Source organism: Medicago sativa, chromosome 2 (assembly GCF_051527215.1).
Source record: "Medicago sativa cultivar Bolivia chromosome 2, Bolivia_mono, whole genome shotgun sequence".
In the NCBI taxonomy this organism is placed as follows: Eukaryota; Viridiplantae; Streptophyta; class Magnoliopsida; order Fabales; family Fabaceae; genus Medicago; species Medicago sativa.
This window is the reverse complement of record NC_140750.1, coordinates 71,319,392-71,391,354: the sequence shown is the minus strand read 5'-3', so window position 1 is coordinate 71,391,354 and position 71,963 is coordinate 71,319,392. Positions and strand designations below refer to the sequence as shown.

General features: G+C 33.8%; 3 protein-coding genes, 3 long non-coding RNA genes, 1 other non-coding gene and 1 pseudogene across 9 annotated transcripts; 6 read left to right on the top strand and 2 right to left on the bottom strand.

Annotated features, from left to right (window-relative positions):
- Positions 1 to 5,892: 5,892 nt before the first annotated feature.
- LOC146950344 (uncharacterized) lies at positions 5,893 to 9,566 on the bottom strand. 2 transcript variants are annotated; one of them, XR_015027505.1, is made up of 3 exons: positions 8,608 to 9,566; positions 8,303 to 8,487; positions 5,893 to 7,352 (listed from the first exon to the last, which is right to left on the bottom strand). It is a non-coding gene; the product is annotated as an uncharacterized LOC146950344 (long non-coding RNA). The 2 variants fall into 2 exon arrangements; XR_015027504.1 differs by having other exon boundaries at positions 8,303 to 9,566.
- Positions 9,567 to 17,026: 7,460 nt separating this feature from the next.
- On the top strand, positions 17,027 to 22,160 carry LOC146950343 (arogenate dehydratase/prephenate dehydratase 1, chloroplastic-like). The gene is made up of 11 exons (XM_085746267.1): positions 17,027 to 17,360; positions 18,714 to 18,781; positions 18,868 to 18,960; positions 19,081 to 19,281; positions 19,760 to 19,840; positions 19,934 to 20,029; positions 21,037 to 21,114; positions 21,200 to 21,289; positions 21,374 to 21,441; positions 21,571 to 21,652; positions 21,808 to 22,160. The coding sequence occupies exons 1-11, from the start codon at positions 17,147 to 17,149 to the stop codon at positions 21,862 to 21,864; spliced, it is 1,128 nt and encodes a 375-aa protein (XP_085602393.1). The 5' UTR covers positions 17,027 to 17,146; the 3' UTR covers positions 21,865 to 22,160.
- Positions 22,161 to 22,566: 406 nt separating this feature from the next.
- On the top strand, positions 22,567 to 25,841 carry LOC146950342 (E3 ubiquitin-protein ligase ATL4-like; annotated as a pseudogene).
- Positions 25,842 to 33,905: 8,064 nt separating this feature from the next.
- LOC146950341 (uncharacterized) lies at positions 33,906 to 38,991 on the top strand. Its single transcript, XR_015027501.1, has 4 exons — positions 33,906 to 33,960; positions 34,109 to 34,230; positions 34,476 to 34,579; positions 38,747 to 38,991. It is a non-coding gene; the product is annotated as an uncharacterized LOC146950341 (long non-coding RNA).
- Positions 38,992 to 39,934: 943 nt separating this feature from the next.
- Positions 39,935 to 45,114, top strand: LOC146950340 (uncharacterized). 2 transcript variants are annotated; one of them, XR_015027503.1, is made up of 9 exons: positions 39,946 to 40,197; positions 40,952 to 41,049; positions 41,131 to 41,201; positions 41,968 to 42,202; positions 42,619 to 42,759; positions 42,849 to 42,912; positions 43,206 to 43,303; positions 43,778 to 43,838; positions 44,763 to 45,114. It is a non-coding gene; the product is annotated as an uncharacterized LOC146950340 (long non-coding RNA). The 2 variants fall into 2 exon arrangements; XR_015027502.1 differs by lacking the exons at positions 41,131 to 41,201; positions 42,849 to 42,912 and having other exon boundaries at positions 39,935 to 40,197.
- A 1,922-nt stretch (positions 45,115 to 47,036) lies between these two features.
- Positions 47,037 to 50,114, top strand: LOC146950339 (L-ascorbate oxidase homolog). Its single transcript, XM_085746266.1, has 8 exons — positions 47,037 to 47,213; positions 47,312 to 47,421; positions 47,596 to 47,866; positions 48,114 to 48,216; positions 48,413 to 48,758; positions 48,853 to 49,218; positions 49,456 to 49,534; positions 49,644 to 50,114. The coding sequence occupies exons 1-8, from the start codon at positions 47,067 to 47,069 to the stop codon at positions 49,839 to 49,841; spliced, it is 1,620 nt and encodes a 539-aa protein (XP_085602392.1). The 5' UTR covers positions 47,037 to 47,066; the 3' UTR covers positions 49,842 to 50,114.
- A 13,730-nt stretch (positions 50,115 to 63,844) lies between these two features.
- On the top strand, positions 63,845 to 65,279 carry LOC146950338 (uncharacterized). The gene is made up of 2 exons (XM_085746265.1): positions 63,845 to 64,176; positions 64,666 to 65,279. Exons 1-2 carry the CDS (start codon positions 63,891 to 63,893, stop codon positions 65,046 to 65,048), a joined length of 669 nt encoding a protein of 222 aa, XP_085602391.1. The 5' UTR covers positions 63,845 to 63,890; the 3' UTR covers positions 65,049 to 65,279.
- Positions 65,280 to 67,076: 1,797 nt separating this feature from the next.
- On the bottom strand, positions 67,077 to 67,183 carry LOC146950337 (small nucleolar RNA R71). Its single transcript, XR_015029534.1, has one exon. It is a non-coding gene; the product is annotated as a small nucleolar RNA R71 (small nucleolar RNA).
- Between the last annotated feature and the right edge of the window lie 4,780 nt (positions 67,184 to 71,963).

The window sequence follows — 71,963 nt, the reverse complement described above, 5'->3', positions numbered from 1 at the left end:
CTGTTTCGTTTATCCGGTACAAAGCTACGTATGTCTACGGCCTACCACCCTCAAAGCGACGGGCAAACTGAAATTGTGAACAAGGCGCTGCAACAGTACCTTCGCTGCTTTGTATTCGACCAACCAAACAAATGGGGGAATTATTTACATTGGGCGGAATGGCACTACAATTCTTCAATCCATACATCTACCGGACTATCCCCATTCCAAGTGGTATATGGCAAACCACCCTCATCCTTGCCTCAATACATTGCTGGTGCCACGTTGGTGGAAGCAGTGGATGCTGAGATGACTTCAAGGGAACAGATCCTTCAGATTCTGCGCAAGAAATTGCAAAAAGCGCAAGACACCATGAAAAAGTTTGCTGACAGAAACAGGATTGACCATCCCTTTAAAGTGGGAGACTGGGTTTTTGTTAAGCTACGCCCCTATAGGCAGACTTCAGTTGCAGGCCATAGAGTTCAAAAGCTTTCGAAACGTTACTATGGACCGTTCAAAATTGCTAAAACTTTGGGAGAGGTGGCCTTTGAGATTGCACTACCCCCAGATAGCAAAATACATCATGTATTCCATGTTTCGCAACTCAAGCCATGCCATGACAGTTCCCAACCACAGCTGGAACTGCCCTCGAACTCCTTGCACAATCAGCCTATCATCCAACCTCTTGCAATTGTCGATTGGAAGGAATCTGTTGCAGAAAATGGAGTCTCTGTCTTGGTGCAATGGAGCGGCCTTTTCCCAGAAGATGCAACGTGGGAACCTTTAGCAAACATCCTTGCTGCCTATCCAAACCTTCACCTTGAGGACAAGTTGTTTGTGCAAGGAGTGGAGGATGTTATGAATCCTGAACAACTGGACCAAGATATGGATGATGAAGACCCAGCTGATGAAGACATCATGGTCCAGGCCTCTCAGATAAGGCCCAAACGCAACAAGACCAGGCCCAATTATTTGAAAGACTATGTGGTGCCTATCAGGAAGTAGTTTGAATTACCTTGCCTAGTCACAATAATACTAGAATGTTCTTATTGCTCTACAGCTGTCCAAATTCTCTAGTCCTTTAGTTGATAGCTACCTACAGCTGTCCTAGTACTAGATAGAGTAGTTATCTTATATGTAAGAAACATTTTATTGAATAAAGGCAGGAAATAATTGAATCACTCATTGAGTCTACTCCACTCACGGAGCATATCTTATCTGTCTTTTCATTTCCATTCTGTTTATTCCTTTTCTTGTTAGAGTACCTTACATTTACCCCCTGTAAAATATTTTTGTTTTGATTTACCCCCCCTAATAGGTCATTCAAAAACCAATTTTTTTTATTTTTTTCTTCAGAAATTCTGGTTTTTGAATGACCTATTTGGGGGTAAATCAAAACAAAAATATTTTACAGGGGGTAAATCAAAAAAAATATTTTACAGGGTGTAAAACCGAAAATGACTTATATTACAGGGGGTAAAGCACCATCAACCCTAGAATCATTAATGCTTTAGCGAAAGATTCTCCATAATATGCTAGCTCCCATGTGTTCCTTAATGTACCATCATATATTTCTCCTATGATTGATAATGAAATGCAATGAGTCTTTTACTTTCAAAAGGATAATTTTGTCATTTGTAAATAAATATAAGGATAATTATGTCAATATAATTAAAATTGTTTAGCCCGTCTCTCTTTCCTGCCCCTCCAAAAAACTTCAATTTTCACTACAAGAAACATTGCAGTTTGCCAGGGGCGGATTCCCTGGGACAGCAGCAAAAAGCCTTGTGAAAATGACGTTTTCCAGGGGCTGAATCCAACGCCTTATCTCTACCAATGCCATAGACACACTGTTAGCCTTTCACCCTAACCAACCACACACAGACTCACAAACCACAATCGAAACAACCAACCCCGAATTACACACACTATTATCATCCTACAACACCCTGTTTACTGCGCCATCAACATTACCACCTCAACACCTCATAAACCATCACATCACCTTACAAACAAACTCCAATCCGATCAATGTCCGCCCTTATCGCTACCCACACTTTCAAAAACAAGAAATAGAGTCACAAATCCAGGAGATGTTAACCCAGGGAATAATCCAACCCAGTTCTAGTGCTTTCTCCTCACCAGTTTTGCTTGTGCGAAAAAAGGATGACACTTGGCGATTTTGCGTCGATTATCGAGCATTAAATGCCATCACCATCCGTGACCGCTTTCCAATTCCAGCAATTGATGAATTATTAGATGAGCTCTACGGCACTCAATGGTTTACAAAGCTTGACCTACGCTCCGGATACCATCAGATCCGCATGCATCCAGATGACATCCACAAGACCGCGTTTCGCACACATCAAGGGCATTACGAATTTCTGGTTATGCCTTTTGGATTATGCAACGCGCCGTCCACATTCCAGGGTTCCATGAACCAGATATTTGCTCCACATCTCCGTCGCTTTGTCATCGTCTTCTTTGATGATATCTTAGTGTACAACCGTACTTTCCGGGATCATCTTGCTCATTTGGATATTGTTTTTCGTTGTTTGTTGGACAACCAATTCTATCTTAAACAATCCAAATGTACCTTTGCACAAAACTCCATTGCTTACTTAGGCCATATCGTTTCAGCTGAAGGGGTAGGTCCAGATCCGGAAAAAATACAAGCAATGCTCACATGGCCACCACCAAGTAATGTCAAACAACTCCGCGGATTCTTGGGACTTACGGGGTTTTACAAGAAATTTGTGCAATACTACGCATCTATTGCAGCCCCTCTCACAGCATTACTCAAGAAAGACTCATTTACTTGGAATGAGGAAGCTCAATCAGCCTTTGACAAACTCAAAAAGGCTATGACTTGTGCCCCTGTCCTAGCACTTCCCAACTTTGAGGAAGAATTTACACTAGAGACTGACGCATCAGGCCTAGGGATGGGAGCTGTGTTATGTCAGAATGGCCATCCTATTTGCTTCTACAGCCACAAATTTTGCCCAAAAATGCTTACTGCATCCACCTATGTAAGGGAGTTATGTGCAATAACATCAGCAGTAAAGAAGTGGCGCACCTACTTATTGGGCAGAAAGTTCATTATTCATACGGATCAGAGGAGCTTGAGAGAGTTAATGACTCAAATCATTCAAACCCCAGAACAACAGTTTTACTTGGCTAAATTATTGGGTTTTTCCTGTGAAATAGTGTACAAGCCGAGAGCGCAAAACAAAGTTGCTGATGCTCTCTCTCGGATTCCTGACAGTACACCAACAATACTCTCCATCACTGTTCCCCATTGGGATTTTATTCACGCTCTCAGAAACTCTCTTCAGGAGAATCAGGACTATCAACAACTCCTGCGCGAAATCCAAGCACAACCGAACAATTTCCCCAATTTTCAGGTGATTAACGAGACTCTGTTCTTTCATGGCAAACTGTACCTTCCAGCAAACTCTCCTTTCAAACATATCCTCTTGGAAGAATTTCATTCATCTCAATTCGGGGGCCATAGTGGAATTCAGAAAACACTAGGGCGCCTTAAGGAGAATGTCTATTGGGATCACATGAAACAGGATGTAACAGACTTTGTCAAAGCATGCCCAATTTGCCAGCAAACGAAGATTCCAACACATCAACCATACGGGTTATTGCAACCCTTGCCAATTCCTCAAGGAGTTTGGGAAGATATCTCGCTCGACTTTATAGTAGGGCTCCCTTCCTTCCAAACCCACACTGTCATTCTTGTAGTTGTGGATAGGTTTTCGAAGGCTGCACATTTCGGGATGCTCCCAACACACTACAATGCTCTCAAAGTGGCAGATTTGTTTGCAAAAATGGTATGTAGGCTTCACGGTATGCCTCACAGCATCGTTTCTGACCGCGACCCCATATTTGTTAGCAAGTTTTGGAAGGAACTGTTTCGTTTATCCGGTACAAAGCTACGTATGTCTACGGCCTACCACCCTCAAAGCGACGGGCAAACTGAAATTGTGAACAAGGCGCTGCAACAGTACCTTCGCTGCTTTGTATTCGACCAACCAAACAAATGGGGGAATTATTTACATTGGGCGGAATGGCACTACAATTCTTCAATCCATACATCTACCGGACTATCCCCATTCCAAGTGGTATATGGCAAACCACCCCCATCCTTGCCTCAATACATTGCTGGTGCCACGTTGGTGGAAGCAGTGGATGCTGAGATGACTTCAAGGGAACAGATCCTTCAGATTCTGCGCAAGAAATTGCAAAAAGCGCAAGACACCATGAAAAAGTTTGCTGACAGAAACAGGATTGACCATCCCTTTAAAGTGGGAGACTGGGTTTTTGTTAAGCTGCGCCCCTATAGGCAGACTTCAGTTGCAGGCCATAGAGTTCAAAAGCTTTCGAAACGTTACTATGGACCGTTCAAAATTGCTAAAACTTTGGGAGAGGTGGCCTTTGAGATTGCACTACCCCCAGATAGCAAAATACATCATGTATTCCATGTTTCGCAACTCAAGCCATGCCATGACAGTTCCCAACCACAGCTGGAACTGCCCTCGAACTCCTTGCACAATCAGCCTATCATCCAACCTCTTGCAATTGTCGATTGGAAGGAATCTGTTGCAGAAAATGGAGTCTCTGTCTTGGTGCAATGGAGCGGCCTTTTCCCAGAAGATGCAACGTGGGAACCTTTAGCAAACATCCTTGCTGCCTATCCAAACCTTCACCTTGAGGACAAGTTGTTTGTGCAAGGAGTGGAGGATGTTATGAATCCTGAACAACTGGACCAAGATATGGATGATGAAGACCCAGCTGATGAAGACATCATGGTCCAGGCCTCTCAGATAAGGCCCAAACGCAACAAGACCAGGCCCAATTATTTGAAAGACTATGTGGTGCCTATCAGGAAGTAGTTTGAATTACCTTGCCTAGTCACAATAATACTAGAATGTTCTTATTGCTCTACAGCTGTCCAAATTCTCTAGTCCTTTAGTTGATAGCTACCTACAGCTGTCCTAGTACTAGATAGAGTAGTTATCTTATATGTAAGAAACATTTTATTGAATAAAGGCAGGAAATAATTGAATCACTCATTGAGTCTACTCCACTCACGGAGCATATCTTATCTGTCTTTTCATTTCCATTCTGTTTATTCCTTTTCTTGTTAGAGTACCTTACATTTACCCCCTGTAAAATATTTTTGTTTTGATTTACCCCCCCTAATAGGTCATTCAAAAACCAATTTTTTTTATTTTTTTCTTCAGAAATTCTGGTTTTTGAATGACCTATTTGGGGGTAAATCAAAACAAAAATATTTTACAGGGGGTAAATCAAAAAAAATATTTTACAGGGTGTAAAACCGAAAATGACTTATATTACAGGGGGTAAAGCACCATCAACCCTAGAATCATTAATGCTTTAGCGAAAGATTCTCCATAATATGCTAGCTCCCATGTGTTCCTTAATGTACCATCATATATTTCTCCTATGATTGATAATGAAATGCAATGAGTCTTTTACTTTCAAAAGGATAATTTTGTCATTTGTAAATAAATATAAGGATAATTATGTCAATATAATTAAAATTGTTTAGCCCGTCTCTCTTTCCCGCCCCTCAAAAAAACTTCAATTTTCACTACAAGAAACATTGCAGTTTGCCAGGGGCGGATTCCCTGGGACAGCAGCAAAAAGCCTTGTGAAAATGACGTTTTCCAGGGGCTGAATCCTTAGGAAAAACGCTCATCGCAAAATAAATAAGGTTTAGGGGAGTAATAAATAAGTTTATGACGGAATTTGCCCCCCCCCCCCCCCCCCCCCCCCCCCCCCCCCACATTCTAAAACTTGAATCAAACACATAAAAAATTTAAAATGCTTTTTCCCCCCTCCAAAAACCTCAAATCAAACAAACCCTTATTCTCTCTCCTCTTTCGCTTTAAAATTTAATCTAATATGTGAGATTATCTTTCTCCATTAATATATTTTTCATCTCTCTATTTATCGTTGTGTCTCTTACAAAAATACGAAATAAATATGTGTCAATGATAAATATATATATACAGACACACACACATGACATAAAAAATCGTACCCGCCATTATAAGCACATAAAATCCGCAAACAAATGTGGTGAAAAGGATGGGTTAGACCGAGTTTTATCATAATTTTTTTAACTTATCGACTTTATGTATTTGTTTGTGCTTATTAGAGGTGTACAAATGATGGGTTAGGCCGAGTTTTATGTGACCCAAACCCGATCCAAACATTTAGCTCGGGAATTTTTTTGGTTATTTCTTTTTGTACCCTGTGTCTTTCACGCATCTTATTTTTAAAAATCCAATAAAGCCAATGCAATTTTTTTTGGATTTTTCTGAAAATATGAAAAATTAAAATAAAAAAATAAAAGGGATCCAAACGATGGACTTTTGGATTTTGAGGGGTGGATCCCCCAAGAAGTCCTTTCTAAGGAAGTCTTGATCCATGAATTTTTTCTGATTTTTTGAGCAAGTTTCAGAGCAATCCGATCTAATAGACTGAAAATCGAATTTTCGACTAGGACTCGACGGGAACAACTAACAATGACCTAAAACATAAGGAGGGATAATTCTTAAATTGACTATCCCTATTACAAATAGGCTCAGTCTCTGTGCTGATGCAGTTCAGATTATATAATCATAATATGTTTTACCTGAAATCTTGGCACAAGAAATAAAAAAAAAAGCGCCCCGTTATATTGGGTTTTTGAATTGTATAATCCAAATAGGTGAAAAACTCATTTTCCATCCAAAAAACAGGGTGAGAAGACCATAGAGTAGAAAAAGCAATATCCAAATTTTTTAGACCTTAATACGACCATAAACCTGATAAACTACGAGCCCAATAAGGATGGGCCGCTACCAAGACAACAATTTCGGCCCAAGACAAATCACCAATCCAGGAACATTTTTTTAAAAAGAATTAATCAACATTTTTTTAATAACAGAACAACATCAATATTAATTTAAGTAGTTGTATAATGTTCCGGTAGCTACAATTCCATCCCCAAGAAACACAAATAGTCATCATGCTCATGTACTTATATAATTCTAGGAATCAAAGATGATCTTAATGTTCCAGTAGAATAATCCAAGATTAAAATTAAAATCCAACAAATATGGTGTAAATATTTAATGTATTTTTGCATATAAAATTAAGAGAATCCCATACCTCTCTTACTAGTTGCCGTAGAAATTAATGCAAACCCAAAGAAAAGCAATGAGTACTTAGCTTGCTAGCTTCTCATGAAAACGAAGGATTCCCTCCCTTCATTCATTAATACCGTGGTACTGTCGGGTCCCCTCTCTACTACTCAGTCTCTCTCATCCAGTACATCAAAATGGACGAATATCCTAGCCAAGTAGCCATAATATTTGATGGGATACATCAAAATTATTTTGACTTATACTTTGGATTCAGATTTATTACAGTTAATAATCACTTAACTAGAATCACTGAATGAAAATCAAATCACGTCTATACATTTTCAGAATCTCCTCAACAAAGGTTTTAAACATGAACTCAGATTTGTTAGATATTATTATCATCTAATGATTTCAATCAAAATACTCGCTATATTGTGATAGCTTAGAAATATATAAGTGTAATTTCATATTATATATATATATATATATATATATATATATATATATATATATATATATATATATATATATATATATATATATATGTGACAGCTTAACAATAACTAGCTAACCAATTAAAATACGGGAAATGCTAACAAAATATTATCTAAAAAAATTAAATAAAATTAAAATATTGCATATCATATGAACATATAATAACCACAAGTGCAGTCTTGATTCTCTAGCTATATCCTTACCCTGCAGGCTATATTTATTTATAGAAATATTTCTATTTATGTATACATATATCATCAGAGAATACAATATTATAATTGATTGACCCCAATTCTACCTACTGCCAACTTTTATATTCTTCAAAAAAAATACTTTTATATGTATTGCATTTTCGTCATATAATTAAGCTAGCTAGTTATATAATCTACCACTCGAAAGCTGCAGAAGTCTGGATTATAATTTTCACGGACATATACATATAACTTTACATATATATTAGATAGATTTATACTCATCTACGTGATGAGGAGACATAAACGAAGATGTTTATTTATTTTTCTGCAGAAATAAAGAGGATGAATATTGTAATATAATTATATTTGCATCTATATGAGAACCAGTAACAGAAAAAGAAAAAAGAAATAAAAATCTCTCAAAAAAAATAATAATAACAAACTAGCACAATTAATATACATGCATACCTTGATTGTGGTGTTAATCTGATGAGATTGGTAAATTTGGAGATGGAAACAAGATATTGACGCGGCTCAATCAAACTACATGGCTGATATGATGCATTTTTATAGCCATGTATTCAAATTGAGGCGCGGCAATACCTTGCTTGCTTTCTTCATCACTGATTACTCTTCAATCTTCATCCTCAATCCTAATTCACATAAATTAATTAATTAAAGAAAAAGAAAAGAAAAAGAGCACAACAAATTAAAGGAGTACTACATATGTTACAGAAGAAGAATTCACCAGCATATAATATATAGTTCCATACCTGAATTTCTCCTTGCTAAGATATATATACTATCACCATGTCTCTTTCTATTTTGCAAAATTTGGAGCCTATGAAGAAACATAGTGGAATAATAAAACCGGCTAGTGCTACTGTATGTATGTTTGACCAATGACCATTTTCCCACGAATATGCAACTATAAATTAATTTATTAATTTTTCTCAATTTCAAAAAATGCTTTTAAAAATAAGTAGCCAAGTGTGTGTGTGAAATTACCTTCCTCTTACGGCGACAATATATATGTAATCGTGAATCAAAAATTTCGAAACTAGCTTGCAAATCACAACAAAATATTGCCTCGAATGAATTAAGAAACAAAGGTTGTTATTGGAAATTCATGTGCATGGATGCCTTCAATGAGGCGAAATATAGGGTCTTTTGATAGAGACTGAATGTCCATTGCTTTGGTACCTTACATTCATATATATTAATTAAGTTGTTATGACTTGCACCAACCATTCTGGACCACTAGATTGCGACGGCTAGACAAACAATGCCTCATTACATTTTAAATAGGATTGTGTAAAAATTATATTTGTAAAATTATTGTTGGGAAATACCAGCATAATTTTTCTCCTATGTGAACTTAAAATTGGCAGTAAGCGGAAGAAAGAAAGAAAAAAAGAGAGAATAGAGTAGTAAAACCATTCCAAGAATTTTAAAGTAGAAAACCCTTTTGATGTGAAAGGGATAAATCATGAGATTTAGTTCAAGAAAATATATAAAATATCTTTTTTCACCAAAAAAAAAATATATAAAATATCTTCAATAAAAAAGTAGGAATACGGTCTCGCTTGATATACAAGAGGATATCTTTCAATCTCACTCGACTTAGATGGAACACAATATATCTCTCAACTCTCACTAAACTATGATAGAAGCAATACTCTATTTCTCTCAAAGAGGTTGCTAAAACTCTATTTTTCTATATCACCCTTGGATTGTTTCTCTTGGATGGGAATGATGAAACTCCTCACAAATTGTCCTATTTATAGGAAAAGAAAGTGGCTTAGAACTTCAAGAGAGATGGTGGAAATTTGTAGTGTAAAGGTTCAAAGAAGAAATTCAAAGACCTTGGAATGTCCATACTCCTTTTTTTGATTTTTTTTTATTGGTGAATGTTAGTATATTAATTGTTATGTTAGTATTTTTTTCTTTGCTAAAAATTAAACATTGAACCTTTATAACTTAACCAAATGAGTTATCAATCCCTCAACTCATTTTTTATGTGTTGGAAATAATGTCATGCTTGGATCCTCTCCATTGAAAATTTTCTCAAGTTTTCTCCATTTTCAATCTCCACCATTAAAATACAACAATCACTTTTCATTATAATTTAATTCTCACTTTCTCTCTCATGTTTAATGGTTGAGATTTCACTTGAGAAAACATGAGAGAATTTTCAATGGAGAGAATCCTAATCCTGATTTGACTATAGTGAAGAACCTATTAATAATAGGTATTTTTACTAATAAATTATTCATAAATTGGTTTAACTAAAAAATTTAGTTCTATAATATAGGCTAAAATTCCTTCAAAAAATATATACGCTATTTTTTGATTTGTCGGTGCAAAGCAATAATTTAATTTTAGTGTACTGTCACTATAACTTTTTTACAAGGTCAACAAATGATATTTACTTTTGTGTGTTACCTTCAATGGTTTGATTGCTTGAAGCACAGTAAAATCATCTTTGACCCAAGTTGATTTTTTTGTAAAGTATATTTATCCATATTAAAATTACTGTCAAAACCAACGGGTGATAAGGATTTAGTTGATTCCAAATGAGTAGAAGGATCTAACCAAGTGATATTTTTTTTTTTTTGAGAGAAACCAAGTGATATTTTTTCAACAACGTAGTATATGAAAGGGTAAAGATAAACAAAAAAATGTAAGGTAGGAAAGAAATAATAATAAAATCCAAGACATACCACAAAATATTATGGTTCTTGATAAGATTCAAATTAGGTTAAAAGAAGAACTCTAGAGAGCATTTCTCTCTAATCTCACACAAAGTGTTTTCTTTCTTTCAAAGTTACTTGATGTTATACAAAGGAAAGACATATAGTCTTAACACTAAATAACATATATGGTGCCTTAGATGTACACAACTAATGATATGGTACCTTAGTTATCAAGTGTTTAGAAGGACACACACAAGCCAAACTTTGTTTGAAGGACACACAAGCCAAACTTAATTCATAATTAAAAGTATGATTAGTAGACCCCAAAATCAAAAATAAGTCTTAAACTAATTCAATAATGACGACGTTAGTATGATGTGGACCAATCTTGTCATATGCCTTAAGGTTAAGAAATTTAACAACTTGTTACTCCAATTGTGCCTTTAGCTTCCTAGCATTGCCTCTAGTGAACGACATTTTCACTCCTAACTCTTGAAGCTCATTAGCCTTCATGTAGGGTAGATCCTCGTCGACGGGAATTGGATCTACCAGACAACTCTAACAGAAAAATGTAATTTAAATCTCAGTTGAGAGAAGTGTCAACATTTAACATTCAACATTGCCTTGAATAGAAACAAAGAAAAATAATTATTCTCGATAATATATGTTCATATATTAATTTTAGTATCTCAAATAAGGATTGATAATTTTCTAACATAGACTAAATACCACAATTTAGAGCAGTCTAGTGGAGATCTTTATCTTTAAAAGTAACATACTTACCGTTATAGTTACTGATATCATAAGAGAGAAGAAATTTACATTTTCAATCGTAAAACAAATAAGGATATTTTTGTAAAGAAATCATTAATGTGTATGAAATTTTGTAAAGCGTCTTATATTAAGGGATAAGGAAAAAAAATCAAAATGTTAACTAGAGACACATGTATTTTAAGTTCAAAATTCTATGTAATGTTATCAATATTTTGAAATATGTTTTATTCATCTAAAAGTGTAGTAATAATGAAGAAAATAGACTAAACTTCCAAGTCTTGTGGCTGTAAAGTCAATCAAGATACTCTAAAGTCGACCTAGAGCTCTCAAAGTTCTATTCTTTGTAATATCAAAAAATGTTTAATTTGGTCAACACCACCTTCACACCACAATTGATAGTGATTATGTCATTTTGATTGAAAATTAAACTTTGTTAAAATATAAGAAAATTACTTCCAGACGTAGGTTTGAATCTTGGTTGGAAAAAATATCACTATTTAATATCGGGTACTCTTTAAATATAATTACAAGGCGTTCAAAATGCGCGTGCGCGAAATATGTTACGTTTTTTTTTTTGACGTTAATATGTTATGTACTTTTATATCTTCGAATGTTTTTGGTTTTTATAAATATGATAAAAATGAACCTAAAGAGAGTAATATAAGTCTGCCCTAAGAATATTATTATGCCCTACGAATTTATAAAGAATATTAAAATATCAAATTAAGACTATTGATAGAATATAAATAAGTGAGATTTTGCAATGAAAATGTTAATTAAATTATTTTCCACCATAATCAGAGTAAGTAAATTCATTTATTTTTGTAGTTGGAGTGTCACAAACCGACCAAAAGTCCAAAACTATATGGAGACCCGCAATTTTATAATAATTTTTTTATGAAGTCACAAGTATATTTTTCAGTCCCTTTCAAAATAAAAAGTATATGTTTCAGTCAAAAAAATAGTATGTGTGGGGTGGCACCTACCCACCTAACTGGCTGAAATATTAATCTTAACTTCGATTTTGGATGCAGCTTGTTTGGATGTGTGATCGTCTGGAGGGTGGCATTTAGGGTGGGTATAAGGAATACTTTCCCACCATAGGAAAGTTGATTTTTACGGTTTGATTTGAGAGAAACACTTCTTTTAGCATGGTCACTCAACATCAGATCTATCCATCTTTATACCATATATTTTTTCCAATATCTTCAATCCCCATTCTCTTCCCTTCTTTACCACCAGAAAAATAAAAATCATCATTCTCATGTCCATGAGTTCAAAATCTCAGAAAATTTCCATGAAAAAATTACTGGGTTTGATTTTAAAGATTATTGGTTTTGATTCCTTTTTTTTCTTTTTCGGAAGGACATATTTGATTCCTTCTTCTTAATCATCTACTTTGTTATTTAATTAAATGAAATCAATAAATTATTTATTTACTAAACCTAAATTAAAAAAAAAATACCAGAATAGCATAATTGAATACCATAAAAGCATAATTGATTTTACCAAGAATGATATGCTGCAAATTACAATGAACAAGAGTGTCTTCATTTTCCAACTTCAAATCAACACCACAACAACAAGAAGAAGAATAAGAAAAAATAAAAAATAAGATCAACAACACCACGCCTATAGATCTGGATACCAATGAAATATAGTTTGCGTTGGGCATCACATTTTCATGGCTGATTGTTATGCCATTACTCTAGTGGAGGTGTGAGTGAAAATCTAGAGATCTAGAAAAATAAGTACTTGAGGAGGAGGTTGAAGACAAAGTGATAGAGAATGGAAAAAATTATAGTGTAAGCAGACTATGATAAAACCAGTGTTCCTCTCTAATCAAACCATAAAAATAAACTTTTCTATGGTGGGAAAGTATTCCTTTTACCCACCCTAAATGCCACCCGTCTGGAGAGGTTAGTAGCTATCCCTTTCATGTTTGACAAAGTTTTGTGGTTGTGTTCTTCATTTTATTAATTGCTGATCTACTATACTCCCTCCGGTCTTAAATGTAAGAAAATTTTCACTTTTTAGGTTCATTCAATAATTGATGTATGTGGTCCATATTATAGACACATACATCAATTATTGAATAAACCTAAAAAGTGAAAATTTTCTTACATTTGAGACCGGAGGGAGTATAGATAGAGTGGGTGACTTTTTCTTACATCATAACTTTTGCAAAACCGACTAAATAAAAAATGTGTTGGTTAATGTGTGCATTGTTTCCTAAAAACAGTGAGTTTGACTCTTTACACCTCATTGTCAAATTTGACCTCAAAATCATGAAATATGTTGAGTTTAAGTTAAAAACTTCGAAATAGTATTAATTTGTACTGTAGAGTTTAAGGACAGATTATATATAGATTTTTTCAAAGCAAGATTATATAGATTATAGAAACAGAATTGGTTCTATAAAAGTTTGACATCTGAATTAGACATATGCGTATCATGTTTTAACTTGTCCCTTTATTGCAATTAGGCATCAGAACGAGACTCGCATATGTGAGAATCTGCCTGAACTATCTATGACTTCCATAAAGAAAATTTACGAGATGTTTGGAAAAAGTAATCCTTAGTTTTTCAAGTGCGTTTGTTTTGGATTTAAAAAAAAAAAACTATTTTCTTTATTTAAAAAACCACTTTTGTCATTTTTAAGTGTTTGTTTAGGATTTTTATAAAAATTATTTTATCAAAAATATTCTATTTTGACTCAAATGAAAATTTATTAGGATTAGCTTTTTCAAAAAACAAGGAGATAATGCATTTTTTTAACGGCAATGAGCTAACACATGAACTATTTAAAAATTATTTTTTAATATTATTTTTTTGGATAGCAAACAAATAGAAACGATTTCAGATTTTTTTAAAATCACTAAATTATTTTAATGCATAACTATTTAGTATTTTTTAAAGCTGAAACAAATACACCCTTCATTTTAAAGACAAAATAATTTTTATTTGATAAAATGATTTTTTTTATAAATATCACAAACAAACACATTCCAATTATGTTCAGATTTTTTTCTATACTAAAAACCGAGGGCGAAGTTGACGTATTGATTCTATGTGTGCGAGGAGGGTACTTTCTAGAGTGTGAGCCGCTAATTGTGATTATTCAAGGGGTGGAGGGTCAATGATGAATGACTAATTCCAACATGGCCGAAGCTAATCAAGCACGACATGTTACAGCAAAGACACACCCTTTTCATGGTGACTAAAATGTAATTTATATATATGTCCATATACATGTACACATATACATAATATGCTTCTTTCTTTCAAAAAAAAAAAATGCTCCTCTAAAAAAAAAAGTCTCTATGGTGTTGCTGTGGGCGGTGGTTTCACAAAAATTTTGTGATTGAATGGATGTATTGGAATGGAAATGCATATTAGGGATGTTTTTCAAGAAGAATTGGGTGATAATTAAACTATGGAGTGGTTTAAAATTGGTTTAATTATTCTACAGGTCTTTAAACCATTTCAATTTTAAAAAGGAAAATGCTAGATATCAAGAATGGATTTTCTTGATGAATTAAAGAATGACATAGCAGAATAATCACCCTTAGATTTTAATCTTATTTATTAAAGTTTCATAAAAAAAATATATATAACACCCACCACCCCATGATTTCCGGCCAGGCTGAGATTTTATTGGCTAACATTAATTTCGGGACAATTTCTTGATAAAATCTTTCTTGATAAATAGCATTGCTCTTTTTAAAATAAGTTTATAAACTAAAAAAAATTATAATTAGGTCCTTAAACTAATATAATTTGGTTTGCTTGTGTCCGGGTGATATGGAAGGAACGGAATACTCGTGTCTTTCTAAATGCAACTTCATATCCTTCTGTCCTCATCGAGAAAGTTAAGCTAAATTCTTATTTGTGGCTGAAATCAAAACATGCATCTTTTATTTACGATTATCATGATTGGTGGAAACATCTGCTCCTTTGTATGGGTGTCCACGTGTAATTTATTTTTGACTGTTTTTTATGGTGCTTTTGTCTTTTCAACAACTTGACATTGTAATTTATGTCGGTGTTTTCATTTTTTGCATGTCTTGTGCGGGGTGAAATGTCGTTGTTATTAATGCATCTCATTTTAGTTTGTTCAATATGTGTGTGTGCGTCCCAAAAATACAAGGAGACATCGCGATAGGTTTACCGTTCAAATGAATTGAATATCAAATCTTAATCCAAAATCTTAAAACATTTTATATATGGAACTTTTGCCTTAGTACCCGTTTGGAATCACGGTGAAAATCACACCCACCGCTGTTTTGGCTAACACTCCAAATTGGAGCTTCTACTTTTTCACGTTTTTTAAGCATTGGGAAGCATGAATAATGCATTGGGACGCGATTTCCAGCTTCCAAACACGTTTCCATACACACGCTTAGATTTTTCATCATCTACTTTTCCAATGTGAGATTCAAACGCACACTTGACACCAAAAACTAAAAAGACCTTTATTGAAAAATATAAAAGAATATGAGAAAAAATTGTCCTCCAAGCATTTTTCCTTCTACACTAAAGTCGCTACTTTAATAAAAAAAAAGTTTAATATTGAATGGTTCTCTGTATGTAATCTTTCTCTATATATGGCAATGCCACTATTTAACTAACCTACTAGCTTCTTTAACAACTTTCAACTACTCTACATATACTCTTTAACCAACCAACCAATTAACTAATTGTTCTAACATTTCATAACTACTCTAATTTCCCCCCTTTTTCTATACTCTAACAAGGGTTACTGCTCTTACATATCATTCATTTAACCTATTTATGATATGATGATACTAATCACTCACACTCGGATTCTAATAATTGTTGGGTTAACCTTTTTATTTTATTTTATAAATATTGGTGGGTAAACTAATGAAAGTCAAAATAACCAAAAATAAACTATGAGCAATTTTCCATCCATACCCAATTCCAGCCACAGCAACAAAAAAGTGACTTTTCTTTTATAATAATCAATTGCATTTTAATTAAGCTAATCAATTGGATTTGCATTTGAATCTCACGTATGAATTTTCATTTTTATAATAATAATTATTAAATTAATAATAGGGTTAATTATGTTTTTGGTCCCTACAAAATTGCGACATTGTAAGTTTAGTCCTTACTTAATTTTAATAGCATTTTTAATCCCTACAAAAAAAAATTACTTATAATTTTAGTCCCTGCTAAAATAAATTTTGTTTAATTATCATTAAACTCTTAAATTTTTTAACGATTCTTTTTATACAAGTTTAGAACACTATGAAAGGTTCATTTACTAAAATCTATAATTTTTTAACATGAAATAAATTAAATATGAATTTTTTAAAACGACAAAAGTTTAAGATATAAGTAACCAAAATATGGACGTAGAAATCAAATTTTTGCGATATTTTTTTCGGAGGACCTTTTAATAATTTTCTTAACACGCCTGTAAAAAATTGTTGAAAAACTTAAGAGTTTAAGCATAAATTAAACAAATTTGGATTGAGTAAGGACTAATATTGAGTGTAGAAATTTTTTGTAGGGATTAAAAATGCTATTAAAATTAAGTAAGGACTAAACTTACAAGGTCGCAATTTTATAGGGACCAAAAACATAATTAACCCTTAATAATATTATCATTTTTATTCTGGTCATGGTTTCTCAGTTTCAAAGAGTGACGTAGCAAAAACACACTATGAAAGAGTTTTCTTTTCCCAAAATAACCAAAGTTTCTATTTTGGGTTTCCCTTTTTCCATTTCTCACACTTCAAATTTCTTTGTAATGTATTTGTGTATTCTCAAATACACTGCAAAGAGGTGAGAAGAATCATTGACCTTAATCTCCATGGCTATGGCATCTCTTGTTGTACCAGGGCTCTCAAGTTCTCAACTTTATAGTCAAAATCATCTGAAAAGTGCACAAAAATGGGTTTTCCTTGGTGGGTTTTCTGTTAGAAGAGCCAAGATAATGATGCATGTGGTTGATCACAATCAAAGTCAAGTGGGTAGTGGTGGTGATGTCTCTTATGGATTGCATAAAGATTTGGTATCCCTTCCAAGTGGGTAGTTTCATCTAATCATCTTATATATCTTTTGTTTATAATTCACTTGCTTTAAGATTATTACTTTAGAAAGAGTATTGTTTAAGGAACCTTGTTAAAAGTTTGTGATAATTGAATTGAATTTGAATATCTATTTGACTATGTAGTGGATTTAGTTTATTCTATTTTTGGTTGCTTGATTTGTATTCTTGAGTGAATAAATTGTCATTTTTGTTTTTTTTCCTTTTTAGCTTGTTTTCAAAATTGTTAGTTGAACTTGCACACTTTTTGTGACAATTTGCAAGACCATGGTTGAGTACATATTAGTTCTTGAATTTTGTGGTTAACGACATTCAAAATGGTGGTAAATTTTGTTCATCCATTGATTAATTATCGAGTTGTGTTACTTTGTTATATCTATTAGTCATCCATTGAACTGTGTTGACTATCCAAATTGATGTCGAAATTTGATATCATTTTTAGTGTCAAAATCATTTCTCTAATTGAAATTGGCAACTTTGTTAACATTGTTCAGCCAAAGAGTAGACTAAGGCTTTGTTTGCGAGTTTGGAGGGGAAGGGAGGGGAGGGGTTTGGAAAAAAAGGAAGGAGCAAGTGGAAGAAATAGATGACATTGAGAGGGGAAGGCTTTGGGGGTTCATTTTTCTTCATAATACAAACTTCTCCTCATTTGGGGGAACTCAAAAATTGTATTGGAGAAGGGTTTTGGCGGGTTTTGGATGGTTTACATGAATTCTTCAAATTTAATCTATGTAGTTATAATATTTTTAAAATTAAAAATATATTAATCATAAGCATTAATTTATCATCCTCTAAAAATTTACTCTTTAAAAAAATGTGAAAGATTTTACCATTTTCCCTTATATTTTCAACCCTCCAAAGCCTTCCCTTCCCCTCCCATCCAAACTCTCAGACAAAGCCTAAAGAAAATAGTATTTGTTGATAAAGTATCATCAATGGGAGATTTGGATACTAATTTCTACCCCAGATAGTATTGAAAAATCAAAAGGAGGGAACTTTTATTTTATTCTACTTTTTGCTAATATAGGAAAGATTTTGATAGTCATATCTCTCGATTTGAATAATTTTTGGACACAACCATCTTATACTAATTTCATTTTGGTCTTTGATTAAATTACTACAGTTTCACGACTTTGAATACTGGAAAACTTTGTTCAGAGTTATGGCGTTATGATTATAGACTAATTGTAATCATTTAGAAAGTTATAGGTTCAATTTATGTTTTTCCATCTTATTTCATTATCTTTTGACCTTATGCATTTGCATTTTATATTTTGTGATGAGTTTTACTCTCAGATCTCAGACTTCGCAACAACTGTTTTTTTTGTAGGGCCATTATCCATATCTGATATTGCGGCAGCTTCTGATGATCTTGCCAAAGTACGAATATCATATCAGGTATGATCATGATGTGTGTGATGTTGTTTGTCACTGTTTGATTTGATGTCCACGTTCGTCATTATATGTTTGGATTACTGATTTAGGGGATACCAGGATCATACAGCGAGGATGCTGCACTTAAAGCTTACCCTAATTGTGAAACAATCTCATGCAGTGATTTTGAAGAGGCTTTTAAGGTTTGATATTATAAGTTATTTCATATAATTACGTATTATTCCTTATTTTATTTATATTTATTGGCAGTGATTTTCATTTTCCAACTCAATAACCTTTTTTGTTTTGAAAAATTGTGACAGGCTGTTGAGTTGTGGCTGGCTCATAAAGTTGTCATTCCAATTGAAAATACATCTGGTGGAAGCATTCACCGGAACTATGATTTACTTCTTCGTCATAGGCTTCACATTGTTGGCGAGGTGCAGTTGGCTACTAACCTCTCCCTCCTAGCTATGCCTGGTGTCAGAAAAGAGTTCCTTAAACGTGTTTTAAGTCATTCTCAGGTCAGTCTTCATGTTTCTCATTTAAGGCTTTTTGAACATAGAACTTATATTCTTTTACCAGAAACTTATTGTGGTTGCATCTAATCCTATCCAACATAAGGCACCAAATTAAATGCTTGATTCTCATTCTAAAGTCAATGTGTCATTGTTCAATCTTTTTTTTGAATCAGCTGTCATTGTTCAATCTGTAAGTGGTACTGGGATTAATTTTCAATGTACTAATGAATTTTAAAGTGTCACGCTGGTTGAATTATTCTCTTTAAAGCTGAGCAATAATTTTTATATCAACTAGTTAAAACAATAATGGGCATCATATAACAATAGGCGTATAACAAGTATTTATATTTTATATGGTTTAAGCATGGACATCTTCTCCACATATAGTCGAGTTTAAGAGTGTTATATGTGTTTTGTACATAGCTGAATATGTATTAGTCACATTGGATTTGTCGAAATCTCAATGCCTTTTTTCATGCAGGCTCTTGCTTTAAGTGATACTTTCCTGAATAAATTAGGTGTTAGCAGAGAAAATGTTGATGATACAGCAGGTGCTGCTCAGGTAATCCATGTATAATGTGATTTTTAAGTTTCTCTAACGTTTTAGCAGAGAATAATTTTGCTTTTGTTTTCCTTAATGTGTATGCGAGACTAGATTGTAGCTTCAAATGGTCTGTACGATACTGGTGCCATTGCAAGCATTCGAGCTGCCAAAATCTATGGGCTTAATGTACTTGCAGAAGGAATCCAGGTAAAACCCCTACCCAATCATTTTCATTTTTCTAAGAATCTTCAATTTACTTGTTTCCTGTTACCTTTCATTTGAAGTCAGATAAACTAAGCAATGGTATCAGATCTTTTCAAAAAAAAAAAAAAATTGTTTTGGCAAAGTGCTCTGATGTCAGTGATGGACTGATGGTTATAATGTAGTTGTGATCTTGTTTAAGAGTATAGAAATATTTATACCAGAAATTCTTTAGTTCCCCTGGGGTATGAAAAATCTCTATGCTTTGAGCTCAACAATGTAGTTGAAGTTGGAGACAGTGATTATTATATTACAAAGCAAGAGATTAATTTTTGCTCTGGGAGCACCAAGATTATTTGGGAAATTATTATGAATGCAGTCTTGACTCTTGACACCGAAGTTAAAAAAATCAAGGGTGACTGATTGTGTATACTCTTTCTTCTCGAATATATAGTTGTTGGCTCGAGACAATATGTTCTTCTGCCTACAGCTGCAGTGTGTTGTTCAACCTACTGCCTTTATTGATTGTCTAAATTGGACCCTCATTTTCTATAATTTTTCAACATATCCAAGAACAAATCTCCTAAAAGGTTATTCTGTTTGGTGGAAGCTCAAAATGGTCTGTTAACAGATCTCAGATGATATACTGTCGACATTGATGCTGCAAGACAGAAATATCTTTTTTTGAAGAGGGCAAGACAGAAATATCTTAAATTTCCATAATGTTGTTTAGCTAAGACATCACCCTTTCTTTAAACTTCTAGAACATTCTTACTGAGGCTATCAAACTATATGAATTCTTGGCCCTTTTCCTCAGAATAATGTGGATGACTCGAGACTTAAACTGTTTCCGTGTATCTGCCAACTGGCTCCGTTATCTAACCCCTGATTTTTCTTGCTAACTACTCTTATGGCTATGGATTTATTTTGTATTTGAAATAATGACTAGTATATTGGTACACACTACTCAAATTTTTCAATGAAAGGTCTAACGTAATGCATCTATATTACAGGATGATTCTGAAATCATCAGTCGTTATCTTGTGCTTGCAAGGGATCCAATAATTCCAAGATCCAATAAGCCTTTTAAGGTGAAAACTCCTTTTGACCCTTGACTCTATTCTATCATAATCACGCTTCTAGATTCTGTGTAACCAATCATTCATTATTTTCCAGACAAGCATTGTGTTTACACTGAATGAAGGTCCTGGGGTGCTGTTCAAGGTTTTGGCGGTATTTGCAATGAGGGACATAAATTTAACCAAGGTATGGAAAAGTATTTCCTTTGTTAGTCTAGCTCAGTTGATGATAATTAAAAGATAATTTTAATAGTATGTACTATGAAATCAGATCGAAAGTCGCCCACAAAGAAATCGGCCACTAAGAGTCGTTGACGACTCCAACACTGGAACTGCCAAGTGAGTTAAATTTTTTCCTTTTCATATCAGAGCACATTGCTGTTCAACCTAATTTGGATACATTTTGTCCTCAATCCTTCTGCATTAATTGATGATAAACTTAGATTTCTGAAATTATGTATTTCTCAGATACTTTGATTACCTTTTCTATATTGATTTTGAGGCATCTATGACTGATCCCCGAGCACAAACCGCTTTAGAACATCTGCAGGTGTGTTTTCTTACATGTTATTTTATGATTGGAATTCGAGGGGAAAAGGGAAAAAAAAAAACTCCATAATCTTTTTCATAAGCTTTAAATCTTCCAAAGTTGGATTCTTGTAATGAGTACTTGACTATATACTAACCATTATTTGGTCCTTACAGGAATTTGCGACATTTCTTCGAGTTCTTGGATGCTATCCCATAGATACAACCATATAGACAATAGCTATATTCTTTTTTATTGGTGAGCTTTCAACATATTCAAGTATGAAGTTTTGAAAAGGATTTGGTGCCAAACATCATATCCAGTTCAAGTAAAAAAGAAGCTTTCGCATAGTTACTATGTAATGTATGATAAAATAGTTGATCATGACCTTAAAAATTGTCATTTATTTGTTTTAATTGGATCCATCTCATAAAGGATACATAAGAAGTTGCAAGATCGACCCAAGGGCTAAGCCACCAAGGCAAGGGCTTTCCAATAAAAAGGCCTCTAAAGATATTCTTAGACCAAATACTGAGTTGTCATATAGTATGTTGTCTTGTCTATAGATATTACAGGAGTTTATAATGGGACAATGGTTTGACATTTTTTTGCAACCAGTTGAGCCTAGCTAAACCAATACAACTAATATATATCTTACAACATTTATTCATTTTATTCCTTCAAAAAAAAAAAACATTTATTCATTTTATGGATAGTGTGATGTATAGGATAATTTATTTTATGTACAAATGCTAATATTTGTATTTTATATGCTTAAATGACTACGTCGTAAAATCACAGTAGGCCTCGACTATATTGGGCCCGAGAAGTTTGATGACCATTGAGGGCGACCTTTAAGGAGGCGAATACTAGGTTGCTCGAGCTCAGAAAAAAGCTCATCTGAAACTAGGATCTGAGATATTTTAGCAGAAAAAATGGCGATCGTAATTTACGGTCCGTATATATTCCATTGGAAACTATCCTCCGATAGATATTGTTGTGGGGGGGGGGGGGGGGGGGGGGGGGGTTCCAGCTATTTTGGGGCGACTAAAAAGCAATTATCCAAGATGGATGGGAGGCATAAGGCTTTAGCCAAATATGTAGTTCTAAACTGAGATTTCTGTTTAGACTAGTGGGTAGTAATATATGTTAATTAGGGAAAATTAACGGTTCATATTTTATAAATTATTTATGTGTATTACTCTAAAGGATCTGACTCCCAGATAGTGGCCTTCCACACATTCAGAACATTAGTAGCAGGTTCCATCAAGATAGAACGAAACAGATTCAAGTTCAGTATTTTAAATTACAAAATAAAAATTCAAATTTGCTTTTTTTTAACCGTCTGATCTTGATCGAATGGTTATCAATATCCTAAAAGCGTGAATGTGTGATCCGGTGATTACAAGGAATTTAATTTTGTAAAACTTGTTGTATGTCAGATCTCAGTGAACAAGTTATGAGAGGGTGTAATTTTTGCTAGGGTTTAAATTGAAGATAAAACCATAGAATGCCTAAAGCAAGGGTATCAATTGAGTAATGATATTTTGACATCCATTTGATGACAACTTTGTTGACAACCTTGTTTTTCTCACTTTTTATTGGTCAAAAACAATGGAGAGAGAAAAAGGAAGAGAGAGGATAACAACATCATGTGAGTATGAGAGAGAAAGTTGTCCAAAAGTTGTCAAAAAGTGGTTGTCAAAATATCATTTCTCGTATCAATTACCTCGCCCTTAGGTCGGCCCTTCCATTATAAATATGCACTTTAGTCTTATAAAGTATGGATTCACTTTATATGTCAAATCTTTCTTTTTATTACATTGTCAAACTCAAACCTAAGAAAAGGAACTAAAAAGTAGTACTATATGTTAGTGCATTCTTTCACAATTAAGTTGTCCTAATCAATTAGAGTGTGATTTGCTAGCAATTCATGTCGTGTCTTGATTCTTGTCACAGCATTTACCACTTGTCAACTTGGAGTGTGTCTGTTCATTTCTATTCTAAATAAATGCATGTTTTCAAAATCTATGTAATTTTCATTTCATTAGAAGTCAAATGTTAATAGAAGATACAAGCTGCAAGTAGTAGTAACTGTGTAATGTCACCATAATCAAAAGGAACATATGCTTGGTTCGTATCCAATGCCATGTCTTGATTATTGTTGTATAATCCACATGCCAAGTTGGCACGTATAGTTGTTATATTCTTTTCAAATCGATCTTAAGATTTTTTTAAAATTGATTTTGATTTTAGACTAGATGGAGAGATTACGACGTAAAAGTAGATGTAAGAGATATTAGTGATTTCATTGTATGTTCGCATACACTAAAATGAATAAAATATTAAAATGGCGACATGCTATCAATATCATAGTAAATATATGATCAAGTAACGCAATTGAAGGCATTCTTGTTTTACAAGGATTCAATTCTTTTGAGGATTTTTTTAAAGTAGGGATGGCAAAAAAGTCTATACACATGTATCGGAAGATAAAATGTGATATTGACGGAACACACGGCTTCTATTTATTGATACTAGCAAAAAGATAGATACTCACATGCCTGTTTTTCCGCTCTATTCATTGCGACAATGTAACCGGCTTGTGAGGTGAGGATTGCCCCCAAAGGAAATCTGATAGCAGGTGGCCCAAAGGAACTTGAAGAGGCTCTGATACCATCTTAGAAAACGTGGTTGGGCCTAACACAACCCCACAAAACCGGCTTGTACGGTGAGGATTGCCCCCACTTATAAACACATTGTCAGGCCATGTCCTATCCGATATGGAACTCTTAACATAGATTATCAACGATATTTTATAGAAATTTTACGTGTAAATTACATACGATATTTTATATAAATTTTTTGATATAGATAAAAAATTATAAGTATAGATATTTTTTGACTTTCAAATGTAACAACTTAACAAACCCTATTTATAATTTGAGAAATGATATTTTGACAACCACTTTTTGACAACTTTTGGACAACTTTCTCTCTCATACTCACATGATGTTGTTATCCTCTCTCTTCCTTTTTCTCTCTCCAGTGTTTTTTACCAATAAAAAGTGAGAAAAACAAGGTTGTCAACAAAGTTGTCATCAAATGGATGTCAAAATATCATTACTCTTATAATTTTCAATGACAACAATAATATAACAAATATATTCTTAGAAAAAATAATATAACAAATATAATTAATTTTTTTATTTTTTTAATAACACCAATAATATAATATTATTATATAAAAATTTGTTTAAGGGTATAATTGGAATAAAAAAAATCAGTTCAAAATCTCCCCAAAACCCCCTATTTTCTTTATATATAGTATAGATTCTCTCAATATTATTTTTTTTCAATTGCTACCATTAAACCATCAAACATGAAAGAGAAAAAGAGTTATATAATTTTAAAGAATGATTGATGGTATGTAACAATTGATATTACATATTACAACATCCATACCAACGTAGTTATATTTATGAGACATATTTATCTCAATATACATATACAAATTAATATTTTTTTAAAATTAATTTGAACCCCCTGAGTCGGGGTGTCCTGGCTACGCCACTGCCGATAACAACAGCTTCCGTTTAGAGATAGACAACATCAGCAACCGCTGTGAAGCCACCGTAACTGACAATAACAATAACAATGTCGCCGGAGAAACTAACTAGAGGACTTACTCCGTTGGCGCGTTCGAGTATTTCGTCGACGAGGAAGCTGAGATTCCGTTTGGAAACACTAATCGGAGAATATTTTCCGGTGAAAAAGATGATGCGGCGATGCTTGCGGTGGAGGTGGAGACTTCGGTGGTTTCTGAGGCTAGTTTAATCGGTGAAGGTAACTGGTTGAAGGATCACGTTGATAGTCTTTCGAGAGTGATGTCGTTTCGAGGTTCTGGAAGATTCTTTACTGGAAGTAGTAGAAGAAACGATGTCGTAGCTGATGTTGGAGATTTTGATGTTGAAGCTAATGGTAATGGATTTGGTGAAGAGATTAGTGAGATGTTTAGGTGGATTTCAGGGGTTTAAGAATGGATTAACGATAATGATGTAATTAAGAAATATTTAGTAGGGTTTTCGATTTTATGAAAATATATTGAAACTGTGATTATCATTAGTACTTAGTACTATATGTTTGTTCAGAAAACAGAGGTTAAGCACATGTAACAGAGACATTATTGAACAAGTTTCAAATTGGTGAATATATTTTGCATGATTTTCAAAACAAAAAAAAAAATTGAGAAAAATTATGAGAATTTTTAAAAGGACATAATTCATTTAGGTCTCAGAAACATTAAAATAAAATAAACATGCTTTTTCAAACAAAAATAAATAATAAACGGATATTTCAATTCTTTAGTACTATCAAATATGTCTACCGAACTTTGATGGTAGAGAGGTCAAACCCAATTGAGTCTCCTACTCTCCGGACAGCACTTGGGTGACATAATGTCACCGAGACATTAAATCTGGGCCACACAACACACATTGTCATTTGCATCTGGGTCACATAACACATCCATGAGTACATTTGTGTGGCCCATATTTAATGTCACGGTGACATTATGTCACCCAAGTATTTTCCCTACTCTCCTAACTTTAACTTAGGGAGGAAGTGGACTAGTCCTCCAAGAATCCGTACTTTTCATTGGAAGATCTTAAGAAAACATCATCGTTGGATGTTGGATGCTGATGTTTGCCAATTGCCCTAGATGCTCTCAAGCGGTCAAGCCCCATAAACCATCGTGCTTAGAGATTGTGATGCGATGAAAAACTTGTGAGATAATTTTATATCTATGGATGATTAGAGGTGGAGCTCTATATTTAGCCTCGATTTACGGCTACAGATCGGTTTTTGTGAAAGAAAAAAAAAATACAATGTTTTCATACGTTAGTTTATAAGAACAAATTCTAGGGAGAAATTAAGCTTCAGATTGATGGGATTGACGGTAAACACCACTTGCATATAACACATCCATGAGTACATTTGTGTGGCCCATATTTAATGTCACGTTGACATTATGTCACCCAAGTATTTTCCCTACTCTCCTAACTTTAACTTAGGGAGGAAGTGGACTAGTCCTCCAAGAATCCGTACTTTTCATTGGAAGATCTTAAGAAAACATCATCGTTGGATGTTGGATGCTGATGTTTGCCAATTGCCCTAGATGCTCTCAAGCGGTCAAGCCCCATAAACCATCGTGCTTAGAGATTGTGATGCGATGAAAAACTTGTGAGATAATTTTATATCTATGGATGATTAGAGGTGGAGCTCTATATTTAGCCTCGATTTACGGCTACAGATCGGTTTTTGTGAAAGAAAAAAAAAATACAATGTTTTCATACGTTAGTTTATAAGAACAAATTCTAGGGAGAAATTAAGCTTCAGATTGATGGGATTGACGGTAAACACCACTTGCATACACGCAAGTAAAATACGTATTTGACCAAAGAAATTATATTTGTATAACTATTTTGTTACAATTTTTGGAGAACATTCTCTCTTATACTTGTATTGTGTTCTTACTCTTTCTTACTTTTTCTTTAGGTTGTTTTTTACCAATAAGAAGGAAAAAAAATAAAGTTGTCTTAAAATAGTTGTACAAATATCATTACTAATTTGATCTAGGGCGGAAATATTTGATTTCAACGGCCTAAAATATTTATTTAATTTTGATTTGGTCACTGTGAAATTCAACATATATTAAAAATATTTCCTTTCAAAATAAAAATATATATATTTGATTTTCTAATCTTTTTTGCTAATAATATTTGATTTCAAAATTACACAATACTCCTTTCGATCATTATTATAAACAAAAATTCATTATTTTGATTTTGAACTTTTTGGTGGTTTATTTTTTATGTATCTAATTTGATTAGGGCATATATATATATATATGATTTCAGCATAATTCAATTATCAACTACATATATTTTTTGCAATTGTTTTTGTGTTAACATTGAGTTCATAGGAGAAATGATCCTAATAATCAGGAGTTCGGCATGTTGGTATGTAAAATCTGACTAAGAATTGTTCTCACCAAAAATCGAATTTGGGTTCACCCGAACGATTTGTCAATCCCGATTTTATTAAATATATATTTATAATTTTGTTCATTTTACTTTGACAAAAATACAATTTTGATCTCTCAAAAAAAAATACAATTTTGATCCCACTGTTTTTCAAGAAAGATCAAAAAAAAATACAATTTTGATCCCACTGTTTTTCAAGAAAAAAGTTTTGGTTTCCAATGTAAAAACTGTTTTACAATTGTGAGTTATTAATGACGTGTCAGCGCTTATTAAACATTTGTTTGTTGGGATCGATTTAAGTTCTGCCACATCATTTATAAATATGCTGCATTTGACCCCAAATGAGTTTTGAGTGGAAAATTCAGAAAAAAGTGAAATCGACCCCAATTGTTTTTTATTGGTTATATGTAATATAATGTATGAGAACATAATATGATTTTGAGTCTAGTTTCATAGAAATTTGAATTTAAGTTTGGATTATTAAATTTTAAGATTTTATTATTATTTTAATTTTCTCGATGTTATTGAGTATATATTTATGAGAAGTGTTATTTGAACAACCATTTTTGTTAACAACTTGTGGGACAACCTAAATATACAAAGAAGTACGAGTATTTACACAAAAACCGAGAGAGAAAGTAAAAATATAATGAAAGAATGAGAGAGAAAATTGTCACAAAAGTTGTCAAAAAATGTTTGTTCAAATATCATTTTTCTATATTTATAGATTTGCCAATTATTAATTCTTTTTTGATTTTTCAATTGTTTTTATGTAATTTATAGTATAAGAACATGATATGGTTTTGAGTCTAGGTTCATAGAAGAAATTTAAAATTAAGTATGTATTCTTTTTTGTTACCATATTCCTTTTTTATTAGAGGAATGATATACTAACATCTAAATTTTGACAACTTTTTTACACCGTATTCTTAAAGCAATAAAATATTATTATTTTCTCTTCTTTTGCTTTGTTTCTTTACATTTCCGTTTGCTTTCTCTACCAAAAATTCACATGAAAAAAAAAATTGCAGATCGATTTTCTTCTCCTTATTTCCTTTCTCACCATCTTCACCGAGCCTTAACATAGCACCACCACCGCTTCTCCACCCCTCAGTTCAATCCAAACCACCGCTGACGACGACGGTGACGGTGATGACGACATTAAGGAAATCTGTGCGACGACGACGGTGATGGTGACGATGCCGGTGATTAGTTCGACGACGACGACGACGGTGATTAGGAAGAACGACACCGCCTATTAGGAAAATTTGTTCAAAATTGTACAACTTCAGCAATAGGTTGAGGGTGGCGAAGGAAGAACGACGCCGGTGATTATGAATTGTGCAAAAACTGTTTGGGCATTTAGCTTGATTGAAAATTCGATTGTGAAGAAGAGAAGAGGTCTATATCTAAATCTTGTGATTGGTTGTTGACAGGCTTCAAAAAGGAGTTAAAATACATGATGCAAGGACCCGTATATGATGTTTTGCTGGAAAAATTAGGAAAACTTATGATGTTTGGATGGTTTTGTATTTTAGAGCTTACTGTGTTATGTTATTGCTGCTGATATGGCTATAGTTTTGTGTAGGTAACATTGTTGAGCACTGATGCAGAAGTTTCTGTTATGGAAAGTATAAGAATTCTAAGAAAAAAATTGTACTATAAGATTCTTTTTTACTACTTTGGTAATCATGATTCTGTTATGCTGCAAAAATATCTATGAGCAACTTCTTGATGAGCTTTAACTGCTGCACTTTTTGTGCTATATTTGTTGACATGCTGAACTCATTGAAACAAATGTTGCACAGGTGGTTAAATGTCTTAGAAATTAAAACTAAGTTTCAGAAATTTCAAATGCCATCCTAGACTGTTTTGCTCTATTAGCAGAATTGGAAAAAGTTTATGTTTCTTTTGTTAGCAGGAAAGGGAATTTAGCAGCTCACACCCTAGTTGGTGTAGCATCCTCTGTTGGTAGTAAATCTTGGGTGGGAAATGTCCCTTACCAAATTAACCATATCATTTGTAATGACTTTGTTTTAACTTAATGAAAGTTGTCTTTACTGTCAAAAAAATAAAATAGAAGACAATTGATAACAAATATCAAATGGAAGAATGACTTGGTTAATTTGTCTATATACTATCCTTACATATTAAATCAGAACATAAAAAACATATTCTAAGCCATGACAATTGAACTTTGTTGACCTATATTTCATTCTCCACTGTGTACAATGTAACTATGAAACTCTGCTGTTGTAAAATCAGAAGTGAGCCAAGTAAAATCAAAAGTGAGCTGAATTTTACAAATATTCTCAACATTCAAAAGAGCATAAAAAACACAAACAAATCACTAAAGAATCACATTCATTGACCAAGTAGCATCCATTGACATTTAAACAGAATAATTTACATAAGATTATATATACATTTCACCAAAAAATCAACCATCTCTTTACGTATGGATGGCTCTAAAGTATATTTACAAGACAAGGGACACAAAATATCAACTATATATATATATATATGTATCACCAAAAAATCAACCCTGCCTTTCCACAAATTGTCACTGCCATCAACCATCCCTGATGAAGGCTCGCAACTTGCTTGTTCACCACTAAAGCTATCAACTCCATTAGCTTCACCATCAAAACCATCACAAACATCAAAATTGTTTGGACTATCCATAAACTTTCAATAATGAGTGCTAACCAAATCTGCACAGATTACCCTAATTAGATCCCTCATAAATTATGTCTGAAAAAATCATTTTCATCTCAATAACAACAAATTATGTCTCAAAAAATCATTTTCATGTCAATAACAACATTTAATTCTTCCCTAAAAAAAACAACATTTAATTCTTAAAAGGGAAGTGGGGCTATGATTTTTTTCCCAACCAATGTCATCATCAAAAGAAACTTCTAAATCCTATCTCTTTTTTCTTTTTGCTGAAAAAAAAATACCATCCCTAAATATATAGAAAAAGTCACAAAATTGGAATAAAGACATTGATCTATATACAATACTAACCTCTTGTAACAAAGTTAGACTTGAACATCTTCAACAAGTAACATCAACTAAAAAAAAATCAGTACATGAACATGGTTCTTCACTTGGAGCTTTTGGTGAAGAGAGTGGAAGATTGGTTAACAAATCTAGAGGGATGGGTTAAATGAAAGAAACCGTAAATGAGAGAGGAAGAATTTTTTTTTCTTTCTAAAATAATGAGAGAGGAAAGTGTTCATTGACATTAAAGAATAAAAAATGGGGAAAGCGGGAATATAGAGGGGCAAATTGGGGAGGGCGGGAACTTACTTAAAATAGAAAGAGAAAATAATAATTTTTTATTGCTCTAAGCATACGGTGTAAAGAAAGTTGTAAAAATTTGGATGTTAGTATATCATTCCTCTTTTTATTAGATAAAGTAAGAGTGAGAACATGCATTAAGGTGGCAATAGACATCATAGTTAAGTTGACACCCCTAGAACCACAAATCCTTCACAAGCACACTAAAAAATTTGTTACCATATTATTTGTATGATTTTTTTAAGAGACTAAAATGAACTATATTACCACATCAAAAGATTCTTCTTAGCATAAGACATGCCAGGAAGAACAGAGTTTATACAATAGATACAACGGTTACCAAACCGAGAAAAGCAACAAAAATAAACAGACAAGAAACAATTATCCAATGCCCAAAATAGTTAAGGTTTGTATGAAATGTTAAGGTTTTGTCGTGGATATATTTATGTTATGTGTCAACTAAATTTTATTATGTTTTCCTTATTTTAATCCATTGATTTTTGTAAGGGTTTAATACATAGAATTATCTTTTGTGAAGGAGAATCCATTGATCTTAGCGAGTATATATTATTATTTTTTGTAAATTTACTATGCGAGCCGAGTCTATTTTTATTGATTTAATAATACTAATAATAACAACTCTATGATATACTAAAAAAACCAAAAAATAAATAAAATTGACATATAGCAGAGGACCTTCCGACATCTTAATGCACTCTATTTAGATTACAAACCTGCTTTGCCAAGTTTGGCAAAAAAAACCAAATTATATTCTTTCTTTTTTTGGGTCTGAATTATTAATTGATATGCAACTAACATCATTCCATTTTTGAATTATAGACATATTTCCGTCTTGATTGAGTCCCTAAAAAATATAGAACTTAAGAACATGAGTGATGAGCCATTGGTTGCACCCAAAGAGCAAGAAAACACAAATGCGTGGCGTGGAGTATATTATAATGTTTTATACATAGGAAAGGTGAATCGTTGATGATGTTGATGCTCTATTCTTTTTTGCTTTTGTTTTTTTCCTGAAAACGTTACAAAGATGCTGTTCCTTCGAATATGTATCGTGATATACCAAACTTTTTACAGCTCGTCCTTCAACCAAAATGTTCCTCCGTACTTTCTTCATTTTTTTGTGTCTAGGTTCAATGAATGTGGGCAACACCTTTTCCTTCCTAGACCCCTTTATTTCTAATTGTATTAATTAATTGATAACTTAAAGGATTTGTTAAACAGACCCATTTGTTAAATTTTAGAAGAAATTGAACTCACTTTTCTTTTCGTATTATTCTCAATAGCACACTCCCAATTTAAGGTGAGTGGGATTTAGCAAAAGAGGCTAGTTTTACACTCTTTTCGGTTTTATTTACAATGGATATTTTGGTCAACAAAAGTTGACGTATTTAGTCCGAATTCTTAATCAAATACATCATCTTTTGTTGATTTAAATATTTTTTTTTTTATAAATAAATTAGAGAGAGTATATTTATTTGAATTAAAGTTTAAATTTGATTTGAAGATATTTTCATATATAGGATTTGATTGTCTTAAATAATAATATTTTTAGTGGAGAAAATCTATAAGAGATTTTTTTTTAGCGTACTCCCTTATTTTAATAGGTGTGTTTTTCAGATTGTTATTTTTTAGATTGTTTGTAAAGAAAATTTGCAATTCAAGAATATTCTTCGGAGGTAATTAGAATAGCATTTCAGAACACTTAAATTTGTGGGAATATTCTCTAAATTTACTAAAGAGCTAAAAATTCTAATAACTTTAGATTCTTGCCAGAAAACACATACATTTCTAGTATTTTGTAGATATTCACAAAAATAAAACTTTTATAAATTGAGAAAATATCACATCTACACTTCCCGTTGTTCTAATTAAATGACACAGACGTCCTCGTAAGCTTAGTTCAGTTGATATGGACAATGCATGATATATGCAAGATCATATGGACAATGCATGATATATGCAAGGTCCGGGGTTCGAACCCCGGGCACCACAAAAAAAAATATTAAATGACACACACGTCTTCTATTTTTTGTTTTAGTTGATAAATTAGAGAAAAAAAATCACCTCTTCTATTTTTATATAGGTGTATATATGGAAGAAATATATGTATTTTAAGGATACGTTAAAAGAGTAAATATGAAAGTTCTTTTTGACGAAATTCAATACTTTTTTAACATCTATAAAAATTTAATATATTATACTCCAATAATTATGAAACGTTTAAATTACACTTCACTCTCATTTTATGTTAAAATATATATGTCTTCCTTTGTGAGTTAATTATATAGAGTAAGTTTTACTTTTTTCCTCTCAGAAATATTTGAATTATATTCTTCTTGTTTAAAAATTAAATTTGCATTACTCTTTAATCTTTCTTAACATAAATAAAAAATTATGATAGAAAATAGAAATTAGCTTTTTATTTTTTGTTTTAGTGATAACAATTAACTTTAAGCCACCATAAAACTTAAGATAACTTTATTTGAGAAATCAATTTTTATTTCTTTATAATTTTAAATGTCAATGATAATTAACTTTAAACATTAATTTATTATTAATGTTATGATTTTTTTAGAGGATTATTAATGTTATGGTTCTAGAGTATAAAAGTCAATTTTAAATAGAATTTTTTTATCTGCTTTAGTAATTTTCTCTAGATTCTATTTATAAGGTTTGAAACTATATGTTAATGATATCATGAATAAAAAATAGAGAAAAGATTCTACCAAAAAAATTGAAAAGATTATACATTAGAAGTTTGATTATATTGAAATGAATAGATTATTTGTCACACTTGAGGTGTTAGATCATTGATAATTAACGACTTGCATTGTAACCTCAAAGTTCTGCGTTTGAATTCTTTTAAAGAAAGAGAGTATAACTTTCATGAGAGAGAAGTGAAATAATATTTTCTCATAAGAGGAGAGATTAATGCAATGTAAGCATCTCTTAATCAAGGTTCGTTTAATTTACTCAAAAATAATTCTAATACTTTACATATAATATTTTTTGTTAATAAAGTGTATTATTTTGTTTTGTATTTTTGGACCATATATGGTTATTCATTTCTTATTTAAGCCCTAAAGTCTCTTCTGTGTATAATAAGGTAAAGAGAATAGAGGCAAAGAGATCCCAATGGGACAAGTGGCCACTGCTTTGTTTCTACACTCATAAACTTTAGTTGCTCTGTTGCTACATCTTCACCTACTTCATTCTCCTAATTCACTGGTATGTTTCTCTGTTCTTGTTCATTGTTCTATGATTCATTTAATTGCTTCATTATTTTCTAAACTTACAAATTAAAGGAACTTTCTTTTCTAGGCCACTTCTTTCATGATCTCAACTCTAAAATATCTCTAGAACAACCAAAGTCACACAATTTTATTTGATGATTTAAATGGATTTGGTTTAGGTATTGTTCATAGAGAGTCTTTAATTATAGAAATTAATGCTGAAATTTAACATCTTTGAAGGAAATATTAGCTGGGTTTCGAGTATCAAAGTGCAGTGTCCCTTCCATATATTGATCTCAAGCCATCACAACTATATCAAGGGACCTAATTTCTGTTGATTTCAGGTACATTTATGCTACTTTTAATTTGATTCTATGAATATTCTTCTTCACATGCCAAAGATCAAAGTTATATCATTTTTTTATTTAATAAATGAGATCAAAACATTTTTGTGTTTGTTGATTAAAAAAAATTGTGTTTGTGTTTGTTTTCATTTAACTAACTAATTTGTTATTTGATTAATTAATATGTTTGATGTGGTGAAATAAAGTTGCTAATAAACCAAGATATAGTCTCACATGGTATTTAGTTGATAGATCTATGAAAAACCCAAAACTTGTCATAATCTTAACGTTGGTGGGTTTGTGGATTTTATGTACGGAAATGTCATTGACTAATGTTTTGAAGTTATTAAGTCTTGAAGTCTGATTTATTCATAAAATTAGCCAATGAAAAGGGAGGAGGACATACATGTTCTAACATAAGAGGTTGAAATTAAATAAAATATTGAGCGAATCACATAGGTGAACCTCAACGCTTCCTTATTTAGTACAGTAAGTTTTTTTATTTTGATAAAGACCTTTATATGGTAGTAAGTTAGAAGAGAATGAAAATCAAACAATATATATTTTAAGTTTGGTAAATTAGATTTTAAAGGCAGTTTAGATTATTAGTCTTATGATTTTTTGTCCAACTGTTGTGACTGACTGAATGCACTGACCGTGTATTGTGGACTGGTTCATGGTCCAAGCCATTGAATCAATGATTTTTCTTTTAATTTTTTTAAAATTTCTCAATCCGACCCCAAAAATTCAAGGATATTGAGGGCACGTTTTCGATAGTGTATTTTGATAGATTTGAACATATAGGTGGCGGATTGAGAAACTATCATAATTTTTTACCTCAAAAGTAATTTTGCTCATTACCATCACTTTTTCATGGATAAACATCGTTTCAATTTCTCAAAAGTTTTTTTTTTTTTTTTAAAGATATTGTGGAGTTTTATTTAGAGAGATGGATATGCACAAAAGATTTGTGGGATCCATATTTAAAAATAATTAAAAAAATGGGTCCACAAAAGTTCTGTATTTGTCATTTTCTCTGATAAATGAAGAAGATCTCAACTCATTTTTCTTCAATTTTTAAATTGTGGTAGTTTAAACATTTTAGTTTTGTTTCAATACTCAGGGTTTTGACTATGCCCTTCGATTTTTCTGTAAGTTAAAAATATGTGTTAAAATAAAGGGAGAAAAAGTTTATGAACATAGATCAAACCCAGAAAAATTAAAAGAAGACAATATGTAGAGGAAATAATAATGATGTTGTAGTGAATTTGAACCTTTATGGAAGACAATATGTAGAGAAAATAACAATGGAAAACAACAACCATATAGTTCAAGCAACAACATTCAATCAAGAACAAACCTAACAACATAAGTGTATTGTAAATCCACATTCAAAACAACGAAAAAAAATAAAGTACTAGAACAAACACACCAAGATTGTTCATCCAGACTGTCCCAAATTGACCTACGTATGGATTAGAGAGAAACTATCTATTTTTCTATCAAGGAGTCTTTACAACAGATACAAATAAGTTACAAAAAATCAACTTAAACAAAAAACTATAGGGTTTAATCATGTGTGTTCCTTCTCTCAACCTACTAGAAGATCTTTCAAGAAGATAGGAGGGAAATTTTGACTCTTCTAATGAAATCTCTCTACCCAAGGTGTTTAGAATATGTTTTTCATCCATAATTCTCATCCAAAAGCTCTCAACCCTAGCCCTTAACCCTTAAGTTTCCCTAAAAGTTACATCTTTTAGTGATTTTGTCTCTTATTCACGAACCCTACAAGAAGTACTCAACATAAGAGCCATACTTATCTCTTTGTGCTTGCTCTTCTTGCCTCTTGTTCTTGAACCCTATCAACACTCCCAAAAACCACTCAACACTAGATCCATGCTCCTCTCTTTGTCTAACCTCTTGTTTTTGAACCCTAGCCACAACAATTAAAGATACCAACCCTTAGACTTTAAGTTTTCCAAGGATCCCCATTTTTGACACTTTTAAACAATGAGGTAAAAATATAAATTTATAAGATATTTACATATAGATTAAACTTCCCCCGTTTTTAATTCAATATTTCACGATAATTCTCCTTCTTAAGTTCAAAACAACGATGATGCCAATTTAACAATCAACCACATTGATGATTTTTCTTGCATTCAACTACACTTTTTAGTTCCACAAGATTCATCATTACCTCTTTAACCCTCACAATGCCTTCCATATCCAACTATCATAGACTCTTTTAGGTTGCTCCACAAGTTATAGTGTAGCCTCTTCAACCCCTAGAAAGTTGGTATGTATTCAATGTGTAGGAACATTTCTAAAATAACAGTATTTTTTTTTTCAAAAATTAATAATAAATGTATCTAATAATTTAAAATAAAACATATTTTAAGTTTGGTAAATTAGATTTTAACAAATGCAACTCAAAACTCAACTGATTTGGTTTTTCTGTTTTTGTCCAACCAACATCAGTCGTCGTTACCGTTTAGTAATACGATCCATCTTTGAACTTGTTCGTTAGAAATACAATTTCTTTTTTAGCTAGCACCACATTCGTCCATAGCTTTCTTGTTTCTAATATCAAGGAATATTTTTCTTATACTGGATTATTAAGTGATGGATGTTGAGAATCGCAAATGTTAAGAATTTGAAATGGATTTCGATAAAAATGTCACATGGTCAAGAGTACATTAATAAAAAAAAATTTGTTGACATTGCGTCTCTTATGGGAAATGGGTCCTACTACTCAAGAGTTTGACGCTGAGAGATAAGTAAAGTCTGATAAATAACTTTTTTTTTTTCAGAATCAAACTCGAAGTAGTTTGAACGATTCGTGCTTAGATATTTAATTTTTTTTGTTCAAATGAGGTTTTTTTATATTGAGATATTTTTTTAATAAAACAATTACTCCACCCATTCTTAAAATTTGATAGTGTAAGGTATTATCACATAGATAAAAGAATATCGATTGATTGATTTATTATTTTTGTCCCTAAATATATGTCATATTTAGAAGAAAAAAAATCTTAATACATGTTTGACGTTTTTATAAAATAATTTCTTCTTTTTGAGTCCTTAAAGAGTGACCCGGGGACACTCTTAACAAGACCCTTTTCTTAAACATTATAATAAGGCAAATGTTAACTTGTGCCGTCAATGACATATGTTAAGGAACTCATTATAAAAATATACATATTAAAAGTCGTGCAGTCAACTTCTTAAAAGTTAAAATATTATGTTTTCCAGTGTAAAGTTACTCTTTTTGAGTTCCTTAACACGTGCCTTTAGGGCACAAGTTAACATGACCCTTATAATAAAGAAGATTATGATTCTCTACTTTTGAGACCTAGGCCAATCATCCTTATAATTATCAACGATTTTCAAATACTAGTCCTTGAGTTAGTATGTGTGGAGCATGAGTCTAGCCTTGTTTGTCCATCAGCAGCTAACAACAAAAAGCAAAAGAAGCAAACAAATAGACAAGTTTCACCAAAAAGCACAAGTAGTGAGCACATACAAACTCGCTCAAAAAAGGGTGTAGTGAAAAGTAATCCCAAATATTTGTGATTAGAGGAATAGGATGGTTTGATACTCTAAGATTCCACTTAACTGCTGTTGTGTCTGTTTAGATTTCTTTAGGGTATGCTTGCAGTCATTTGCTTTTTTGGCAGGCACCTCTTTGCTTTTTGTTGCTTTAGGACAGCCTTAGGCTTCCCTTCTTTCTTGTGTAAATAGGTTCAAGCCTTAATTCTGGTTTGCATTTTATTTTCATTGCCTTGATAAAAAAAAATAGTGGACCACCTATCAAAAGGGTTCATCTTAGAACTTGTCTCCTAGTGGAGGTAGTCTTTATTGATTTTGACACCTTACCTTTGATTATTGGTCATTAGCATGCTCTTGACCCGTCGGAATGATAAAATATAGTTTACAATTCTCAAGCTTGCCAATGAACTAAAAGATTTTCAACTATACTCTGTCAAAAAAAAAAAAAATCAACTATACATAGATATAAATATAAAAATACCACAAAAAAAAGATATAAATATAAAAAGAAACAAGGTGGATTCATTGTAATAATTTATCAATGCCTCATTAAAGAATTTGGCAAAGCTAAGATCCTACAGACTAATTAATCTGTTTGTCAATAATTTCAACTAGGAATGTGCATCTGGGCTTGTGCAGTGGAGATAGCACCGTGATGGGCCTTGGGCCCAATCTATGAAGCCTTTCATGCAAGTAGTGTAGTGTTTTTGCTTACAAAAATGTTTCAATTAAATGGTGTTCATCAATATGGAGCAGCTGCATACAAAGAAACTATCAACCATTGCTTAATTTCTCTAAGCACAAGGACTATAGAATATTATATGTTGCTCCTCTATGCATCTTGGTGTTGCTTCTTCAAGGTAAATATATATTGGTTGGTAAATGCACATCAACTACACGTATATTATGAGCTTCTAGTCCTATTTATTTTTCATGATACCTGTTTATTATAGATTCCATTTTCTCTCTCTCACAATTGTTTACTGCACGAGTCTTTCATCTCATTGCTAGCAATATAAAATGAACACAAAATTTAAAAAAATTGAAACTGAAAATGTTACATTTTTCTACTTACACAGGTTGTGATGGATAACTGTGGGAGCATATATCAAATTTCATTGATGGCTTTTTATAAAGCTCATCAATGAAAATGGTCCGAATCAATTAAACCAAGATACCCTCTTGTACAGTCCAAGGATATAAACCTACCAAATGTGTATTTGGTGAGGTCCTATTTTCTTGTGCTGAAGAGAGTTCCCCTTGACAACTTCAAATTTGACTTTGTTTTCTTTTTGTATTTGCTGAATTAATCAAAATTGTTGACCAGTCCACTTGGTCACGGCTTTAGTTTAATTTTGTACTTCATCATTGTAATAGTACTTATTATGAGTTTTACCTTCCAGAAGGTTCTTTGGAACAGAATGTAATAAATTTAATATTGATGTTTAATTATTGCTGTGATAGATTATATATCTTGGTGTTGTGATAAAGTTTGAATTTGAATTTCTTACTTGATCACTTAAAACATGATGTTTTTTCTTGACAAACACTACTAGAAAATATACATTTGACATCAGACTTTTCACATCAGTGGACAAATAACTGAGGGGAGAGGTACACGGTGGCATTTTCACATCAGTGGACAAAATAACTGAAGGAAAAGATAATTATGAAAAGAGGTTTAACATCAGGGGAGCTTATACTTGAAGGGAAAAATTAAACGCGGTGGCAGTTTTGTAATATTGATGAAGTTTGCATCTTACTCCAAGGGGAAAACACGTATACCTATACAGTCCACATCTCATATCCACTCCGCTCTTCTCATTTCACGTTATCTCTCTGTCTTCCAACACAAACCCTTAAAACTTAAATTCCCAAACTCACCATCAATTCCATCTCATCATCACCCAAATTCCTTCAATTCCCGCTCACCACCATCGATTCATCATCGTTTTGCTCGCTTCACCACTGTTTCTTGATTCACTTCGAAACCCTTTTTCTCTTTCTCTCCATTTCTAGGGTTTTTACTCTCTGCTCCAATCTTCCCTGATCTAGATGGCGCAAAGGTAAAACTTCTTACTCCTTCATCATTTGAAATTTCTACAACGAAATTGATTTTTATTTTTTATATTTTTTTTCCATTTTTCTGTTTCGTTGTTTATTGTTCTAATGAGCTAGATTTAGAAATTGGGTTGTTTAAAATCGATTTTTTTTAATTTATTTATTAATATGTTACTAGGGTTAAGGAATCTGGAATAGAAAAGAAAAAATCTTTGGGTGTTGGTGGCGGTCATATGAGTTTATTAATATTTATTTAATTTATTTATTATTTTCTCACCGATTCTCAAAAAACCTTTCTCTTCTCTCTCACCTGTGAGTTTCTTCTTCCAATTGTAGATCCAATTTTGTGATTTAAATTGATTCACTTGTTAAATATAGATTTGTGATAATGTGTTTATTTTTCGATTAATTTTTGTCCTTTGATTTCGATAAATCCTGTTTTCTTCATCCCTTCAGTGTTTCGATTTCTCTCTGTTCCTCTCTGAACAATAATTCATATTTGTTCCTTTTTGGTCCTTCCCAATTATTAAGAACCCAAATTTTCCCTTCGTTCTCAACACTAGATCCGTCTATCTCAATGTGAACACCAGCTTTGTTTGGTTAAAGAAAAGGTTTTAATATGATTTCACATCTTTGTTAATGATTATTGTTGAACTATCTCTCTGTCATTTTTTGCTTTTTAGCTTTGTTTTTGTTTTTTATTTTCAAAATCTGACTGTGTGCATCTTTTGTTTGTTATCACTCAAAAATAATGGATAGGAAGATCAATCGAGATACGAAGGATTAATTCAAAGTTCAATGTTCCCCTGTTTTCTTCGTCGCGGTGCCTTTGAGGTCTGACATTCCTTGTCGACAAGGTATGTTTTCCTGTTCTATGGAGTAGAATAATTTTTTAGTGGATAATTGATAAATGAAACCTTCTGTTTTTTATTTTTTAGCTTTCACATAAAACATTGTATGCTTCAAGACAAAGTTGACAAGTAATTTTTCCGTGGACTACACGAATGAGGTATTTTTAGTTTAGCATAAAAGTAATCAATAATATATATTAAGAAAAAACATTGGTATGAGTTAGCATCTTAGTTACAAGAAAAAACATTTGGTTCTTTTTTTGTTGATATTGTTGTAGTTATGATTATTCTTTTGTTATGATGGACTTAGTTTTGCGTGTTTTTTGTTAATTATTTTGATGGAAATTTTAGAGATTGATAAACCTGTTATGTTGCTATAGTGATCATTGTAGCCTTATAATCATAGAAAAGGAAGAACCATATATTGACTTGAAACATAGGATGCAATCTTTTTTGATTGGTGTTTGTTATTTATTTTCTAATTTATTGGTGGATTCTAGGGTGAGGGTCCAATTAAGTCCCTCACCGGTGGATCACTTAAAAATTACCGTTAGATTTAATCAATGGTTTAGATCTGTTGAAAACAAAGATGAGAACATCAATACATTTACGCACACTATATTGTCCTCTCTTCCTCGTCATTTTTTTTTTGTTTGAGTGTCCCAATTTTTTTTTTAAGAAGCATATCTCTTCACCCACGCCCTTCATCGTACTGAAATTTTGCAGAATATACTTCTAGGCTCTAGCAAATGAAAAACTTGTCACAAAATAATTTCTTTGTTCACTCATATGCTTCTTTTTGTTGTCTAATCAGAGTTTTCGGGTTTAGACTTACATATCTGTTCGCTTGTATTTATATTGCTTGTAATCTTATTCTTTTTGGTTGGATCCCCATTTGTCTAAAGTCAAAGTTTTTTGTTACAGGGAGATGGTTGTTTGGGCTATATCAAATTTTTGATGCTCACTTCACAAATTTCACTGGTGGAGTTGAACTATCAAAAATTGTGTCTGTTTGCATGAAGAGGATCATGGGATTCTCTGGAAGCATCAAGACTGGAGAACTGGCTTAGCAGAACTCTGGAGGTCTAGAGGACTTTCGGTTTCTTTTGTATGCACAGTGGCCAATTATGAGTATGCATTTTTTTGGCACTTTTATCAGGTAAGTTGGGCATCATCCTTTTAAGATATAGATATTTTGAAATCAATGACTTTTTGAATTGATATGGTTTCAGATATGCATAGCTTCACCAATATCCAGTCTCTGAACATCCTTTAAATTATTGAGAGACTTTAAATCTATATGCCCCTGTAGTTACCTTGTTAATTTTTGCTTAAAGATACTGTGAGCATTAAAATTTTCTTCTCTAAGTTATGCTATAATGTTGCTTTTGCTACTATGTCTCTATGTTGCCAACTTTTCTACTGTATTTTGAACATTGAAATAACTGTGATGGCTATTTTAATTTTGCATATGAACATCATCTATTGTGCCCATGCCCAATAAATATACATATTGGTTAATGCGTCGTAATTATTTCTGAGTGCACATTTTTGCTCTCTCAATATGGTTGGTAGGTTGTGGAGGTCAATATGAAAGTTGAAGAACCTGGTGAGAAAAATACTCACAATAATGCATTCTATGCCGAAGAGACTTTTCTCAGGTCTGAATTGGAAGCAATGCGTGATTGCAATCCTTTGGCTGCTCGACATTGGATTGTAAGTCTTCTCAGATCTTTACACGCAGCTTCTGACTAAAGACTTTTATAATTTAATACTCTGTCAAACTGTTGAATTCTTATATGCAGTGACACTTTGGACCGGTGTCCGAGACACATCGCTGTCGACACCAACACGACACCATTACACGTGGTTACGTTCAACCACTTTCAATTTATTAAATTACTACAGATCGTGTCTTGTTTCCATGTTAATATTCGTATTTCATAGATCAAGAATCCCAAATAAATGTCTTTCATACTCATCATTGAAATTTTTGCACTAGATTTTTTCTCCTGAAGATACTTACCATGGTTCGGTACCTTGTTTTGGACTTTGCTTTTAACATGGAAGTTTAGAGATTTATAAATTGTGTTATAACTTATAAACCATGGTTCTAACAGATTTTGACTCCTTGAGTTATGTCTTTGATAACAATCCTTTAGGTAAGGAACACAAGAATTGGCAATAAAACTAGATAATTGACAAGAAGGTACAACACACATACAATGAGCATGTTGAGTATAAGCTTGTTCTGCAGAAGGTACAATCTGTTCTCTACTTATGCCACAAACTATTATGTGTCTTTTATGTGACTTTTCAAGATGTATTTTATTGAAAATAACAGAAAAAAGAGTAAATTGATGGCTTTTCTTTATATTGCTATTTCTAGGGGTTATTCTACTAGATGAGGTTATTCTACATATTTATGCTTAATTAATCTGTTCTTTATATTTCTTTATACTTGAGAACAGATTTCACACGCTAACTAGATGAGGTTATTCTACATATTTATGCTTAATTAACATCTTAATAATGTATAATGTGTTAAACCAACTTAGGCCAATATTACTGATCCGCAAATCACATTTGAGAACTACACTGTCCAGCACAATGTTAAGAATCATTTTCTCTTATACGAACTATTAAGTAATACCAAAGAATTCTTAAGGACAAAAAAGTAATACTAAAGAATTTTGGCCTACTATCACTCACTTCTACACATTTGATGTAGCAGATATGCAGAAAATGATCATGGAAAATGTAGACATGGAAATTTGGAGGAACGTTCACTAAAGGTATGGAACCATCATGACTGCTATATTTTAAAATTTTAATGTAATAGCAATATTATCAAGTATCAACTGTTTGATCATCATCTGTTATATGCTATGAAGCAGAACTCCAACATGCACACCTGACATGACATGGATACGGACACATCGACACTTCGACACTGTTAATGTAAAAAACTTTGGACACCGACACCAATACACACATATTGATTTAATTTATAATAATTAAATAAAATATTAATATGATTATTTATAAACTTTGGACACCGACACCAATACACACATATTCATTATTTTTGTTGCTTGAGAGTTGTGTGCAGTGATTTGAAGTGCATTGGTTTTAGTGTTGTGTTTGAAGTGGAAGTTCAATTCTAAGATTGGAATTGGCTTTTGCAATTATTGATTTTTTAGAAGTTCAATGTATGTTTATGTTTGTGTTTGTGATATCTGAGATTATGAACTAGGAAATAAAAGCAACGGTGGTATAATTTTGATTTGGTGAGATATAGAAAACCATAAGTGAGTAGAGTATTTTTTGTTTTGTGGCTTGTAAAATTTATTTTCAGGATTGTTTCTTTGTTGTTGAATTCAAATCTTGACTTAAGATTGTTGTCTTTGAGTTGGAGGCTCAATTTTAATTTGAATTGGCTTTTGCAGTCATTGATTTTATTGTAAATCCAGTATATGTGTGTGCCTGTGTTTGTGATAACTCAAATTAGAACCGGTAAATAAGAGCAATGTCTTGTAATCGTAATTTGGAGAGACATGGTCTTTGTTGTTGACTGCAGATCTTGACTTAAGAGTTTTGTTTTATGTTTTAATTTTTTTGTTGTTGTCATTGTACTTGTTTTTTAGAAGTTAAATAAATGGTGGTTTTAGTAGCCCTTAGTGTTGAGTTTGATTAGTTGTCTTCTTGTTTTATTTCAGACGATAGTTGGCAGGGATGTCAGTGACGACACTTATGGATCTCAATACTATTCCTGCAACTGAGAGGAAGAGTGAGGGCTCTGATAAGGTGTGTTTGACCAAGCCACGTGTTAACAGTGTTAATTAAGATATTAAAGAATGTCAAAAGAGAAAAAATAGTTCCTCTTTGGTTTCCCAACATGTTAATGGAAATCAGGTTGTGGCTGCTTATTCTTTTGTAGAGATTGGAACTGTAGAAATAGAATACTTGAATTTCAAAATTATGATATTTGCTGACATTTGTGATATGAACTCATTAGGAGTATGCATTTGTGAGTGTGTATATAAGAAAATTTTCTTGTTTTTCATTGAATTTATTATGTTATCTTGTTATATGAATTTTGTCGCATCAGGAAAGTGAACTCAATGAATATAAATTTACATTTTTTTAAAAAAATCGGATTTCACATCGGGCTCAATTAAAGCTGATGTAGAATATGTAGATTTCACTTCGGGGATGTCAAATCTGCCGTTGTGAAATACATGTACATATTTGGAAAAAAAAGCAGTTTCGCTTCAGTTGGATCAAAAACCGATGTGGAAAACGGCTTTTCACAACGGTTCCGTACCCGATGTTAAATGTTACAGACATACAACATCACCTTTAGTTACATCGGTTGGGACCCGATGTGAAATGTCAATTTCCACTGATGTGAAATGTCATTTCTGTAGTAGTGAAAATTACACATATAATCCTTTAAATTTTACCTTTATTTTTGATTGGTCCTTTAAGTGTTATTTTTTCTGAATTGATCCTTTATGAGACATTTGTTTGCATTGTTAGCCTTTAAATTATGCTCTTGGTGCACTGTAGTCTTTTATATTATATTTTGTGACTATGAATCATAAGTTTTGTCGCATAATTAGAGATGAGGAACATTCAAGTGTTCGTTCATCACGCCTCACACAACGATAAATAACTCATTGTTTTAGGTTTGTAAGTTTTAACTATTCTTGTAAAATGAAGGCATTTTGTGAACAATAAGATACATCGGTTTTAAAGTTTTTGAATTTGAGAATTTAAATTTAAACAAGAAAAAGTGAAAGGAGAAATGATATGAACTCATCTGACATGTCCATGTAAGTTTCATCAATATTAAATGTCACATATGCTTTAATTCATTGAAACTTGTTAAAAAAGCTAGTGGTGAAAGTATAATGAAACATAAATGATCAATTTAAATAAATGAAAACTTAAAGGATCAATTTAGAAAAAGGTCAGCTTAAATGATTGCGAGTGTAATTTTACCTATTTTTTGGATTTTTTTTTTGGAATATTGGGTTTTGTTTTCTGTGGGTTGGTATTTCATTTGTTAGTTTCCTTTTCTCAGATCTTACAACATTGAAAGTTGCAGCAGAGTTTAGATCTTGATAAAACTATTTTTTATAGTAAAGAAAAAGAAAGAAAACAATTCTTACATTGCAATTGGTTATTTTCACCTTGACGTATGTTGTAAAATAATCTCCACTAAAAACTAATGTAGAGATCTACCGATCAATCAAATTACACCTCCACAGTTTTCTTGTTGCAGCTATGTTGCGCAATGTCGTGCATCCACTTGACATTCTTAATTGTTTTAGAGATTATGCTAACATAGTAACTAACAATTAATTTGTTTTTTTTTTTGTTAAAACAAACCTTGTTCATAGGATCTTCAAACGTAAAAAGAATTAGATTATCATCAATTATAATTCCACTTTAATCACTAGCTTATAGTAGCATTTTGAGAAAATAAGCCAAATTTAATTTTGACCTCACAATAATTAGAGATATAATCTCATAGTCAATATTAACAAAATCTAAGTTCAGATTAAATTAATCATTGGATAATGGATGTTTCTACAAATCTAAGCCTTTAACTTTGTTGTTATTTCTTCATAATTATTTATTTAGTCCCCCTTCCTCGTCATGCATGCTTCCTTCATGACAAAGAAAATGACCTCACACAGTTATACCATTCTTGGTATGTGACATTTCAGTGCATTCAACTTTTATGGAAAAAATTAATATATTATTATTCTTGTATTATTCAATTCTATAATATAATGTGGTTCTGTGTCATGTTACACACATTCCAAAGAATAAGATACTGAAATACATACAGCTCATATACAGAAGACTGGTCCACTACTTACTCATGTTGAATGAAGCATCCTCTCCTTTTCTCTTTCATTATTACACCGACAGAGTATAACATTACCTTATATCTCATAGCTTGATAAACCTCTAAAGCCAAAGCAAAAAAGAAAAGCGTAGTTGAAGAAATGGAGCACTACATGAGACTAGGGTTTCTCTCATTTTTGTTAGTAGTGTTGCTTATTGTGACAAGTTCAAATGGGGAAGACCCTTATAGGTTCTATACTTGGAATGTTACCTATGGAGATATTTATCCTCTTGGAGTTAAACAACAGGTTATATTTGTGTTCTAAATTATTTTTCTTTGTGGTTCTTATTTTTAAAAAATGTGAAATATATAGTGAATATATATATTTGGTTTATGAAATGGCAGGGGATATTGATAAATGGACAGTTTCCAGGACCACAGATTGATTCTGTCACTAATGATAATTTGATTATTAGTGTCTTCAATAGCTTGGATCAACCTTTCCTTATTTCTTGGTTAGTTTACTCTCTCTTCTAACTTTCTTGTTTAGTTTTTTGTTTAAAGTATCATCTTGCCGTCCATTTGAGTCCCACAATGCTCCAGGGATTAGTCTCCGCAGTTGCGTGCGGAGGATACCCAGTTTACACAAAAAAAGACTAATGTTAAGAGTATGTGATGATTCTTAATAGGAATGGAGTGCAGCAGAGGAGGAATTCATGGCAAGATGGAGTATATGGCACAAACTGTCCAATTCCACCAGGGCAGAACTTTACTTATGTTCTTCAAGTAAAGGATCAGATTGGTAGCTATTTTTACTTTCCCTCCCTTGCATTCCACAAGGCTGCAGGTGGTTATGGTGGCATCAAAATTAACAGCCGCCCTATGATTCCTGTACCTTTTCCTCCTCCATCAAATGATTTCACCATATTAGCAGGAGATTGGTACAACAGAAATCACACTGTAAGTAGCTTTAATCCTCGTTAAGGACACGTATCTCGTGTAGTAAATGTGTCACACAGTTACTGATCTCAAACGTCCGATTTAAATCAATGGTTGAGATCGTTTAAATTTGATTTAGTGAATGTGTGATCCGAGTCCTCTGATTTCAATTCAATGACTTCCACGAATAAGTTTCCATTTGAGAAATAGTGTGCAATATCTGTGATATCTCACCTAAATTGTAAGTATATTTATTTCTTATTTTCAGGATCTTAAGGCCATTCTAGATAATGGAAGTGACCTTCCTTTACCTGACGGGCTTATCATCAATGGTCGCGGTTCGAATGCTTACACATTCACGGTTGATCAAGGTACATTTCAACAACTTCAAACATTTTGTTTTCTAGAAGATTGATTCTATTAAGAATATTTGTTAGGGCAACAAATCCAATTCTAAAGAAAACTGATAAATAAACCGCACACAAAACTCCAGCGATGAATTAGGAGTTTTGTGAATTCGAGTCATACTCGACAATATTAATTACAATTTTCTTGCTTATTTGGCAGGCAAGACATACAGATTCCGGATATCAAATGTTGGACTCACAACTTCCATCAATTTCAGAATTCAAGGTCATAAGATGCAGCTAGTTGAAGTGGAAGGAATCCACACATTACAAAACACTTATGATTCCCTCGACGTTCATTTAGGGCAGAGTTACTCTGTATTGGTTACCGCTGATCAACCACCACAAGACTATTATATCGTTGCTTCAACACGATTTACCTCTCAAATATTAACAGCTACCTCCATACTTCACTACAGTAACTCGGCAAAAACTGTTTCTGGACCTCCCCCAGGTGGCCTCACAACTCAAATTGATTGGTCTCTCGAACAAGCTCGCTCCCTCAGGTATTGTTGTAATTCATTCTTAGTCCATTTACTGTTACAAACTTGTTTACGTGATCCTTGAATGATGTACTATAAATAATATTTCATTAATCAGGAGGAATCTTACGGCTAGCGGACCAAGGCCTAACCCGCAAGGATCTTACCATTATGGTTTGATAAACACAACGCATACAATAAGACTAGAAAACTCTGCACCAGTTATCAATGGCAAGCAAAGATATGCTGTTAATAGTGTTTCGTTCATCCCTGCCGATACACCACTTAAACTGGCTGATTACTTCAAGATCTCGGGAGTTTTCAGCCTTGGAAGTATTCCGGACAGTCCCACAGGCGGTGGTGGTTACCTCCAGACTTCTGTTATGGCCGCTGATTTTCGAGGCTATGTGGAGATTGTGTTTGAAAATCCTGAAGACAGTGTGCAGTCTTGGCACATTGATGGCCATCACTTCTTTGTTGTAGGGTAAGTTTCACCTAACAAAATTCAATCTTTTTCCTCGCATGCAAGCAAACTGTATCTTTTATATTCATAATCGAGTAAAAAACCGATTTAGTTCTTGAAATTTTGTAGAAACTATCAAATCAGCCCTTGAAATTAGTACTATTTTGAAATAAACTCGGAATTTGAAAAATCTTCAATCATATTAGTCCTTCAATAATATTCTAACATTTTTATGACATCTATATTTTCATTTTTCAGAATGGATGGAGGCCAATGGTCAGCTGCAAGCAGGTCAAATTACAATTTAGGAGACACAATTTCTCGTTGCACAGTTCAGGTACCTAACTTGATAATTTTTTCATGAAGAATTTTAAGTTTGTTATGTTATGATTAAATTGTGACTGAAAAATTTGCATGCCCTTTGTGTTTTGATGCACACTACATAGGTGTACCCCAAATCATGGAGTGCAGTGTACATGCCTTTGGACAATGTGGGAATGTGGAATGTTAGGTCAGAGAATTGGGCTCGTCAGTACTTAGGACAACAATTTTATCTTCGTGTGTATTCTCCAGCTAATTCATGGAGAGATGAGTACCCAATACCAAGTAATGCTTTGCGGTGTGGTCGAGCCGTAGGGCACTGAACTTGGTCGTTATAAGCTTTCATTCATTCTCTCTGAAGCACTAACACATACACGAACATGATGTCAAAATACCGGGGCTCACAATATTGAAAACTAGACATGTATTCAATATGAAGTATCGGTGCAGAATAGATTGTTTCTCGTTCAAGGCTTAACTCGAGCCAATTTTCCTTTGTACTAGTCAAGATTACTATAGATGATAAATTGTAGGCCATAGATTGCTCTATTTGTTGTCTTCATAAATCAAAATTTAATTCACTGTTTAATTTTCCACATGACATTCATATGCTAACTATATGTATTGTTATACGTCAGTTTGAATTAGTTGTTAGGCAATGAGACAATGATGTTTCGGATAGGCATGCAACAACTTTGAAAGTTCGTGCAACACCTTTTATTTTATTTCTTAGAAAAAGATAGCTCATTTCATTTCATCCAAAATAATAGAGTGAATACGAAATGGAGGTTGAAAGAAAGTATTGGGACTAGCATGTAATCTAGATGCTCTGGTAAGGTTATGAACGACTCTATTAGTTTGTCTTCTAATATAAGCCAGAGCATAACTAGCATTAGATATGAACAAAGTTCTACAATTAGATAGTAAATTTCCTTGTTTATTGACATAAGAGCTATTATTAAGGAGTGTAGTCACAACTAATTGACAATCAGTTTCGAAAACTACCCGATTGAGGCCAAGTTCAAGAGCAATTTAGAGGGATTCTTTATAGCGATAGCTTCACACTCAAATGCAGTTGTAACAAAGGGAAATACCATGGAGTGTGCTTGGATACGATGTTCAAGGCTGTCTCGAAAACAGATACTAACACCAAATTTTCCATTAACTTCGAGAAGAGTACAATCGATGTTACACTTGATCCAATATGCATGTGGTTCATACCAAGCTAGAGTAGCAGATTGCGCATCATCATTGGGACAATGACACCACATGTAATCTCGAACCGTATCTAATGATAGGACGCAAGATGCATGTGCATTGACTTTCGGGATTGTCGACTGACTCCAGAAACTAACACGAGGGTGTGGTTATGCGTGTGGTCCGGAGTGCATTAACTGGACCTCCGCAAGGTTCAACTTTTTGTGTGCCTTTGTGCATTTTGCAGAAGCCAACCTCTTTGAATTTTGATCTTTATGCGTGAGGTGTAGCTTTTCCCGCACCTTGCCGCAATTGTCAGTAGCTTGCTTCATCATTTTCTTCGTTCTTTCTCCATGTTCTCATTAACATAACTTCCATAGTCACCATGCCCCCCAAGTTGAAAGGGTGGAAGGTATTTGGAGGGGGCAAATTGTGGAGGGTTGGATGAGGTACGTTTTGAAGGAAAAGTTGAAAGGTTTAAAAGTGGGGTTAAAAGGGTGGCACAAAGAAGAATACAGGGATCGTGAAGAGAATGCCCGGAGGTTGGTGGAGGAGATTAGCAAGCTTAATTGCAAAGGGGAAGATGTGGGTTTGGAAGAGCTCGAAATCCAAAGTCGGAAGTCTAAATTCGTGGAGTTTTGGAGGATTTTGAAGACTAGAGATTCCATGATGGCGCAAAGGTCGAGGTCGAAATGGTTAAAAGAGGGAGATGCAAACTCGAAATACTTTCATAATTGCATCAAAAGGAGGACTAGTTGAAATGCTATTAAGGCTTTAAAGGTGGGTGAGAGGTGGGTTCAATCCCCGTTGGAGGTGAGAAGAGAGGTGGTGGAGTTTTTTACAAGGCATACGGAATCAAGTGCGTGGGAGAGACCAAAGCTTGATGGGGTTCATTTTGATTCACTGTCGGAGGAGCAAAATGCGGGTTTTGTAAGTCCTTTCGATGCAACAGAGATTGAGGAGGCGGTGAAGGGGAGTGATGGTAACAAAAGTCCGGGTCCGAATGGGTTTAATTTTGCTTTCATCAAGGAGTTTTGGCATTTATTGAAGAATGAAGTTAGGATTTTCTTTGATCAATTCCATGCTCAGAAAATTGTGCCTAGGGGTTTGTTGGCGTACTTTGTTGCTCTTATCCCTAAAATCAATTTCCCCTTGGAACTTAAGGACTTTAGGCCGATTTCGTTGCTTGGGTGTATTTATAAATTACTTTCAAAGGTCCTTGCTAGGAGGTTGGCAAAGGTTATGGATTCAATTATATCGTCCTCGCAATCGACTTTCATTAAAGGAAGGAATTTGATTGATGGGGTGTTGGTGGTGGACGAGTTGGTGGATTTTGCTAAGAAAGCAAAGAAGGAATGTTTGATTTTAAAGGTGGATTTCGAAAAGGCCTATGACTCGGTAGATTGGGGATTCTTGGAGTATATGTTGATTAGATTGGGTTTTTGTGCGAAGTGGGTAAGGTGGATGAAGACTTGCGTCTTTGGATGAACTATGTCTATTCTAGTGAATGGTAGTCCAACGGAGGAAATCAATATTCAAAGGGGGCTTAAACAAGGTGATCCTCTTGCACCGTTTTTGTTCCTTTTGGTAGCGGAAGGTTTTAGTGGGTTGATGAGGAATGTGGTGCGTCTTAATCTATTCGAAGGTTTTCGGTTCAAAAGGGATGGTTTGGAGATTTCGCATCTTCAATATGCCGATGACACTCTTTGTATTGGGAAGCCAACGGTGGAGAATCTTTGTACCTTAAAAGCGTTGTTAAGGAGTTTTGAGATGGCATCTGGGTTGAAAGTTAATTTTTATAAAAGTTGCTTGATAGGGGTTAATGTTGAGAGGGACTTTATGGATATGGAGTGCGAGTTTTTGAATTGTAGTGAAGGTGTTCTTCCTTTTAAATATTTAGGCTTCCCGGTGGGGGCAAATTCCGGAAGGTGTGCAACTTGGCAACCGCTATTGGACTTGTTAAACCGTAGACTTAATAATTGGGGAAACAAGTTCATTAGTCTTGGTGGTAGAATTGTGCTTCTTAATTCCGTTTCGAATCTATTCCGATCTACTACTTGTCCTATTTGAAGATGCCTTTGACGGTGTGGAAGAAAATTGTGAGAATCCAAAGGGGGTTTCTTTGGGGCGGAGTGGGGGGAGGAAGGAAGCTTAATTGGGTGAGATGGAGCTTGGTTTGCAAACCTAAAAAGGAGGGGGGTTGGGGGTGAGGGACGTAAGGGCAGTGAATTTGAGTTTGTTGGCTAAGTGGAGATGGAGGTTACTAAATGAAGAGGGCTCCCTTTGGAAGGTTGTTTTGGTTGAAAAGTATGGTAGGTCGGCTGGAGGTTTATTGACGGAGGGGGGGTATGTTTGGCCGGGGAATGTGTCTAGATGGTGGAGGGAGTTAGTTAGGTTCGATGACTCAAATTGGTTTAACTCGAAAATCACTAGAAGGGTGGGGAATGGCGCAAGCACGAGCTTTTGGGAGGTGCTTTGGAGGGGGGACCTAGCCTTCCGGGTTAAATACCCGCGTCTCTTCTCCTTATCGAACCAAAAGGAGGCGACGGTGGGAGATTTGAGGGAAGGCTCAATGTTGGATGGAGGTTGGTATTTTTCTTGGCGGCGCCCCCTTTTTGTATGGGAGAATGACATGCTATTGGAGTTGATGGAAGAGTTGGAGGGGTTTTCGGGTCGTCAAAAGGAGGATGCTTGGAGGTGGAGGTTGGAAGATGATGGAAGGTTCGCGGTGAAATCTATGTATAAGAAGTTGGAGGGTTTGATGCTTGAGGAAGGAACTATTTCGCGGGAGTGCAGCCGGTTTTTTTCTCGGATTTGGAGGAGTGTGGCCCTGTCCAAAGTGGCGGCATTCTCTTGGAAACTTCTCCATAATAGGATCCCTTCGAAAGCGAATCTAGCTCATATGCAAGTTCTCCCTCCGGAGGTCTCTCTGTTATGTGTGATGTGTGATGAGGCGGTTGAGTCGGCCAATCATTTATTCCTACATTGTCCGACTGCGATGAAGGTTTGGGATGATATTATGCGGTGGCTGGGTTTTATGTTCCTGACTCCGCCAAATCTTTTTGTTTTGTGGGATTGCTGGTATGGAGTTGTCGGTAATAAAAAGATTTGTAAAGGAGTTGGAATGATTTGGCATGCGGTGGTTTGGAGCCTTTGGAGGGCGAGGAATGACAGAATTTTTAATAATGTGACGCGTGATGTGGAGGAGGTAGTGGAGGAGGCTAAGATTCTATTGTGGAGATGGGGGCTGAGTCGGTTGGAAACATTATCGTGGAGATGGGGGCTGAGTCGGTTGGAAACATCAGCTTGCCTGTTCTATGAGTGGCAGTGGAATCCTTTTGAGTGTCTGATGCGGTAGAGCCTTGCTGATTTGCTGTGCGCTTGGGGCTGAAGCTGTGGTATTCGGCGCTTGCGGGACTGTTTTTGGTGCTGCTGTCAGTGCTGTATATGACAGCATCAATTTTCTGGTTCTTGTAGCAGCAGGTTCGGTTGCTGGTTTTGCTGTTAGCAGGCCATTTTTTGTTGGGTTGGCATTTACTGTGTTGGTTTAGGGGTTTTCCGGTATGTCGGTGACCTTTGTATTTTCTTGCCCGCGAGTTTGTTGTGCTTCTTGTACACTCTCGACGTGAATAAAATTTGCTTATTCTAAAAAAAACCATGCCCCCAAGTAATCCCTGTACATCTTGTAAAAAATATAGCATGACTACAAAGTTGTTTGGTTAGGATGATTTTGATATGGTTGAAAGGTCTTCCAAGATCAATAGATGATGCCTTAACTTATTGCAAAACTCAACTAAAACTCTCCCAAAACAGACTCAAATCAATGTAAAATGACTCTAAAAAGATACCAAAACATTGTTACGAGCAGGACTCATCATAGGTGATAAACATTGAAGACCATGAAAGAAAGCGGCAACTGTGAAACAAAACAACCAAGAAAGAAAGTGAAAATGGACAAACAAATAAAACAGCAGGAAAGACATCACTATGATGAACAAGCTAATTTGTTACAAGAACACTTGTTGAAAATGATATGGTCAAAATCATAACTCATACATGTTTAATCACCCAAACCATTGTTTAAACGAGTAATTAAACAAGTATGGATTATGATTTTCTTCTAAGCATTTAAAAAGAGTTCTTCTATAAAATCTGGTCGTTCTTCATTGTGATTTCTTTTTTCTCATTTTATTCGTTTTTCCATTATTGTTTTCTTTCTTGTTCATTCTGTTTTTACAATGCTATTATCTTTCATGGTTTTCCACCCACCACGGGACAAAAGGAACCCTCAATTGTTGCCTTTAACTATCCTAATATCGATATTTACCTTTAGGGTCTTGTTAAATCTTCAATGAGAGTTAAAATAGTTTGATGATATATTTTGGGTTTGTTTATAACAGTCATGGTGGATGACAATCCTACATTGAATATTTATTCTCGTAAATTGCATCATTTCACTCCTACATTGCATTTTAGAAAGAAAATAAGTCAAATCACTGATAAAGACACCATATACATACACAAAGTTATCAAAATCAACAAGAAACTCTAATGTCGGAGACATAACCATGTTCTATTTTTGTGGACATGAAGGGCTTAAGAAACCAAAAGTTTAAAATAATAACCATGTTCTATTTTTGTGTAAGACATTTTTGTGTCAATGAAACTAAGATTAAAGGTGATGAATTTTTTTTTTTTTGTTTGCCCTTTTGTTTGTTGGCCTAACTATCAGGGTTTAAGATTTTGGTACGAGTTAGTTAGAGTTTGTAGACTTAAGTGTGTTCAAATGTCATCTACTTTTTTTATTTGTTCACCCTTGAGTTTTTAGCTCAAAGATGTTTGTTTTCTCCTTACTAATAAATGTCAATTAAAAAAATAGTTTTTAAACAAAAATATCATGCGTTGAATTATAGAAGAAAATGAAAAAGATCTATTATTGTGTTTGACAAAAGTAATCCCTTATTTCTCTGGTGTGATAGAGAATTCAAATAATTGTTGATTTAAGAAATTGATTTTGTTGCGTTGAAATTTGATAAAAATAATTGTTGATTTGATAAACAAAAATTTAAAGCAAGTAGTTGATTTTGATAAATTAGCTTTTTTTTTTTTTTTGGAATTTTAAGAAATTGATTTTGTTGCGTTGAAATTTGATAAAAAATAATTGTTGATTTGATAAACAAAAATTTAAAGCAAGTAGTTGATTTTGATAAATTAGCTTTTTTTTTTTTTTTGGAATTTGGGATGACCAAATTGAAATAGGATTCAAAATAATTATCAACTTTGAGATTTTTTTTTTGAAATAGGATTCAAAATAATTATCAACTTTGAGATATTTTTTTACAACGTTTTTTAGATATATGATGATCAAACTAAAAGTGTATTTGACAAAGTCACTGTCTTTTTGAGATATTTTTTTACAACTTTTTTTAGATATATGATGATCAAACTAAAAGTGTATTTGACATAGTCACTGTCTTTTAAAATTGTCGAATAAAAAATAGATTTGTCGCATTCACCACTTGTATTAACTAAATTTAGTTTTACGTTAAAATATTTTGATGACAAAACAAAAAGGTTATGACTTATGAAGTAGTAATTACTAATATTATATATTTAAACTTTTGTATTAAAATATATTTTGTTGATGTCCAAACTAAAAGAAGATTTAGAGTAATTATCAATCTTAAATTTTGAGAATTGAAAATATTTGCATGGTAACCAAACTAATTAAGTGAACTTTCCTTTCTTCTATGTTTAACAAAATTATGTATTTCAAGGATTTACTTTTCAATAAAGAACAGAAAAGTTTTCCTCAAAAAAAAAAAAATAAAGAACAGAAAAGCATTAAACACAAATTTGTCTAACGATGTGATGAGTAGGCGTTAAAGGTCAAAAAGGTACATTTTGTTGTCCAAAGTCCAAACCAAACATAACCTAGACTTAAATTATTCATAAATCATAATTAAATAACAAAATTACACAATTCGCCTCTTAACTTAATTTTAGATAACATTTTCGTCTTTTATAATTTTTTTGTCCCGATTTAGTTTTTTATTGTATAAAATATCAACATAGTTATCCTTTTTTATGAAAAGAATTATCAAACACTATTTTTTTTTGGGTTAATTATGTTTCTAGTCCCTATAAAATAGCGACCTTGTAAGTTTAGTCCCTACTTAATTTTAATAGCATTTTTAGTCCCTAATTTTGTTTTTCTGCACTGAATATTAGTCCCTACTCAATTCAAATTTGTTTAATTTATGCTTAAACTCTTAAATTTTTGAACAATTTTTTGCAGACATGTTTAGAACATTACTAAAAGTTCGTCCGCAAAAAATTATTGCAAAATTTGATTTCTACATCCAGATTTTATTACTTTTTATCTTTAACTTTTGTCGTTTTAAAAAATTCATATTTAATTCATTTCATGTCAGAAAATTGTAAATTTTAGTAAACGAACCTTTCATAGTGTTCTAATCTTGTCTCAAAAAAATCGTTCAAAAATTTAAGAGTTTAAGGATAATTAATCAAACTTTGTTTTAGCAGGGACTAAAATTATAAGTAAATTTTTTTTATAGGGACTAAAAATGCTATTAAAATTAAGTAGGGACTAAACTTACAAGATCGCTATTTTATAGGGACCAGAAACATAATTAACCCTTTTTTTTATCAAATTCTTAAACAAACTCAAATCTTCATCATACAAACCTAAAAAATCAGATTTCATTGAAAAAAAATCTAACAAAAATTATAAGATAATGCCATTTTATAACATAAATGACTAAATCGGGATAAAAAGAAGATATAAGATGAAAATGTTACCTGAAATTAAATTAAATGACAAATTATGTAATTTTGCCTAAATAAATCAAGCACTAAAACGATAATTAAAAATAATTACTAATAAATAAAAGTTTTAGTAGTAGAAAAAATCAAGCAAAAACAACAATAACATAAAATGTTATTATTCTTGCAAAAAAATGTTATAAAAAATGTTATTATTGTTTATCTTTTCATTCGATTTTATTAATTATTATTACTGATCAAGCAAAAACGCATTTGCTCAAAGGAAAAATCAAAATTAAACGCAGCAGTAAAAGGAAAGAGGTCAAAACGAAACCTCATATGTGATCCAAGACGGAGATAAGAAGCGGCATGCGCGCAACATCGTAAGGAAGCCAATTCCGGGCAGGTTCGTCGATGATGGGGTGTCTTGTGGTTGGTGTGGTGTGATGTAGTGAGTGTATGTGTTGCTATTGATTATGAAGTTGTGTGATTTTGTGTGGATTGGTATAATTGGTGGTGGTTACAGTAGGTTGTAAGGAGAGGAAGAACTTTGTTACATTTTTCTCGTACGTTTTTGTTTGGGAGTTTGGAAGAAAGGGGAGGGGTGGGTTTTGGAAAGTAAGAATGAGCAAGTGCAAGAAATTGGAATAAAAAATTAACCCTTAAGTCCTCTTTTCTCTTGACGGATTCTATTTCTTCCGCTTGCACTCTTTTTTCTCCTAAACCCTCATCTCCCCTCCTTTCCAAACTCCATCAACTGGTGTTTTTCTACATGTTTTTTCCTTTCTTTATCCTTACTTCACTCTATTTTTTTGTTCTCTTTACTCTTTCAATCTCTATAAGTTTTCGGTTCTTTCTCTATTTTTCCAAGCCTCTTTTTTACCTCAATTTATACACTCCAATTCCTCTGATGATAACCACTGTGACCATATAGGATAAAATTCAGTTTTGGATTTTTGTTTGTTTGTTGCAAGAATCAAGAGTGAGTGCAGATATAGAAGAGTGAGGAAAAAAGTAACTTTTGATAACTTGCTGGTGAAGAAAAGACTAAAGTTTTATTAGGAAAAGAAAAGAAAAAAAACAGTGTTGCTATGGCTGGACACTCCTTCCTTCCTTGATGCCAAATGGGAAGAAAAAAACAGTGACCATATAAAAGGAAAATTGGTATTAAACTCATTATAGATAGTGTAAGTACCATGGTGCAGAAACCACACGTCTCTCACAATCCTTTAACAAGGAAAAGAAAATGTAGATAATCAAAGATAAAAACAATATGATTTTTGATACAAATATCAATGCATGTCAACGAAGCACTGCGTACTGTCTCTTTAGGATTTTTTTTAATTTTTTTATTTATTTTTGTATTTATTTTTTTTTGAAGGAATTTTTGTATTTATATTTTGTTCGCTCTTTCGAGTTTATCATTTTATTTTTTAAGTGTATTTTTTTTTGTGTGGTTAGATTGATTAATGAAATAAAGGTATATTTTGGGATTCTTAAGATTTTATGAAGAAAATAAAAATTAAGTATCATGGCAAACATAATATAAATTTAGTTATTTTCACTTATTTTTTTAATTTGTTTTATTTGTCCAGACAAAATTGGGGTACTAAGTTGCCCTTATTTAATTTTATTTTCTTAAAAAACATAAATACCAATCGTTTTCATATTATCGTTGTGAAATATTTTGAGATATAAGGGCGTAAACTTTGTTCTCCAATAAACAAGTAAATGAATCAAATGCAAACTGTCAAATTTTACAAAAGTTGCACAAGTATACCTTATCATAAGAAATGAGTGCATGTTAGAATCAAGTGTGGGTGGATTCTTCAATTTTGAACAAGGAACATGTTACATGATCATCACAAAGTTGAGTATTGATGTTTTGATAAAAATGATAAAATGATCATCTTCAGATTAGTTATTGGTGGATAGATCAACAAGAATAGAAATGCTCGTCTTCAAAAAGATCACAATGAGTAGATCGATAAAAATTAAATTGATTGATCTCCCCCCTATTGTCTACCCGTGCATAGATCATAAAAAATTAAATTGATTTATCGTCCCTAGATTGCCTACCCGTGCGTAGATCAACATAAATTAAAATGATTTATCGTCTCTAGATTGCTTATTGATGTGTAGATTGACAAAACACTAGAACAAGTGGAAGGGGGTTGGAAAGCACCCCTCTTTGATGCTCCCGTCGTCCGCCTTTGCATATGAACCGTCAAGTTACTGAATGAATATTTATGGGTGAAAAATTGCCTTGAATAGGCAAAGATTCGCACAAAGCATACCCGGGGTGCATGGGAACAGGTTCCGGGTGTGTGGCCCAAAAACAACAAAATAATTTTTTTACGCTCAGAATACACGGGGCACATGCCCTCACAAATGCGGAGCACATGAGGCAGAAAGTAAAACAACCATCTGAGTGCAGCAATGCACATGGAGCATGGGTTGTGCGCGCGACACATGGCCCGAATGTCATTTTTTTTATTTTTCTTTATTCTTCGAGTGTTTTTCCTCCTTCATATGTTCTTGGGACTTGGGACAAAATTTTCCCAAGTTGTTTTGTCTTCAAACCTTCGTTGCACTTGATTATCTAGCTTCCATAATTTTCATGAGGTGTCTTGCTTTGCCGAATTACATGATTTAACGTGTAAAAGACTCAAAAAGCCAATGAAGTTGTTTGGGTAGGAAAGAAATAGAATTGCAATGACTTAAACCAAAACATTCCCCAAACCATGAGAATCTCACTAAAAACTCTATATTATCTTCAAATGCATAGAAAAGGACTCTAAAACATAGCTAAAAACATCATAAGATGAGGCGTCATCACTATCTCTTCCAAAATCTCCATTTTCTTGAAAATATTCCTATTGGTGGACATTTATTGAGCTATCGTGATCTACCAACTCTTGGCAGCCTTGCATTCAGTACCATGATCATCTTCACTATGCTTATGAACACTAAATTTCATCTCGCAAATGGAATTGGTTTTTCAATGCGTTAGAGCCTCTGTTAACACACCAAATGCAAGACCCTTCCAAAATGTTATGATGAAAAGTGGTTTCGTGCGGCCAGGGGCGGAGCCAGGTGGGTTTGAGGGTGTGTTGTGTGCACCTGCACACCCTGGAATTTTCCTATTTATGCCTATTATCATACTGATGTTGCTATTTGCACACCCTCAGTTTTTCCTTTTGCACCTGGCCCAAGACTTTAAAAGGCTGAAGCGCAGACTGTTATACATACTGACATATTTTCTATTGCTATTTGCACTGCCTTAGTTGAAATAATAAATGCCAAAAACATAAGTGTCTAAGCATTTTGATTATATATTATATATTACTTCAAAAAAAATTCCTTCTCTAACTTCTTGTCCCTTTCTTTTGGACAATTCTTTTTCCTTTGTCTATAAAGACTATGATTATGATTAATTGTATATAATTTAAATTAAATGACATTATTCTTTCAATTTCCTAGTGATAAATACTTGAATTTATAATTTGTAAAAAATAATAAGCTATAAAAATTAATTTGATTATTTGGGTAAAAGTAACAAAAGTGTGAATTTATGTGTTTATAATTTTATCATGAACATTTTTATTTATAGAAATCTTTAAAGACCTTGATTTTGCTCAAATAATATATATAGAAAATTACATAGAAATAAAGGACAAACTGACAACAAGTAGCATTATTAATCCGTTTTAGATGGCAAAATTATAATAACAATTAGAGTTAAAATTCTTTGCACCTCCTGACTCAGGTCCTGGATACGCCACTGCGTGCGGCCCCTCTATGAGTGTCACAATTGAAACATTCCAAGTAACTCTCTAGCTTCTCACTTTGGTTGATGCTTCATATCAAATATATCAAATATGTTTGACTTTTTCCGTTAAATTACTGAAACCAACCTAAAATTTGTTTGGATAATCGGTTATCGATCCGCATGTGAGCGTTGTCGTCAAGTGGCCTGATGAAGATTCTATAGCATAGTGTTACCCTCTATGATAATGGACATCTGTTTTTAAAAGGTAGAAATGTTAATTAGGATATCCTTAAAGAAAAATTATATGATATGGGGAGGAGTCCAATTTGCCTTCATCCATTTGCTTTCCTTGGCCTTCATGCGTTGGCACATTTTAACTTCTTGGTCTTCCGCTTGACGACACATCTTTTCTTCCATCACTCCTACATCTTTTCTCAAATAATTTTTCTCATCTAGTATCTCCCAATATCCCGCCTCTCACTTATATAGCTTTCTTAGCGCAACTAGGTGTTCAAAACATGGTGTTGCTAGTACCTTTTGTCAGTTCCTCTTGTTGGGTTACCAATTAAAATGGTGAAGCCATTATGAACAATGAACAATATCGAAGGTGGATCTAGGTTGTTAGAAAGTTTTACCATATGCCCTTGCTGGGAGTCTAAGTTTCGGTCTAGATCACGATCCTGGAGTTTGGCCCTTGTGAAGGGGTGGTTGTCCAGGTAATCTCTTACCCTAGATGAAAGTTCCTCGATATATAATGGCTTGTCTGAAGTCCCATTATGAGCCTCCCCAATCATTTCCAAACCCAAATCCATTTGAGGTGGGATCCCGAGGAATATTTTATTCCGACATATGCTTTGATTAGGCATGACATGGAAACACCAGGTATGGTATCACATCATGATCGACTGACCTCCCTGTTTTATTTACCAAGGCCTAGTCGGTTGCTCGATATTGATATCATTCCCCAACATAGTCGTTTATGCCATTGAATTGGTCGTCTCCAGGGTCTTCGTGTCCTTTAGTGGGGTACCGATCTATAGATACCGTACACATCCCCGAAACATCAAAGCTTACAAGGCGCAAATGCTTTAAGAGTTATCAATATACAATGGGAGGCCGAGTATAAGGTACCGTACAAGTTTTATCAATTGCAGTGTGAGTGATCTGTGTAAGAGCATAAATGCATATGTTGTTGAATATTCGGTAACCACGTATTTGTTATCCCGTGCCTTTGTATAGGAAAGAATTGTGTGCATTCTGCCTCCATTGCTCCGAGGAACTGATACGAGTATCAAATAAAATATGAACTATGTATTTATTTGTAAAATATATTATTTATTATGTATATATATTAGTATTATGTCAGTAGTAATAGTTAGATTGATATCATTCCCCAACATATACAATATTGCACATGTTACACAAACTCTATTATTAATTATTAATCATCTATGTATAGACCGTTATTAGTAGTTTTATATTTAAAGTTGTAAAGTGTGAAAGAATGTTTAAGCAAGGTATTAAACAAAAACTTTAGTCGTTCTCTTTTTTAGAAGACATGTCCTTTCTCTTATTGGGATAATGATTACTATTAATTTCTAGAGGAATGCTAGCAACACTCACTTTTGAACACTCCCTAGCACTCACTCTTTTATTGGGTGGAATTCATGCATGTCCCACCACTTTGTGTGAGTTCTAATTCTAAACTTTACACTCACAGTGATTTAAACCAATAAAAGAGTGAGTATTAAAGAGAGTGTTGCTAGCACTACTCTAATTTCTATTCCTCCTGTCCCATAATAACTGAGTCATTTGCAACAAAAAAAAAAAATCCTAAAATAACTGAGTCATTTCACTTTTCAATACAATATTAATTACTTTTTTCCCTTTATAACTCTAATTAATACTGCTTTCATCATTCCTAATTCAATATATTTCACTTTGTATTTATGTTAGTGGAGAATGCACCAATACTTAACAAGAGCACTTACAACCATTTCTCTCTCTCATTCATTTATACATTTTTTTTAATATGTGTGAAATGAGCAAATGAGGAGTATATCTTATCCGGAACCTTTTTGTTGGTTGAAATTTTAGCTTTCCAGCAAATTTTTAGTTGAAAAGTATGAAACTGTTTATTTTTAATTAGATTTGGAGAGTAACCAAAATAAAAATAAAAATATTTGGAGACATTCGACTAGTTAATAAATATAAAATAACATAAATGGAATGTTCATTTTGTTGCTTTAATTAATAAGACTCCAACTTAACAGTTAAGACTCAATTTGATCATATGAATTTAAATCAATAGAATATTTTATTTTGAATCAATAAACTCCAACTTTAATTTGAATCAATAGAATGGATGGAACACACTACGTACTCATGCCATACACACACACTACACCCCAATACCCACACACATCCAACAACAATAATAACAACATCTATGTCGACTATGATTTTTCTTTCCTAAACACAACATGCACACTGAATTCACGCGCTCAAATCTCAATCTATCCATCTATCTATACTTCATAATGATAAATAGAACACATATACATCCAAATTCTAAGCTTTTTTATGTTCCAATTAATCAAGTTAGAAAGAAAGAAAAATGTTGCAACTATTGTATGCTATGATATTTGTAGAAATGTTAATGATCATGAGCTTTTTGTTCAAGACTCCGCTGAGGAATCTTGTAATCATTACTTTGAATAGAGTCAAGCGAGGTCGGGGACCGGTCGTCGTTAAAACTGTCGCAGCCACGGTGGTGGTGATGCTCGGTTCTTCACTGTACAGTATCTCTAAGATACACCGTCGTTCCATTGAAGGTGTTGCAACTGTTGACCCCACCGACCAAGTACTCTTGTCCAACCACGTACTTCAAGCTTCTCTTTTGGGTAATCAAAATCAAACCACTGTCACTTTCACTCTCATTTATTCATAAATAATACAACATTATCATTATTACATTTGGCTTAATGTATATATTTGATTCTTAGATAACAAAAATCTATTTTGAGTGAATTGATTCTAAAAAATTGATTTGATTAACGGTGAGTAAAATGTATAGTGATTTGTGTTTGAATACAATCATGTCAAAAGTGAGTTGAACTGTAATTTGATGGTTAAAAATCAATTCTAAAATAAAAAATCATAAAAAGTGAAAAGGAAAAGAAAAATCATAAAAAGAGTGGAAAACTAAAATATAAAATAACTTTTACAGTTAAATATTCATTAGAAGTTATTTTCTTACAAAATTATTTTTGAAGGAAAATTGGTGAATATATATGAGTCTGAAATTCTCCAATATATCTGAAAAATCAAATCATGGTTAGTTTGTTCCATTTATTCACTCTAATTGTATTATATCTTGTGATCGTGGACAGGGTTTGTTCTGTTCCTATCTCTCATGATAGATAGACTGCATCATTACATAAGAGAGCTTCGGGTTCGTAGGAATGCTGTAGAGACAGCGAAGAGACAAAATCAATGTTTTCAGAACAATAAAAACATCAAAGCAATGGAGCACAAGTCCTTGAAGGAAGAAATTGGTGCATTGAGGTTCAAAATTGAAAAACTAGAATCTGAATGTGAGGTAAAAGGAAGCAGGGTTAAGTCCTTGGAAACTGAAGTGGAAGATCTTAAGAAGCAATCTGAAGGGTTCCTTATGGACTATGATGGTCTCTTGATAGATAATCAGAATCTTAGGAAATTGTTGGGGGGTATAGAACAGAGATCTTCCCATGTTGATGACAAAAACAGTTTGTGAAATTGGTAGATTTTAGCTCTTATTTTCTGGGTAGGGTTGCTTGTTTCATAAGAAAAATAGGTTATAGTTGTAGGTTATTGTAATGAATAAGATAGGCCGAATAGAATAGAATAGAATAAAATAGATGTCTAGTTTCATTAGATATTTAGATGATGAGTCGTGCTTTTTAGAACGATATATATAGATTGATGACATCCTGTCATTACGTAATATTAGGGACTTATTGTGACATTTTGATAGAGTTCTCATGCAATTTATACTGTTCTGGAGTGCAAAAAGCTTAAAATTTGAAGTCTGTTCGAAGGAAATCGCGCCACGCCAATTTCAAGCCGTGCTGCGATTTTTGAAGCAAAATTACACACTTCCTGTAAAGAGGAAATCGCGGCACGCCTATATACATGGCGCGGCGCGATTTTGATGGGTCAGGCCCATGACTTCTATAAATACTGCACTCAATCTGAAGAACAAGGGTTACGATTTTGGAGAGCAAAGTGCGATTTTGAGACATCAGAGACGGCTAGAAGGGCGATTTCTTCATCCTTTTACCAATTCATGTATGTTTTAATTCTTTCATTGATTATGCTATTTGTAAACTCAATTATGAGTAGCTAAATCTCTTAGAGATTAGGTCGGAGATGAACCTATGTAACCCTAATTGATCATATGTTGCTGTGAAACTCTATTACTTATTAATGATATTCTAGTTTTCATTCAATTCAATTGTTCTTACTGCTTTTTATATCCTGATCAAATATAAACATGATTTTGTGAGATCGAATGACTACTGACCATAGCTTTCGACTTAGACCTAATTGAATTGTTCTAATAAACATGGTTAGTCTAGGAATGGATAATCGTTTGTTAGTGATATTAGGTTAACGTGCTTAAACCTTTGATGATTATTAGACCACCTAAGGAATTAGGGGCTGTAGTTTAAAAAGAGGGTCCTAACTCAAGGGATTGATTAGGGCTAATTTGTTAACTATCGTGAAACTAGAGAATCATTAGTAATAATAGGTGCAGTAACCAATTAGGGGAAACATAGAGGATTCGAAGACCTGATCTCATCTCTCTCCTATTTTCTTAATCAAATCTTTACTATTTTATTTGATTTCTTAAAATCAAACCAAATCTACTGCCTAGTGGCAAAACAAAATAAACTTTTATACATCCTACTTTTATAACGAAATTGAATTATTGAAGTTAAAAACAGTCCTCGTGGGATCGATATTTTTACTACTTCGATAGTATTTGGTGCACTTGCCAAGAGATCTATCAAGTTTTTGGCGCCGTTGCCGGGGACTGTTGAATTATTTCAACAAGGCAATTACGTTATAATTTAGGGTTTTTGCAATTTAATTTTCTGTTTTTTTTTATTTTTATTTTTCTGTTTTCATATTCACTTGATTACTTTGCGTTGTGCAGTGCTACTAAGGTATTTTGCTGTTTATGCGAGGTAAACAGAGCTCTGACGACTTAGAGTACGATCCGGAGATTGAAAGAACTGCTAGAGCACTTCGGAAAGCTGTCCGATCGCAAAGGTTAGCTCAATCCGTTCCACCGGGTGTTCGAGAACAAGTACCGGAGCAACTCTCAAGTGAATCTGAAACAATCTCTTCTCCTAAATCTGCAACGATGGAAGGAGAAGGAGTTGTACCACCTAGACCTAAGCTTGGAGACTACGGGTTAGCCACTCATCGCGGTCAACTGACCCACACTTTTCAACCAGCTAACCCCGTAGCGTTCGACATCAAGACAACTGTCCTCAATGGTTTGAGGGACAAGCAATTCGATGGGACTGAAGCTATGAGTCCTCATGAACACTTGAGCCGTTTTGCTGAAACCTGTGAGTTTTGTGTGCAACCAGCCACCGTGACTGAAGCACAAAAGAAGTTAAGGCTGTTTCCTTTCACCTTGACGGGAAGAGCAAAAGATTGGTTGCTAACAATTCCAAACGGGACTGTCCAAACATGGGAAGAGTTAGAGCTGAAGTTCTTGGAGAAATACTTCCCTATGTCTAAGTATTGGGACAAGAAGATGGAGATCTCTAACTTCAAGCAAGGAGAAGGTGAATCATTGTATGATGCTTGGGAGCGATTCAATTTGCTTCTTAAGAGGTGCCCTAATCATGAGTTCACTGAGAAACAATACCTCCAAATCTTCACCGAGAGGGTAACACCAAACACTAGAATGTTCTTAGATGCTTCCGCGGGAGGTAGTCTCAAAAGTAAAACTGATCATGAAGTTCAAGCTCTAATTGAAAACATGGCTGGCAATGAGTATCGTGATCAAGCTAAAAAGAAAGAAAGAGGAGTGTTTGGGGTAAGTGAACAAACTGCTATCCTTGCCAACCAAGCAGCAATGAACAAACAGATCGAAGCTCTAACTAAGGAGTTTCAAGGCTTCACTTTGGCTCAAAAGCAACAACAAGTAGCTGCAATCAAGTGTGACTTATGTGGTGAAGAACATCCCAACGGTGAATGTGTTCCGGAAGGATCAAGTGAAGAAGCTAACTTCATGGGAGGATATCAAAGGCAGAATCAATACTACAATTCAGGCATTAATAAGCATCCAAATCTAAGCTACTCAAATAACAATGCTTTGAACTCTCAGATGCTCACTCCTCCTCAACAACAACAAAGGAAGCCATCAGCTCTTGAGGAAACTATGATGAACTTCATGAAGATGACTCAAGGCAACTTTGAAGAGATGAAGAAGAGTCAAGAAGCTGAAAGAAAGAACAATGAAGCTTCTAGGAAGATGCTTGAAACTCAACTGGGGCAATTAGCTAAGCAGTTGGCTGAACAAAACAAAGGCGGATTCTCATGTAACACTAAAGATAACCCTAAGAATGAGTCTTGTAATGCTATTGAACTGAGGAGCAAAAAGGTTTTGACACCTTTAGTTCCAAAAGCTCCAAAGAAGGTTGATGAAGTAGTTGAGGTGGAGGAGAATGATGTAGTTGAAAAGAATGATGAGGGTGTAGTTGAAAAAGAAAATGATCATGGAGTAGTTGAAAACGAAAGGAAGAAAAAAATAGAGGGAGAAAAAAGTGAGAAATTAATTGATGAAGATTCAATCTTGAGGAAGTCGAAGAGTCAAATTTTGAAAGATGGAGACAAACCACAAGTTATTCCATCATATGTGAAGCTTCCATACCCTCACCTTTCAAAGAAGAAAGAAAAGGATGAAGGCCAATTCAAGAAGTTCATGCAACTTTTCTCACAACTTCAGGTGAATATTCCTTTCGGTGAAGCTCTTGATCAAATGCCGTTGTATGCTAAGTTCATGAAAGACTTGTTGACTAAACGAAGGAAGCCTAAGGATGATGAGAACATAGCACTTTCTGAGAATTGTAGTGCTATTCTTCAAAAGAAGCTGCCACCTAAGCTGAAGGATCCTGGTGCTTTTACTATCCCTTGTTCAATTGGACCGGTAGACATTGGAAGAGCTTTATGTGACTTGGGAGCAAGTATAAATCTGATGCCTCTTTCAATGATGAAGAAACTTAAGTGTGGGGAACCAAAACCAACAAGAATGACCATTACTTTAGCTGATCGGTCAATCTCTTATCCTTTCGGTATACTTGAAGATGTGCTAGTCAAGGTTAATGACTTGGTATTTCCAGCAGATTTTGTGATCTTAGATATGGCTGAAGATGAGGATATGCCACTCATTCTAGGAAGACCTTTCCTTGCAACTGGCCGTGCTTTGATTGACATTGAGAAAGGAGAGCTAATGTTGAGATTCCATAAGGAGCAAGTAGTGTTTAATATATTTGAGGCCATGAAGCACAAAGATGAAAATCCCAAGTGTTACCGGATTGACATTGTTGAAGAAATAGTTAAAGATGACTCTTGTGAACATCAACCAACACACCCTCTTGAACGTGCAATTGTGAATTCTATAGAAAAAGGTGAAGATGATGAAGATCTTGAAGTAAGTGATTGTGTGAAGCAACTAGCAGCAAGCAAGCAAGAGTTGGGTCCGGTAAAAACAGAAGAATTAATGGGTAAGCACTCTATAGATGCCCCTATTTTGAGTGGAGAAGGAGAGAAAAATCCAGAATTAAAAGAACTCCCTTCTCACTTGAAATATGTTTTTCTCACTAAGGATGCCTCTAAACCAGTGATCATCAGCAATACCTTGACACCTTTGGAAGAAGAAAAATTGATGAGGGTGTTAAGAGACAATCAAGGAGCTTTGGGGTGGAACATTTCTGATTTAAAGGGTATTAGTCCAGCTTATTGCATGCATAAAATACACATGGAGGCTGAATACAAACCGGTGGTTCAACCTCAAAGGAAACTTAACCCAACAATGAAGGAAGTGGTAAAGAAAGAGGTGCTGAAGTTACTAGATGCAGGTATGATCTACCCTATCTCAGATAGCTCATGGGTAAGTCCAGTTCATGTGGTACCCAAGAAAGGAGGAATGACGGTGGTAGCAAATGAAAAAAATGAATTGATACCCACCCGCACCGTCACTGGTTGGAGAATGTGTATAGACTACCGGAGGTTGAATACCGCAACAAGGAAAGACCACTTTCCATTACCATTCATGGATCAAATGATTGAGAGATTGGCTGGCCAAGCCTTTTATTGCTTCTTGGATGGGTATTCAGGGTATAATCAAATTGCAGTGGCTCCGGAAGATCAAGAAAAGACTGCCTTCACTTGTCCATTCGGTGTGTTTGCTTATCGAAGGATGCCCTTTGGGCTGTGTAATGCGCCGGCAACCTTTCAAAGGTGCATGCTTTCCATCTTCTCTGATATGATAGAGAAGAACATTGAGGTATTTATGGACGACTTTTCTGTTTTTGGTAAGTCTTTTGATCAATGCTTGTTCCATTTAAATGCTGTACTTAAAAGATGCACCGAAACTAACCTTGTTTTGAATTGGGAAAAATGTCATTTTATGGTAACTGAAGGTATAGTTTTGGGACATAAAATAAGTGCTAAAGGCATTGAGGTGGACCAAGCTAAGATAGAGGTTATAGAGAAACTTCCTCCACCAATCAATGTTAAAGGAGTGAGGAGTTTCTTGGGGCATGCCGGGTTCTATCGGCGGTTCATAAAAGACTTTTCTAAAATTTCCAAACCCCTCTGTAACCTCTTGGTCAAAGAAAACGAGTTTAATTTTGATTCGGAATGTCTAAATGCTTTTTCTTTGATTAAAAACAAGTTGGTGACTGCACCAATAATCATTGCACCCAATTGGGATTTACCTTTTGAACTTATGTGTGATGCAAGTGATTATGCTGTTGGTGCAGTCCTAGGCCAACGCAAGAACAAATTTTTCCATGCAATTTACTATGCAAGCAAGGTTTTAAATGAAAATCAAGTTAACTATTCCACAACTGAAAAGGAATTGCTTGCTGTAATCTTCGCATTGGAAAAATTTCGTTCTTATCTAATAGGCTCCAAAGTCATTGTTTTTACAGATCATGCAGCTCTCAAATATCTCTTAACTAAAGGGGATTCAAAGCCTCGACTGTTGAGGTGGATCCTATTATTGCAAGAATTTGATCTTGAAATTCGTGACAAGAAGGGAGTCGAGAACGTGGTAGCTGACCACCTCTCAAGGCTGGAGAATGATGAGGTAACAAAGAAGGAGAAGGCCATCAAGGCCGAGTTCCCCGATGAACAGCTGTTTGCTATTGGAGAAAGACCTTGGTTTGCTGACATGGCAAACTTTAAGGCCGGCAACATAGTTCCTGATGATCTAACCTACCCTCAGAGGAAAAAGTTCTTCAAAGATGCAAACCACTACTTGTGGGATGACCCTTATCTGTTTAAGGTAGGTACTGACGGTTTGATTAGACGTTGTGTTGCAGGTGAGGAAGCACATAGTATCATGTGGCACTGCCATAGCTCAGCTTATGGAGGCCACCACAGTGGAGAAAGAACAGCTGCAAAAATTTTGCAAAGTGGATTCTGGTGGCCCACCCTTTTCAAAGATTGCCACGACTTCGTCACAAGATGTGACAAATGCCAAAGGACAGGTAACATATCAAAGAGGAATGAAATGCCCCTAAAAGGAATCATTGAAGTTGAACCATTTGATTGTTGGGGTATTGATTTTATGGGACCATTCCCTTCCTCTTACTCTTATCTCCATATTCTAGTCTGTGTTGATTATGTCACAAAGTGGGTTGAAGCGATACCATGTGTTGCTAATGATGCCAAAACGGTTGTCAACTTCCTTCAAAAGAATATTTTCACAAGGTTTGGAACTCCTAGAGTATTGATCAGTGATGGGGGGAAGCATTTTTGCAATAATTTTCTTGAAAATGTGCTCAAAAAGTATAACATTAAGCACAAAGTTGCAACTCCCTATCACCCACAAACTAGTGGTCAAGCAGAGGTTTCAAACCGACAGCTGAAACAGATTCTGGAGAAGACAGTTGCGTCAAATAGGAAAGATTGGTCTAGGAAATTAGATGACGCACTGTGGGCATATAGGACAGCCTTTAAGACCCATCTTGGGTTCTCACCCTATCAGTTAGTATATGGGAAGGCATGTCATCTTCCAGTCGAGCTGGAACATAAAGCTTATTGGGCCATTAAGGCCTTGAATTTTGATCAAGTAGCCGCTGGTAAGAAAAGAATTTTGAAACTTAATGAACTTGAGGAGATGAGGCTTAGAGCGTATGAAAATGCCCTCATCTATAAAGCCAGGACAAAAAGGTATCATGACAAAAACTTAGTGCCTAGGGATATTAACTGTGGACAACTAGTTTTGTTGTATAATTCCAGGTTGAAGCTGTTTCCTGGGAAACTCAAGTCAAAATGGTCTGGACCATTCTTGGTCAAAAGTGTGTCACCATATGGAGCTGTTGAACTAGTGACACCTGAAGGAGATCGAAGTTTCAAAGTTAATGGACAAAGAGTTAAACCATACCTAGGTGGCGAC

Coding starts and splice junctions, on each gene's coding strand:
- LOC146950343 (XM_085746267.1), top strand. CDS start 17,147: ATGGCTATGGCATCTCTTGTTGTACCAGGGCTCTCAAGTTCTCAACTT. Junction 18,782..18,867: donor AAGTACGAATATCATATCAG/GTATGATCATGA, acceptor TTACTGATTTAG/GGGATACCAGGATCATACAG. Junction 21,115..21,199: donor GATCCAATAAGCCTTTTAAG/GTGAAAACTCCT, acceptor ATTATTTTCCAG/ACAAGCATTGTGTTTACACT.
- LOC146950339 (XM_085746266.1), top strand. CDS start 47,067: ATGGAGCACTACATGAGACTAGGGTTTCTCTCATTTTTGTTAGTAGTG. Junction 47,422..47,595: donor CAACCTTTCCTTATTTCTTG/GTTAGTTTACTC, acceptor GATTCTTAATAG/GAATGGAGTGCAGCAGAGGA. Junction 49,535..49,643: donor TTTCTCGTTGCACAGTTCAG/GTACCTAACTTG, acceptor CACACTACATAG/GTGTACCCCAAATCATGGAG.
- LOC146950338 (XM_085746265.1), top strand. CDS start 63,891: ATGTTGCAACTATTGTATGCTATGATATTTGTAGAAATGTTAATGATC. Junction 64,177..64,665: donor ACTTCAAGCTTCTCTTTTGG/GTAATCAAAATC, acceptor GATCGTGGACAG/GGTTTGTTCTGTTCCTATCT.